This window comes from Equus quagga, chromosome 1, assembly GCF_021613505.1.
Source record: "Equus quagga isolate Etosha38 chromosome 1, UCLA_HA_Equagga_1.0, whole genome shotgun sequence".
Lineage (NCBI taxonomy): Eukaryota > Metazoa > Chordata > Mammalia > Perissodactyla > Equidae > Equus > Equus quagga.
Window position 1 is genome coordinate 408,342 of NC_060267.1, and position 71,521 is coordinate 479,862.

General features: G+C 47.4%; 1 protein-coding gene across 1 annotated transcript; it reads left to right on the forward strand.

Moving 5' to 3' along the window:
- The first annotated feature begins 29,798 nt into the window (after nucleotides 1-29,798).
- TSPAN8 (tetraspanin 8) lies at nucleotides 29,799-59,082 on the forward strand. Its single transcript, XM_046681947.1, has 8 exons — nucleotides 29,799-30,215; nucleotides 41,133-41,195; nucleotides 45,356-45,493; nucleotides 46,891-46,965; nucleotides 47,048-47,155; nucleotides 50,927-51,061; nucleotides 54,338-54,421; nucleotides 58,795-59,082. Exons 1-8 carry the CDS (start codon nucleotides 30,156-30,158, stop codon nucleotides 58,846-58,848), a joined length of 717 nt encoding a protein of 238 aa, XP_046537903.1. The 5' UTR covers nucleotides 29,799-30,155; the 3' UTR covers nucleotides 58,849-59,082.
- Nucleotides 59,083-71,521: the final 12,439 nt, after the last annotated feature.

The following is a 71,521-nucleotide window of genomic DNA, read 5'->3' on the forward strand; positions in this document are numbered from 1 at the left end:
GAACCATTCATTCCTCGTCATCCACTTATCTGCAGGGTGTCCCGCCAGGTCCTGAGTAACAAAGAAGGACCACGGGACCTCCTGGGGGGGATTGTGAGCAGACACACCCACACCCTCACACACACGCACATGCATGCACAGACACACACACACGGGCAACTTTAGCTTGTCGCGTTAATGGACCGAGAATAAACTGTCTTCTTGATCTTCTTTTCTGATGTAACTTAATTTGTGGTATGTTTTTCCTGATTGCACTGGCATCACGAGGCGAAGAATCTGGCTGTAGACGTGATGGCACGTCCACAGACACGTGGCACGCTGCTATCCATCAGCTTTCCTTTACGTATGGCTCCTTCTTCCCCAAGCGTGTGTTTAATGGATCTGCAGGATGTAGATATGAGGACAAGATGTTTGTGCCTCGTGTTTGTAAAGATGCCCCAGACTGTGAGCTCTTCCAGCTCGGGGACTGTATTTTATTTCAGGTGAGGACCCTGCATCTGAGTGCCTGGATGTGAGTCCCAACTCTGTCGCCATCAGCTCCACGACCTGGGACAAAGGATGTGACCCCTCTGTTCCTCTGATTACTGATTTGCACAGTGGGGCTGACAACATATCTCCTGGGTTTTAATTTTATTTTTGAACAGTTTTATTGAAATACAACTCATACCACAAAGTTCATCCATGTAAGTGCACACTTTAGTACATCCTAGGGAGTTTACAGATGTTTGTGACCATCCTCACAATCTGGCTTTAGAACATCTTTTTTCACTCCAAAAAGAGACACGAGCCCGTCTGTAATCACTCCCCATTCCACCTCATGGTTTTTATCGGAATTGAATGAATTAACATGTGACACACACTCAGACTCTTGTCTGGCACCTAGTAAGTGTTTACTATTATTATCGTTGATGTTATTATCAACATCATGACTATTATCTTGGTTCCCTCAGTCGATACTGTGACCACTACTTAGTAGGTCCTTGTTGAATAAACGAAACAATGAAAGAGGATGAAGGAAGCCACTATTGGTTCATCATTCTGAGTGATGGTGAGATACATGCCCTACATCCTACGTCACACGTCCCGCAGACGTGAGCCTGGGCGCAGTGGGTCTGTGTTGGAGCACAATGCTTTAGTCAAGAAAGAGACTTTGAAATGCGCTCTTACTGCAATGACATGACCAAAGAAAATTAGTCCCGAGTCCTGAATGCTGACAAGTAGGCTTGTGACCTAGGGGAAGTCTCACCGTAGTTATTGGTAAATGAAATTGGATTTGCTAAGTAATTTCTAAATTTACTACTCTTTCTAGTGTCCTATGCTGTTGCCCACCAATGAATGTCATGAGAATTTTTATGTGTCATTTATATATTGTATCCTAGACACAGAACCATATGACACTCGTTTTATGATCTTATTTATCCCAGTTTCCAGAGCGTCCTGTGTTCCCAAGGAGAACAGCAGGTGGGTGCTCCCCACCCCTGCACCCTCCACCAGCTCCCTCTGCCTGTAGGGTAAGGCTCAAGCTCTTGGCAGAGCATCCAGGGCTCCCGTGGGTCTCTTTCTGCCTGTGGAGTATCCATGCTCAGTCGTCCTCGGAGCCCCAGAGTTGATGCCAGTTTGGGGAGATCTCAAAGCCTGCAGGTTGTAGACTGTTCTTCAAGGAGCTCTCACTCCACTGGCCGAGTTGGGCCAGTTCTCTCCTGGAAATTCTCAAGTTTGAGTAAAGAGAAGGGAGGATTGAAAACAGTTGGAGGGGTCGGCCCTGTGGCCAAGCAGTTAAGTTCGTGCACTCCCCTTCGGTGGTCTGGGGTTCACTGGTTTGGATCCTGGGTGTGGACCCACACACCGCTCATCAAGCCATGCTGAGGCGGCGTCCCACATGGAGGAACTGGAAAGACTCACGACTAGGATATACAACTATGTGCTGGGGCTTTGGAGAGACAAAAAAAAGAGGAAGAGTTTTCCTCACCAAAAAAAAAAAAAAAGTTGTCTTAAGGAAAAACCCAAAATAGTTGGAGATGACTTGTCCCGGGCACCTGCCGTGGACCCTGCTGCTGACGCGTGTGGCAGACCCAGGTGCTGGAAGAAGGTGGTCCCTCCGCTCCTATTACCTGGGTGCCTTCAGCTGATTCTCCCCTGATTCTCTCAAGCCGTGCTGTTCGGTGTTTTCTTTGCTTCTGTAAGTTCTCAATGTCCTTGCAACAAAGTGTCTTCTCCTTTTCCCTGTTCCCTTCCGCTCAAGTCAGTAGAAATTTCTTCTTCTGACTGCAGCCAAACACGACTGATCTGACCCGAGTCTGGGTCTCCAGATGCTGCCTTCCCACGTGGGTTCCTGTGAGGGGACGGGCTTCCTCACGGCCACCAGGCAGAAAGGTCGCTCTTGTCTGCCTGACGAGTTCCCGGCTGTCCGTGCTTGGCTCCGGCAGTGGCCTCTTTCTGCGCAGCTACAGGCCTGCCCCTCCCTGGCCTGTCGCATCCCGTGTGCACCCAGCAATATCAGGAGCCGACTTTTATTACGTGTCCAAAGCTGTTCTGAGAGTTTTCAACACAATTCGATCCTTCCTGTTGCCCGACAAAGGTGGGTACAGGCGTCACCATTTCATTTTACGGATGATGAGAGGGGCAGAGAGGTTAGGGAACGCGCTAGAGCCCAGCCAGGACCTTGACCCGGCCCGTCAGACCTGAGCCACTGTGTGGGACGGCCTCTCGCAGATGCCTCCCAGCCCTTTTAGACGACGCGCTCACGTGCTCGGTTCCCTCTCTACCCTGAAGATCTGTTGAGGGCGAGGGTTTTTCTTGGTTCAGCTTTGCTATTCCAGGTCCCAGCGTGTGCCTGGCGCACGAGAAGACTCAGTAAATGAGAGAACAAACCAGTGAACAAATTGCCCCTTGGCATCTGAACTTACTTATTTTTTGCAGGCAGGTATTTTATCTCCTCATTCTAAGATCAGATTGAGAAAAATGTTTCGGAAAGTAGAAGGTATCTTACAAATAGTGTGTTCCTCGTTCAATAGGGTGGCTCCGGGCCCCTCACCCCGCCGTCCTAAACAGCTGATACTGAAGTGGCGCATCCCACGGTCCGTGGCCTCGTGGAGTCGAGGAAACACGAGGATCATCTTGTTTACCACCGACGCCAAACCATGGGACGGGCTCCTTTTTGGTGTCTTGCTTTCTGAAGCATTGTCCCTGTCTGCTCGACTCGCTCCCACTGAATTGGGTTGTTCTTCGTTTCGGTGGGTTCAGGAGTTTGCCCCAAAAAGCAGGGCTGTGGCCGTGGACGGGTAATTGTTTATGGGTAATTAACGTGGCCCTGGAAAGGCTACGCAGGTTTGGCCGTCAGGGAAAATCCGTTTGGAAGCAGCGATAAGCTGGGGCAGAGCCCTGGTGTTGGCTGTAGGGCCTCAAGCTCATACAAGGGCAGTGCTCTGACCACCGCCCCACCCCACTCAGGTGTGATCACAAAACTGGACCCTATCTACACCAGACACAGAAATCAACTCAAAGTGGATTGAAAACTTGAATGCAAGACCTGAAATCACAAACCTCCTAGGAGAAGACACAGGCAGTGAGCTCCCTGACATTGGCCTTGGTGATGATTTTTCAGATCTGACACCAAAAGCAACAAAAGCAAAAATAAGCTAAAACTATTTTTTTATTTTATTAAAAATAAAAAATTAAATAAAAATTAAATATAAAATATAATAAAAATTAAAATTAAAAATAAAATAAAACTAAAACATCAAACTAAAAAGCTTCTGCACAACAAAGGAAATCATCAACAAAATGAAAAGGCAACCTACTGAATGGGAGAAAAATCACAGAAACCATATATCCGATAAGGGGTTAATATCCAAAATAAACAAGGAACTCATACAATTCAATAGAAGAAAAGCCAAATAATTCATTTTAAAAAATGGGCAGAGGATCTGAATAGACATTTTTCCAGAGAAGACATACAGATGGCCAACAGGCACATGAAAAGATGCTCAACGTCACTAATCGTCAGGAAAATGCAAGTCAAAACCACAGTGAGATACCACCTCACACCTGTCAGGATGTCTATTTTCAAAAAGACAAGAGATAACAAGTGTTGCGAGGATGTGGAGAAAAGGGAACCCTGGTGCACTGCCGGTGGGCATGTACGTTGGTGCAGCCACTGTGGAGGTTCCTTAAAAAATTAAAAGTAGAACCACCATATGATCTAGAAATTCTACTTCTGGGCATTTATCCAAAAATTTCCAAAGGAAATGAAATCATTATCTGAGGAGACATCTGTGCGGCCATGTTACTAGTGGCGTCATTGACAACAGCCAAGATATGGAAATAATCTAAGTGTCCATCAACGGATGAATGGATAAAAAAGTGTGATATATACACAATATATAGAAATAAATAAATATATAATGAAATATTATTCAGCCTTAAAAAGGAAGGAAATCCTGTCATATGTGACGACATGGATGACCCTGGAGGGCATTAAGCTAAGTGAGATAAGCCAGACAGAGAAAGACAAATGCCGTATCTGTGGAATCTAAAAAAAAAGTCAAACTCATAGACACAGAGCAGAGAAGTGGTTGCCGGGGCTGGGTGTTGGGGGCGGGGGAGGACAGAGAGAGGCTGGGAAAAGAGTACAGACTCTCAGCTGGCGGGTGCCTAAGTTCTGAGGATCTGACGCCCAGCAGGGTGACTACCGTTGGTAACGCTGTATCACAAACTGAACTTTGCTAAGAGAGTAGAACTCAGATGTTATCACCTAGGCTCCAAACAAAAGGTAAATCTGTGGGGTGATGGGTGTGTTGACAGCTGGATGGGGGACCCCTTCAAGATGTGCAGGTACCTCAAACCGTCAGGTCTCCCACTGCGAACGCCGCGTGATTCTGCCTGTCAGGTGCACTCATTTAAGCTGGGGAGGCGCCTTCACGTCCTCCTCCGTGGGTGGTCTGTCCCTCCCTCCATCACGCCCACCTGACCGCATGTGAGCTGCTTCTGCAGAACACGCTCGGGAGGCCAGTCACTGCTCTCCCTGCCAGCCCGCGGTCAGGAGAACGGGTGACGGTGATGTTCTTCACCGCCTGCCCTCCCTCTCGACCACGGCCGCATCAGGGCGACGACGGCCGCATCAGGGCGACCACGGCAGACGGCAGGTCTTGTTGCTGAAACGTCTCTGGGATTCGCTCCGATGTTTTCTGTCCAGAGAAATAGCCCCTGAACTGCCGACCTTGCTTGTTGCCCCTGCTGCCCTCCAGTCCTCTCTACCAGCTCTGACTACTTACTGTAGTAAAGCCAGTCCAAGAGCTCACTCACCTGCTGAAACGCCGGACGGCCTCCACTACTTTCCACGTGGAGTCTCTTGCACGTAGTGGGTCGCACAGCCCGGTTTCTGTTGGGACTTTAAGGGAGATTCTATTCCCTATTTTTCCAGTGTTAGGATGTTGTGGATGTTAAGTTACCCTAGCAATTGAATGCAATCTTTTAAAGGAGAGATGATAACTAAAAGGCAGCCTTTTTTTTGAAACATGTTCTTTAAAATGCATTCTGAGACCATAGTAGCCAGCATGCGGTCAGTAAATTTCCAGAACTGAATTCTTCCAGGTCAGCTGGAGGCCTCTTAATTGTCACGCACAAATGCTTAATCAGAGACCTCCAGGGATGACATTTTTTTGCTCATAAAGTTTGAGTGTTCTTTGCAGGAAAGAAAATGAAGCAACACTTCCCCATGCTGTGGAAAACATGTAACTGGTTTGCCTCAGTTGTATAAATGTGAGAGTAGGAATCATTTTCCTGATGGGAGGATGCAACCAGCTCTTCTATATTTTGACCTGTTTAACCCAAAATTCAGGGAGGCTATCTTGGGCCGGGGGAGGAGGTGTTGGGTGGGTCCTGGAGGCTGTGGGGTGGAGGAAGGACCCGTGCTCTGGGCCGCGGCCCTGCAGGTCCCTAGAGAGCACGGCTTGTGCCCGGGAGAGCTGGGCCCTCTGCTGCCGCTGCCAGCACAGAGCCGAGGAGCCTGGGTCCTTCCTCAGGGGAGCCTCCGAGGGTGGCCCTGCAGCCCCAGAGCCCCATGTCCAAGAGGGCTCTGTGATGGGGGAGCAGTAGCCCTCCTGACCCCACGGCATTTGTTTTCACATTTCACTCTTTATTTCTCATCTCTGCAAAAAGATGTTTTAAGCCGTAAGCACTGATTTGAGTCAAACATGCGATAAATCCCCTCAGCTCCACCTCTCCGCATCCTGAACCAAGGACCCAAGTGGCGGCTTCTCGAAACTTAGCCTGTGGCTGTTAGCATCAGTGGCGTTCATACTCCCGCACTGTGCCTGTCATGCTAAGCTGGGTTTGGGTTTTGAGAACTACTCAGTTTCTTCTTGGCCCACAGCTCCCTTGGCCTTAAGGACAAGTCACGTCCTTCACAGGAGGCGCACTAATGTGCAGGGACTCCTTCAGTGACCGCATCTCGGAGGACACAGTGGGGATGGTGCAGCCTCCACTCAGAGTCCAGGGTCGGAGGGAGGGCTCCTGCAGAACCAACCAAAGGAACAAACCTGTAGTGGGACCGTAACTAAGAAAGTGTCCCGATGGACTGGATTGTTTCTCTCTCCCCTCAGATTTTAGGAGAGAGAGGCAAGTGGCTGCAGCATAACTTTACAACAGAGATTTATCTAAATTTTTGAAAGTAAGCAGATGACTTTGAAGGTATAATTTGTATGCATCTTCCCTCACCTGGAAGGAGGCCACAAAGACAGCAGTTCCTGGCCCATTTCGGTGCTCAGTGCTGATTTCTTCTGCGAACAAGTCTGGTTGACTCGCCTCTGCGGGTGAAGCCGGCACCCGAGGGTTCCTGCAGGCATTAGACAACCTGCTGTTTCCTGTGTAACTTGAGGGGAGCCTCAGGGGTCCTGGGGATTTGTGAGCCTGCTTTGTGGAAGAAAGAGGATGCCTTGGGGAGGTTGCAATCACCAGGTGGCAGGACCCCAGCAGCCGTTGACGCCCAGAAGTCAGACTGCCCAGGGGCTCATCAGAGCGACCCCTCTGTTTCCCGCAGCTCCTCCTGCCAAGCCCCTTAGCTCCATAAGGCCCCTGCTTTCTGTTCTTGGGAAGAAGGATTTGAGCGAACCCAGGCTGCCGCCTGCTCGTTTTGGCCAATTCGAATAGATCTTTCCCCACCTCCAGGCTCCGATGTCTCAGGGTTCGGCCTCCTCCGCCCCGGGTGCACGAATGTGAGATTCAGAGGTTTGGCACCAAGGTCATGGTCTCAGCTTCGCTGTTCCTTCCACATGGACTTGTCACTAACGTCCAGAATGTTTGTGTTGATCCTGATGCGAATGCTTACAGACTCACGTGGATTATCACATAGATTCACGTAAGCCATATATACATAACGTGATGTATGTATATATACACATGTGTGCGCACACATCCGCACGGTCGCCCGAATAGCCTGAGGATCAGGTATTAACTCTTACTGTAATTTTAACGACGAGGGACTGAGGCATAGAAAGGGTTAAAAAAACTTGCAGGGTCACATAGCTGGTAGAGTCATTGCTGGACCCTCAATTAGCAAGAACCCCCACATCTGTTCCTGAGGCTGCTTGCTGGATGCCGGACAGAACCCTCCTCTCTCATGGACTGGGGAAGGGCGTGGTTGTGCGGCCTCAGTTTACCAGAAAGCCCATGACCGGGAGCTTGGATCTGGCCTCGCAGGGACAGGCGTGACCTGGTCTCTTATGGGGATGGACGTTGACTGGAAGTCTGCTCTGTGCCAGACGCCGTCCTGAGCCCTCCACGGCTGGCCCGTCCCGGAATGCTCACGAAGGCCCTGGGCGAGCAGGCTGCCCACGTCGTGCCCGGGAGGATGGGGAGGCTGGGAGCGGAGGCCACCTGCCCGAGTCACCGCTGTGGGAAGGCTGAGCCGGACTCAGTCCCGGGCCCGTCGACTGTCAGCTTCTTTCGGCCCTGGTGTCACCCCTCTTTCGGGGCTTTTCTGGTCCATCTGTCTTCCCAGGACTGTTAGGGGCAATGTGGTCACTGACGTGTATTTTAATGAGCGAATGTTCCACAGAGAATTTCTTGAGCTTTGTTCTTACCCCAAAATATCAGTGAAGGAAATGGCAGGAATTCTCACCAAACTTAAACTGAGATCGTTCCTCACCTGCGTTTTTCTCGCGCGTGGTTTGTTGACTGTTACAACGTGATGTTAGTGTAAACTGCGGGTGACAATGAGGGACAAACACAGCGAAGTGCGTGCCGCGCAGTCAGCTCTGTCGTCAGGCTGCAGGCTGCATTTCGGGTTATTGTGAAGGAGAATGGACGCTTCTGAAATCTCAGTTAACTTCGGCTCCCGTCCAGAGTCCAGTTGACCTTTTAGCTTAACGTCCGTTATTATCACAGAGGAAGAACCCTCGGTCCCATCGCTGTGTTTGGAAGCGAAGCACTTGATGGAGCAGGAGCGGGCGGAGGCCGTGACAGCGGCAGGGAGCCCTCAGCCTGGACTGTGGAGCTGGCAGAGTTCGGGTGCCTCCTTCCTTCTCCTCCTCGCTGCCTGTCACCCCTCGTCCGGACCTACCGCTGCTGTCTGCTCCAGGCCCTGACTGAACAGCCTGGTCACCACGAGCACTGGCGACTTGCTGAGTTACGTCTTTGAGAATATTCGCAGTTTCCAAAGGAGGTCAGAGGGAAGGCTGAGTGTGTGCAGACGGAGATCGGGGTCTGAGAGCAGGTGACAGTGGGTGGATCAGGCAGCTCCGGACGGTGGGGAGGCTGCGCTTTGCGTGCGGGCCTTAGCGTGTGCTGCCTTTGCTGGGTCTGGGCTCCCGCCTTCATCTTGCCTCTCGTCTCATCTGACTCTGTGCCAACGGCAGGATGAGTGCCGGCCCTCAGCTTGGGGCGTGTCTGCCCACTGCCCGTCTTTCTCTCTGTGCCACGTGGTCTCTTTTCTCTCCGTGTGCCCTCTTGTGCTCTGTCCCTGATCCAATATGACCTCAACAGACATCTCAACAGAGCCCAGATGAAAAACCTCCATAATTTCCTAACATTCTTCGAGGAATCGACAAACTCAGGCCCTTGGTCCAAATTCCGTCCAAAGCCTGCTTTTGCACACCCAAGAGCTAAGAATGGTTTTCGAATTTTTAAATAGTTGGAAAAAAGCCAAAAGAAGAATACTATTTTGTGAAATGAGAAAATTATGTGAAATTCAAATGTCAGCAACCACGGATAAGTTTCCACTGGAACACGGCCGTGCTCGCTCATTTTCGTATCGTCCCTGATCGTCCCTGGCTGCTTCTGCACAGTGATGGCAGAGTTGAGCAGCTTCGACAAAGGCCGGCGAAGCCTATGGAATCATTCTCGGGCCCTTTACAGGAAAAGTCTGTTGAGTCTGGATCTGGTCTCTCATCCTCATCCACGAGGCAAGCGGTCTGGACACCCTGGGAAGCTCCCCGCCTCCGTGCCTGTTGACGCTGGACAGCCGGCTCACCCGTGCCTGCGCTCTGAGCTGTCCAGGGGGGCTGGTGACGGCTGTGTGTCGCTGGGGCCCTGCATGGGAATAATGAGATGGAAATAGGAGGAGACATCACTGCAAGTTAACATTGTTAGCTCTATAATATAATTTTTCTGCCCTGAATACATTTCAGTAACTGAGTTTAAAAACCATTATGGGTACGGAACAAAGCAAGACAAACAACCGTTGTTCCTTTCCATTTGGAAAATGTGAACAAATGAAGGCCCAGAGAAACTAAATAAGCTTCGCGACCTCGCAGCTACTGATGGAAACGCACGTCCCGAGACCTCATTGCAGGATGATGCTGCTGCTCGTCAGGGAAGCTGCACGCGGACGACGCTGTGAGCACTACCCTCGCAGACGTCAGACTGGGCCTCTTCCTTCTACTCATTTCCCCGGAAAAGCCAGGTCAGGGCATCTAGCTGACTGAATCAGGCCTGGTCTACCCGCCCTCCTCATTAGCAGGTGGGGACACTGGTAGGGTCTTGCTGGAAGTTTCCCCAGTCCTTCACCAGAGAGGATGGGACGCTATTGGTGCTGAGGGCATCTGTGGGCTCTGGACTCTCCTCCCACTGTGGATCAGAGATGCAAATACTGATGTTTTATATAGATTCTTCCAGGGACAAGACCCCCTTACAACACAGGATGTGCTGAGTGGTGACCCTGTGATCCCGGGCGTGTGCATGCGCTGCTGCCAGCGCTTTGCAGTGTGAGCTGAAGTTAGGGGCTTTGACACAGGTTTTTGCGCTGCTAGGTTTTTGTAACTGTAATCACACCTCCTGGAGGTGGTGAGTTTCTACTCTTCTGAATACGTGGCCCCAACAAAGAGGCACGTGTTTGCAAAGTTGCATCCTGGGCAACTCCAAAGGAACATACCGCTTCAGAGAACAGTGCAAAGCTTACGACCTGAGCTAGTCTGTCTTTCTATACGGAAACCCACAGAAAGAAGAGGATCAGATGTGAGAAATTAGAATTAAAGAATTAGCGCTATGCATCCAAAATGTGTGTAAATGCAGCGTCAGCATTTCCTTTAATTGATTTCCAGGATTCTGGACTTCTCTCTTCTGCCGTCTCTGCCCACCCGGTCGTTGCACCCCGTCTCCTGCTGCGAGTCGCTGCCACTGCCCAGGCTCTTCTCCTGAGAGCCAGTCCTTGGGGGACAGCCTTCTGGATGTTTCTACCTCAACTTCAATGCACCCATAACTGAGCTCGTCTCTCCTCCAAGTCTGTTTCTTCTTACTTTTTTTCTGCTTCAATGAATGATATCAAATCTCCCCAGTAACTTAAAATAGAAACTTTGTTATAAGTCACCTGAGGGTCATTGGTCTCTAACAGCCCTACATCTGAGTTCTGTCAACTCAACGTCCTTCACCTTGTGGTGTGTATGTGTGTGTGTGCATGAATCAAATACAATTTTCAACACATGTTCATTTCATATCTGTGTGAGCATCATGACTTTATCTTTTAAAAAAATCCTTTAACTGTGCCCAAAACTTGTCTAATGATGATTTTGGACATTTTGAAATATTTTATGTGATGGTCTGAGTAAGACACTCTAGAGATGAAACCGTGCCTCCTATGGGACGTCAGATCATCTTTCAAGATTAATAAAACACATCAGTGCTTCGGGGCCAAGCTCAAAACCTTTTGTCTAATGGGAGGCCTGACTTCGGGATCTCTGCTAAAACGTGCACAGCTCTTCCAACAGCTCATCTCCTCCCATGAGGCAGAGAACAAAGACAATTTTTATGTATGTAGAGAATCATGTGGGGCCCTTATGGGGCTGTGGCATGTGGAATCAGAGATGTGAGAATGGCCTCGGGGATATTGGAAGGAAGACTTGGCAGAGTGATAAAGGAAGGAACACTATATCTTGAACGCCCTTTCAGTCTTTATCAGACTATAGCTACTGCGAAGGTCATTTAACCATGAAGGAATCCACCTTGACTGGATCCACTGACTTCAGGAAAGTGACAAAATATAAATTAGGAAAAGCTACTAAAGGAAAGCAGGCCAGTAGGACTGGCCGTACAGAAAACTCTAATCTGGACTCAGCGACGACGCGGAGTCTGAGTCTGAGTTCGGGTGTGCCTCATTCATGGCAAGTGTTGTCAAGAAAGACTAGTTTATGGGGTCAGGTGTCACCGAGTGAGACCTTAACTTGTGTTGCTTTCATGAGAAGATCCAAGTCATTTGCAATCAGCACATTAATTGTAGGCAAATGTATGTGGTTAAAGCCACTTGGAAACAACAGGGTTCCTTAATTAAATTAAACTTCTGCCTCCTTACTTTTTGATTACTTTGCTCATTGGCCTCACAGAACAAATGTAAAATCCCTAATTATCAGCATATGAACTAGTGAGGCTTTGTCATAATACACAAATCCAGATGAAGAACAATTCAAGGGAAGAAGAGGGAAAGGATGCTGAATTTCTCATGAGATTTTCTCTATGTTTTGTAAAATTTTCTGTTTCCCTCTTGTTTACAGATGTCACTACCGATGCTTATTGTTTGAGTGACTATTAGGATGTATTGCTAGTGACGGTAGGTTTTTATAGGCTGGCTACCACGTGTATAAGGTCAACAGCTACAGCAATAACAAGGATGATCGGTTGCTGAGCTTACAAGGGCCAGTCTGTGCCAAGCACTCGCTGTGTGAACTCCGAGCACGTCCACTTGTGAAAGAAGGAGGAGACCTTTCCTCTCACCGACAGTTATTTCCCCCTGAATCTTTCTACGGCTGGTTCCTTATTTCTCGAATCAACTGCAACATTACCTCTGAAGACGCTCTGACCATCGTGGTGTCCTCGATGTCTTGTCCATTTCCTCGTGGCCTCACCCTGGTTGAGAGCGCACGTCGTGGCAGATGCTGATTTCTTGGTGTGTTTGCTCTGCGTCCACGCCCTGTAGGATCGCCGGCTCCTCCAGGGCTGTGACTGTTCTCTCTGTTGGCTGTCACATTCCCAGCAGCTGGCACTTTACAGACACTTAAAAATGTTTGTTGAGTAGACAAAGAAACAAAGTTCCCTGAGCTGGTGAGAAGCAGATTCTTACTTTCAACCTCAGGACTCTGTGAATAGAAGCCCCTCTTTGCTGTGAGCGTGTGGCTTGTGCTGCTTCTCTCCAGATGGCTCATCATCTCCCTTTTGTGCCCCTTTCCTTCACAGCCTCTCTGATGGGGCCTTCTTGTCTGCCTTGAAAACTCAGCTGCCATGTGTTACTGTTTCAGAAGAAAAGTCATGAACCTCTCATTCTTGAAGACACTGCGTGATTCTGATGTCAGCAGACGCTGTGTTTCACCTGCTGTCTGTCAGCTTACTGGGGACCTGCTCCTCCTGGGAGCTGCGCTGTGCAAGGGACTGCGCGATGGGAATGCTGACGGGAAACCACTCCAAGGATGCCAAGCAGCTATGGGAAATGGGAGACGGATTTTAGTTAAGAGAGAAAAGGGATAAGAAGAGAGATGTAGACAACTCAGAAGGCAGTTTTTGGTTGTGCTTTGTTGCTTTCACATTAGGTTAAAATATTACAGCAGGTTTGATAAAAGGAAGCACTGAGTTTTGTGCCAAAACAAGCAGAAATTTGGTGACAATGAGAAAGTTGCTGGATCGGGGAACAGTTGTTTCATTGGTAAAAGATGATTGTTTTTCAAAATCCTACCCTCTTCTCTCTCTAGAAATTCCTTAGGAAAAAAGAAAAATCACAACATTTATTAATTCTTTTATTCACTCAATATTTGCTAATACAGTGCACGGTATGAGAGACAAAGTTGAAGAAATACAGACCCTGGTCGCTTGCGTGCTAGTAGAGAGAAAATATAAGTCGATAACTGATTCTAATAGGGAATGCCTAAATTGAGTTATGGGGGAAAAGTGCTATAAGAGATGAAAAGAAGTAAGAGATCTATTTAATAAGCGTCTCATGTGAGAGGTATCGTTTGAGTTAAGAGTTGGACAGATCTGATGGTGTCAGTGAAGTTGTTGATAAGGGGAGAGTATTTGGGACACAGAAAATGGAAGGAAAAAAGGATAGAGGTGGTAAAAACAAGATAAAGGCAAAAAAGTCCATATTGTTTGGCATGGACGGTAGACATCGAGAAATCTTAAGAATTAAGATTAGAAGGAGCGATTGGGATACTGGTGTTGAAGGGCCTTGAATGCTATGCTAAGGAATTTATATTTGTTTAGGAAGTAGAGGACAACTAAGGGTATTTTTGTTAAACACAAGGAGCTCCTTAAATTGAATGCTTATTCTGACCGTCCACAATGAACTGGAGGGGTGAAAGATTATGCTGGGGGAAATTCTCCATGGGTCTCTCACCGTTCTGCATATCTTTTCAGCAAAGATAGTGAGAGCTTTTGTTTCAGATATCTTTGCAAGAATATCTTTGAAAAATAGAGACCATGTCTCCCTTGTGACAGAGAGAAGATTTTAAAGGGATCCCATATCAACAACTGCACTGACTTCACTCCTCTAAGAGCTTGGCGTTCCCTAAACTCTGAGTCCCTCAGAGCAGGACAAGCTCACCGTGCGCTCAGCATCCTCCTGGCTGCAGGCATCCCTCCCATGGTCTTGGGGACAAAAAGAAGTGATAGAAGCATGAAGCTCACAGAGCTTGCTGAGCCGTGAGTATAGAGACACTCATCTCTGACTCAGGAGTCTCATGTCTTCTGACAGCAACCATGAAGCCGTGGCAGGCAACGTGTTGGTTTGGAAGTGGGTAACATCTCAGAGCCTTCACAGTGTGTGACAGACTGAAACTTTGAAGTCCCAGGAGACAGTTCATATAGGAATTGAATGATGCACAATGAGGTATTGGCTGTGGACATGAGGCTAGAATTTTCCACAGATAGAATTAACAAAAGGTGCTGTAAACGGGGAAAAGAATTAGCCAAGAATGTTGGTTTTTGAACCTTAGTTTTCAGTGAGATGATGGTGGTCTCATTAAAAACAAATGGGATTAAGAGAGTGAAAAGACGAGCCACAGAGTGGGAGGAAATATTTGTAAAACACGTATCTGATGAAAGACTGTCTCCAAAAACTCGCAATAAGAAAACGAACAACCCAATTGAAAAAACGGGCAAAAGATCTGAAAAAGGCCTCATGAAGGAAAATATACAGATGGCACATAAGCATATGAAAAAGATTCGAATCATATGTCGTTAGGGAATTGTACATTAAGGCGACAATGAGATACTGATACACACCTGTTGGAATGGCCAAAACCCAGAGCCGACAGCACCTCACGCTGGCAAGGCTGTGGAGCAGCGGGAGCCGTCGCTCGTTTCTGGCGGGTGTAAGGTGGTGCAGCCACGTTGGAAGACGCTTTGGCAGTTTCTTACAACACAAAACTTATTTACACCATGTGATTCAGCAATCATGCTCCTTGGAATTTTCCTAAATGAGTCGAAAACTTGTCCATACAAAAACTTGTACGTGAATGTTTATAGCAGCTTTATTCATTTTGCCAAAATTTGGAAGCAATCAAGATGGCCTCGTAGATGAATGGATAAACAAACTGTGGTATATCCAGACTGTGGAATATTTCTCAGTGTTGAAAAGAAATAAATTATTGAGCCATGAGAAGACATGGAGGAAACTAAGTGTGTATTACCAAGTGAAGGAAGCCAACCTGAGGAGAGAACTCTGAACTGTTTTTACTGCCAGCACTTCTGACACCAAGTGTTGGGGTTTTTCCCCAACACCAGCCAATTCTCCAGCTTTCCAGACATCAACTGCGTGTCCTACAATTCTGTTCAGTTCTGACACTCACTACTCGGAGTCAGCACAGACCCCACAGGTGAAGGACTCAGTCCCACAAGACTGCCCCCTGCCCCCACTTCAAACTCCAGTCACAAGTCCCAGGCTGTCGCAGGTACTTCTGACAGACGGGCTATAAATTCAGGGGTTCCCACTCTCCTGTCTCTGGTTTGATAACTTGCTAGAGTGACTCACAGAACTCAGGAAAGAGCTTTACTTACAATTACTGGTTTACTATAAGGCTACAGCTCAGGAACAGCCACATGGAAGAGACGCCGAGAAGCTGCATGGAGGGGAAGGTGGGAGGAGGGGAAGGTGGGAGGAGGGGAAGGCGTGAGGGGTGCTGTTCCACGTCCCTTCCAGGCCTGCCACCCTTCCCGCACCTCGGTGTGGTCACCAACTCAGAAGCTCTCTGAACAGCACCATGTAGGGGTTTTTCTGGAGGTTTCGTTACGTGGGCAGGATGGATTAAATCATCACCCATTGATGATTAACTCACCTCCAGCCTCTCTTCCCTCCTGGTAGTTTAGGACAGGGCTGAAATTTGCAATCCTGCCTTGGTCTCTCTAACAACCAGCCAGCATCCTGAAGCTATTTTGGGGCTCCCAGCCACCAGCCATCTCATTAACACACAAAAGACACTATTATCCTCCGGAGATCCTAAGGGTCCTAGGAGCTGTCTGCCAGGAACAGGGGACAAAGGCCAAATTTGTATTTCTCATTATGCCACAGGCATACACTGTATGATTCCAGATCTATGGCATTCTGAAAAAAAGACAAACTATGGAGACAATAGAAGGATCAGTGGCTGCCAGGAGCTGGGGAAGGGAGAGGGAGAGAGCGATGCGTCAGCAGGGCACAGGAGGTTTTAGGGCAATGAAACTATTCTGCGACAGTGTGGTGGTGGGTACTTCTCAATATTCACTTGTCAATACCCGCAGAACGTACAACACGGAGTGAACCCTACTGTGAGTTATGGACTCCAGTAATTAATAATGGATTAACGTTAGCACAGCAATTGGAACAAACATGTCATGCTAAAGCAAGATGCTGCTAACGGGCGAACAGAGGTGGGGGCAGGGAGGGAGTTCGCGGGAACTCTGTACTCCGCTCAGTTTTTCTGTAAACTTACAACTGTTCTAAAAGTGAAGTCTATTAGTCAAGAAAGTAATACGTAGTAGAGGTAGGAGATGATGGCTGTCTGGAGGAGCAATCAGTTTAATCTGACAGTCTTGAGTTTGAGGTCCTCAGGTACACAGAGACACCAGAATGGTACAAAAGGAATTAAACAGTCGAAGGGAAAAGTGACTCACGTAGGAAGGACAGCACGACGCTGGTGAAACAACAACTCGATTGAGAACAGCACTTTGCCCCGGTGGTGGGAAGGGAGGGGACACCCGCTCTCAGCTGCTGCTTGTACGAGCATCCTCCAGGAACCAGCCTCCTGCGTTTGCCGTCTTCATTAGCTTCCAGTTTCGGCAGAACCCACTTTCTTTTTTTTCCTCCTGGAGAATCATCTAACATGTACCAAACTGGTCCTTATACTCTGACAAAAAATTAAAAATGAAGGTTTGGAGCTAAGCCCCCCTGTCCTAGATGGGGCTCCTGGAACAGCGTTCTCTTATACTAACCTGCCTGCTCGAATCATATCCTGAGACAGTTACGCTCATTTTCCCTGTCCTGAAAACTTGGCTGCGTGTGGGGCTGGGCGCCTGAGCAGGGCCTCCCCTTTATATCTCTGGGCTCCGTCTCCCACAGCCAGCACAGAGCTCAGAGCTCGCTGGTTCCCCTCTGAAGTGACCGACAGCAGATACAACACCATCCCCATCCTGTCTGCTGAGACTGGTGAGCTGTCTGTCTAAGATTCTTTCTGGAACATGCGTGATATTGCTATTAAAGTTCTCACCGTAGGTTTCCTTAATTTCCCATCCAGTACTTTTAATATTGCTTGGGTTAATTAGTTCAGTTGATATGTAATCTTTCTCATTAATATCTGTTGTGTAAGGTAACAATTCCTAATTACTCAAGTGTTTGAGTGAGATTTACCTAGGAGCCTGTAGGAAGTTATCCAAAAAACCCTACACTTTTATTTTCTGTCTTATTATTACAATTTATTAAGCTGTGATCTGCATTTATGGTTTCCTACAGGCCTTCATAGAATCATAATTCTATATGATACGACATCATAATCTTAATTGTACACGGGGTAAGAAACCTTCCCGTTTAATTTATATGGGAGGATGTTTTCACATCCCTCTGAAATTCCTGGTGGACAGTGAGCTTGGGTGGTTCCATACATATTATAGAATTTTTTTTTCCTATTTCTGTAAAAAACGTCTTTGAAGATTTTATAGAGGTTGCATTGAATCTGTAGATCACTTGAGGGGTATTGATCTCTTAACAAGATTATGTCTTCCAATCCACAAGCGTTGATGTCTTTCCATTTTGTGTCTGTTTAAATTCCTTCCTCACGGTTTTCTCAGTGTACAGATCTGTCACCTCTTTGTTCAGTTTATTCCCAAGTATTTTATTCTCTTTGGTGCTATCGTAAATGGGATTGTTTTCCTAATTTCTTTTTCAGATAGTTTATTGTCAGTGCGTAGAAATGCGACTGATTTTTGTATGTTGATTTTGTATCCTGCAGCTTTCTTGCATCTGTGTGTTAGTCCTAACAGGTCTTTTTTGGGAGTCTGTGGGGTTTTCTACATATAAGGTCACGTTGTTTGCAAATAGGGATAATGTGACTTCTTTTCAAATTTGGTTGACTTTTATTTCTTTTTCTTGCCTAATTTCTCTGGCTAGAATTTCCGGTACTACGTTAAACAGAGGTGGGGAGAGTGGGCACCTTGCCTTCCTCCTGGTATCACAGCAGAAGCTCTCAGATTTTCACCTCTGAGTATAATGTCAGCAAGGGGCTTTTCTTAGATGGCCTTTATTTCATTGAGGTATTTTTCTTCTATTCCTAATTTTTGAGAGTTTTTATCATGAAAGCATGTTGAATTTTGTCAAATGCCTTTTCTGGATCGATTTGAATGATCACATATTTTTATCCTTCATTCTGTTAACATGGTATTTCACATTTATTGATTTGTATATGTTGAACAATCTTTGCATCCCAGGGAGAAATCCCACTTGGTTTTGGTGTATGACACTTTTAACGTGCTGTTTGATTCAGTTTGCTAGTATTTTTTTTGAGGAAGATTAGACCTGAGCTAACATCTGCCAATCCTCCTCATTTTTTGCTGAGGAAGACTGGCCCTATGCTAACATCCGTGCCCATCTTCCTCTACTTTATATGTGGGATTCTGCCACAGCATGGCTTGATGAGTGGTGTGTAGGTCCACACCCAGGATCCAAACCTGCAAACCCCTGCCGCTGAAGCAGAGTGTGTGAACTTAGACACTACACCCTGGGCCAGCCCCTCAGTTTGCTAGTATTTTGTTGAGGATTTTTGCATCTTTATTCATTGGGCATATTGGCTTGTAGTTTTCTTTTCTTGTGGTGTCTTTGTCTAGCTTTGGCGTCAGGGTAATGCTGGCCTAATAAAATGAATTTGAAAGGATTCTCTATCTTCAATTTTTTTGGAAGAGCTTGAGAAAGACTGGCATTAATTCCTCTTTAAATATTTGGTAGAATTCACCAGTGAAGCCATCTGGTCCTGGGCTTTTCTGTGTTGGGGTGGTTTTTGGTTACTGGTTTAATCTCCATTCAAGTTATAGGAGGGGACGGTGTGCAGAGGAGAAGGTGTGCAGAGTCCTCTGTTTCCTCATCGATCTCCTCTCTGGACGTCCTGTCGTATTGAAAGTGGGGTATTTAAGTCCTACTATAATTGTCTTGCTGCCTCTCTCTCCCTTCAGTTCTGTCAATGTTGCTTTATACGTTTAGGTGCTGTAATGTTGGGCGCATGTATGTTTGTAATTGTTACGTCTTCTTGGTGCATTGATCCTTTTATCATTGTGTAATGTTCTTCTTTGTCTCTTGTGACAGTTTTTGACTTAAAGTCTATTTTGCCTGATTAAGTGTAGCCACTCCTGCTCTCTTTTGGTTTCCATGCATTAAATATCTTTGTCCATACCTTTACCTTCAGCCTATGTGTGTCCTTAAATCTAAAGTGAGTTGCTTGCAGGCAGCATTTGGTTGAGTCATTTTTTATCCCTTCAGCTGCCTATGTCTTTTGATTGGGGAATTTAACCCGTTTACACTTAAAGCAATTATTGACAGGGAAAGACTTACTATCACCATTTTGTTCATTGTTTTCTGTTTGTCTTGTAGTTCTTTTGTCTCTTTTCCTCTCTTGCTATCTGCCTTTGTGCTTTGTTGATTTTTAGTGTTGATATGCTTTGACTCCTTTCTGTTTTTATTTTGTGTAAGTTCTATAGGTATTTTTTTTGTGGTTACCTTGGAGCTTATATAAGATATCTTATTGTTGTAACAGTCTCATTTAAGTTAACAATTTAAGTTCAATTGCATATAAAAACTCTACGCTTCAACTTCTCCCCTCCTTTCACATTTTATGTTACTGTTGTCACAATTTACAAATGTTCACATTGTGTATCTTTAAACTTGTTTTTAGTTACACACTTTTTTTTTAAAGATTGGCACCTGAGCTAACAACTGTTGCCAATTTTCATTTTTTTCTGCTTTTTCGCCTCAAATCCCCCGAGTACATAGTTGTGTATTTTAGTTGTAGGTCCTTCTAGTGGTGGCATGTGGTGCTGCCTCAGCATGGCCTGACCAGCAGTGCCATGTCCACACCCAGGATCCAAACCAGCGAAACCCTGGGCCACCGAAGCAGAGTGTGCGAACTCAACCGCTCGGCCACGGGGCCAGCCTCTCTTCTTTTTTTTTTTTTTCAGTTACACATATTTTTAATGCTTTCATCTTTTGCTTTTTATATTTAACTTTAAAGTAAACCCACCACCATTACAGTAATAGAGTATTCTGTATCATCTATGTATTTGCCTTTACCAGTGAAGTTTGTACATTCTTATGCCAGCATGTTACTGCTTAGTGGCCTTTTGCTTCGAGCTGAACTCCCTTCTGCATTTCTTGTGAGGCAGGCCTAGTGGTTGTGAACTCCCTCAGCTTTGTTTTCTGGGAAGTCTTTATCTCTCCTTCATTTTTAAAGAACAGTTTTGCCAGATACAGGCTTCTTGGTTGGCAGTTTTTTTCTTTCAGCACTTTGAATTTATCATCCCGCTCCCCTCTGGCCTGCAGAGTGTCTGCTGATAATCTCATGAGAATCGTAACCAATTGCTTTTCTCTTGTGGCTTTTGAAATTCTCCCTTTGTCTTTGACTTTCGAGAGTTTGGTTATAACGTGTCCCATTGTGACTTTTTGGGTCCATCTTGTTTAGTGACTTTGGGGCTTCTTGGATCTGGATGTCCATTTCCTTTTTCAGATCTGGGAAGTTTTCAGCTGTTATTTCTTTGAATAAGCTTTCCAGCCCTTCTCTCTCTCTTTTCTTCTTCTTAGACTTCCATAATGCATATGGCGGCCCATAATTCCCTTATGCTTTCTTCATTTTTACATTCTTTTTTCTTTTTCTCCTCTGACTGAGTTATTTCCAGTGACTTGTCTTCGAGTTTGCTGATCTTTTCTTCTGCTTGATCTAACCTGCTGTTGAACGCCCCTGGTAAGTTTTTCAGTTCTGTTATTGCATTCTTTAGTTCTCTAATTTCTGTTTGGTATCTTTTTCATATTTTCTGTCTCAATGAAACTTCTCACTTTGTTCATGCATTGTTCTCTTGACCTCAGTCAGCATCTCTGTGAAGGTCATTTTGGATTTTCTGTGAGGTAAATCATATAACTCTTCTTCATTAGGGTTTGTTTCTGGAGATTTATCTTGTTCCTTTGTTTGGAACATCTTTGCCTGATTCTTCATTTTCCTTGACTTTCTGTGTTAGTGTCTGTGCGTTAGACAAAGCAGGGGCCTCTCATGGTCTTCACAGACTGACCTCGTATGGGAGATTATTTGCACCAATCAGCCTGGAAAGGGATTCTTGGGGCCTCTATCAACTTGTTCCTTCTCCAGGGAGAAGCAGGCAGCAATAGATTTGGTCAGCTCACCCTGTGGTGAGCCAGGAGAGTGAGCTAGGGCATCCACAGACCCAAGTTGCCATCTCCTTTCTCACTCAAGCTGCTAGACTGTGGTTGGAGGACCTGTCTGAGCTCCAGGACTGGCGAGGCAGAGGTTGGTCCTCTGGGAGGCCCGTCAGGAAAGCTGGAGCACTGGATGGGCAAGCCGACCCCTTCCATTCCCTGGGAGAAGCTGGGAGCCAGGAGGGCTCTTTCTGACCATGTGGCACTGCACCAGGGGAAGGGACGCCGGGAGGACGGTGTCCTGAATCTCTTCACTGACTTATAAATACAGAATAAATCTGTTTTGTGGTCGCCTAGCATTCAAGAGCCTTGCACTTAGTTTCTAGACTTCTCTTAAAGTAAATTTGTTGCTTGATTGGTGTGTTTGCGGGCAGAAAGATGGTCCATGATCTCCTACTCCAACATTTTGCTGATGTCACGTTCTGACGTACTCGGGGTTAGGGCTTCAACATGTGAACTTGAGGCTGCACAATTCAGTGCATACGCCTGCCTACACTTCCAATAACACTTACATATACTCCATTCTCTTCTCCTTGGCTTACAACTCTCTACAGATCTGACCTGAAGAGCATCCTCTGATCTCGTCTGAGGCCATGATCCCCACAGCTCTTCGTGCTGCATACACACCAGCATTTCTTCTCCAGTGTGATGTTTGTCTCACCTTAGGGCCTTTGTACCATCTGCTAGCTCTGTCTGGAATTCTCTTACTCTACATCTTAGTATGGCTTGTGCCTTCTTATCATGCAGGACTCATCTATTTATTTATTTATTACAGTGTATTAATTTTTAATAATAATAATGGATACCAATTGAGAGCTTACTTTGCATGAGGCAATATGCTAACACTTACATGCTCTATTTGGTAGAAACAGCGTGCATAGTGGTTGAAGATACATGGTTTGGAGCTAGACTTCCTGGGTTCACATCCCAGCTGTATCACACTACGAGACCCTGGAAAAGTTGGTTAACTTTTCTGTGCCTCAATATTTTCCCCCCACAGAGACCATTTATTTTTATTCCAAACCATCTCAAACCTGCAGAAAAGTTGTAAGAATGCATGAAGATTGCCCATGCATTCTGCCCTGAGCCTCCATCTGTGTCCATCACCATGGCAGCGACGTCTTCCTGCAGTGAAGGGTCTGATCCAGGGTCGTGGATTTCACCAGGGTGCCATGTGTTTCTCCAGCCTCTTTGAATACGAAATAACTCCTCAGCCTTTCCTTAACTTTCAGGATCTTAAACTTTTGAATGATTTGGGCCAGTTCTTTTTAGCACACCCTCAATTTGGGCTTCTTGGGCATTCCTCATGATTTGACCCATACAGGACTCAGTTTAGACGTCACCTCCTTAGGGGTCCCCCTAATGTGAAATGGTTTCACGCAGTTACTTTTTAGTAAAGGATCCTGTCACTTTTCTCCTCTTGGAATTTTCTTGCAAATTTAGTTGTGTATTTGTTTGTTTGCTGTCTCAAGTTGATGGAATATAAGGTCCTTAAGAGCAGTGTGGCCTTTATTTTTCTTTTGCAGTGAGGTACCCCAGCACGTACAGTGATGGTAACCTGCCCATCGCTGTGCTGGGCAGCAGGAATCCATGGTGAGCACAAGCTGATGCTCTTTGTTATTATTAAAAAGTGAATTAGATAATGTACTCAGGTAACTTGCTTTTAGTCATTTGTTCAATAAATATTTATTGAGCACCTTCTATATCCTGAGGCCTGGTGATGTGGCTCACAACACAGAAAATGCTCCTGATTTCCTGAAGTTTACATTCCAGAAACGAAGCAGAAATAGACAAATAAATAAGTCCATAATACAATGAAGGGAGAGGATGAGCCGTCCAGCTCTGCAGATGAAGAGGACTCCAGAGGGAGGCGAGGAGAGGGAAGGCCCTGAGCTGGGAACACACTCAGCAAGTCCAGGGATCAGCAGGGAGTCCGTGTGGCTGGAGCCGTGACAGGGAGAGTGGGTGACAGGAAGTCAGTGGGCAGACAAGGGCCCAGCTGGTGTGGCTTTGAGCCTCATTGTGATTGTGACGGGAACCCATTAGAGGGTTCGCAGTCCGGGAGTGATGTAATCTTTTACTGCACAAAGAGTTGCTTATGAACGATTCTTCTCAGAAAGCTCCACAGGGGATCGGTTGAGAAGCAGTGATTCTCAAGAATCTTGAAATTTCTGGCTGACGCTTCTTACCCGTCAGGCCCCGTGCTGGTAGCTAGAAGTCCTGGAACGTGTTCCCAGATGTGCACATTTCTTCCTGAGGGGCCTTGGCGCGGCCGATGTTTCTGGCTCAACGACACCTCTTCACTCTCCCGTATTCAAGAGGAGAGAGAGCAGAGCACTTAGGGGAATTCTCTGGCTCTCTGAAGTCTCGAGTTAGGAACACAGTATAAATAAATTAGTGTGCAGAATGAGTTTGAGTCCATTCCACAACTGAAAAATCAGTAAGTCCTCCTTTGGAATATTTTCTGAAGGTTTAATGATTAGTGTAGGCAAAATCAGAGGCCAGCATGACTCTGTGAAAAGCATACCATCCCACGACTTTGTTTTACCCGTAGGCGCCTGAGTGACCCCATGAGCAACATTTAGAATGTTTCCAACTTCCTCACACGGTTGACCTATGGATGAAGCATTCAGCCAGCCTGTTAATAAGTAGAGAATTACTGGGAAGGTCAGGGAAGGACGCTTAATGCCTGAGAATAAACGAAGAAAGAAACCAGAAGAGAATTCTGGGAGAGATGGGGTATTCCATGCCCCAGGTCTGGAAAGATTGTGTTTGGATTTCATATTCTTAAAGACGTGTACTTTCATTTGATATGGGCTGAAATTAGGGTGACCCATTCACATGAGATGAGAGGGAGGAAAATGCAGCCAGGCCCTCTTGTTTTGGGAATGGCAGTTTCCACGTTAGGCCACACATTTCCTGGGATATCTCAGTGCCTTTTGTGCTCACATTCAGACAGAATCAGCTCTTCTAAGTGCTCAAGGAAAATCTAAATAGGACTGTCTGTGGTTTTAAAAGATTCAAACCAGGGTCTGAGTTCTTCTCTGCCTGAGTTTATTTGGGGTACGTTTAGTTGCTTCTTATAAAGGTGCGAAATGGAAGTTTGGGTGACTTTCTGTCATTTTACTTTCCCGGGGAACCAGAATAGCCATTCGATACGTTCCCACTGCACCAGGTTGAGCAAACTCTGCTGACTCAGAGCTGGCCCCTGTGGGGTCCCGCTCAGCATCGTGAGTAAGGTGTCTGCTGATTTCTGACCGCTTACGGGTAAGCCTGTGCTGAGTTCAGTGTACCCCTCTGTTGGCCCCTTCTGTCTGAGGGGCCGGAGTCTGATGCGAGGCTGAGCGTCCCCACCCTGTTCTCTCTCCTTCCTCTGTCGGTGGCCCCCACTCACTCCCCTGCCTCTTATCACTGTTACCTCAGAAGCTAATCGTGCTGTCAGCTAATGTGTGTGTTGGGAGCTGACCAAACAAGGGACCCATTCAGAGAGAGCTCACGGAAAGGCAGGCTGGCATTTAAACTTGAAAAGCAAACAACCAGGCAAATATTTGGCACAAAAATGGAGTATCCAGTGGTCTTGGGCGGGCGGCTACAACGGTCTGTTCTGTGGGCTTCATCTCCAGCTGGGCATTGTAGTCCGTGTATGGACGCACAGCCTGACAGGGAGAGAAGAAAATAGGACTGACTTCTGAGAAATCAACCAGTAACATCCGTAGGAATGGACCAATCGTGTTGAAGTGAGGGATTTCAGCAACATCTAAAATGCAGTGTGATCTTGGTAGCAGGACTGAATCGTCATTGCAGCCTAGTGAGCGGACACTCAGTCAGTTATCACGCTCCTGGTCTGGCACAGGCTATCACAGGGGTGTGGACGGCGAGGAGACGAGGAGGCCACCTGGAGGAGAAGGGCGCTCGGGCTGTGTCACAGCCACATTCCAGGGCGGACGCTATCCCCCCTGAGTGTTGCTTCCAGGGCTTGGCTGTTGGATCCCCAGGGCGGTTCTAGGCTTCTCGGTCCATCAGATCCTGGCAGTGCATCCACTTACTGAGTTCACCCCAAGCAAGCACCTGTGTGCTCCAGCCTCTGTGCTGCTTTCCTAGACGGAGGGGGCTTTCTGATCGGCCACCGTCTGATGTCACATGGCTTGATGGGTGCCTTTCTCATGAGAAACTAAGACCTTGACGTCCTGGCTCCTGTGAGATCCTCCCAGGTGAGCCCGTCCTAAGACGCAGGTCACTTCAGGACGGGGGGCAAAGCTGAGATTCAGGGGTGGTCAAGCTGCTGACCTGACCTGGACCCCCAAGCAGCTGGCCCCTCCCTCGGCCGCTGCGATGGCTGTGAGGACAGGAGGAGGGTAGTGAGGCCTGATGGCATCAAGGGCGTCTCTAACCACCCCGCCCAGAAACCACATCATCAGTCACTGCACGGTTTGCCTCAGTCCTTACTTATAAACACCTAACAGTGGATTTTAGCGATCTAAGTCCATTTTCTTATGCACATTTTCATATTTTTCCTTATGTGACCTACGTGGTTAGTAACTTTATGTCCAGGCACAAATCACGAATATTTTAGAATAAACGTGTCTATAGAAGAGGAAGAAGATTGGATGTCCGTTGTCCATGAACACATTGCTACTTCACAGTGACAATTCCAAGCCACACCTTGTTTTCACCCTGGAATTAATACAAGTAGATACTGTTGTTTCAAAATGTCCTGCAAAGGAAGGAGGGGGTCATTCTGACACCAGATTCCCCCCATCCCGGAGGGAGTGGGTGAAAGGTGTCAATGCACCAGGCCCACGAGCGCTCAGGGTCGGAAGCACAGAGCCTCATGTACGATGGAAGAGCAGGGACCCCGCACTCGGGATCTGGGACTGGACGAGGGGACGAGCCGAGGCTCTGCACCTGCACGAGGGTCACAAGACTCGAGGGCAAGCAGCCCCAATTTTCCAAAAGTGAGAAAAAAGGTCTTTGCAAAACGAGAAATGCTACAGAGCGCCAGGCCTTCCTGTTCACTGCTGGTTCAGAGTGTGTGAACCCACGACCTCATGCACTTACATGCCAAAGTGCAGTCGTTGGAAGAGAAGCTGCTGCATCACTTTTCTTGCTTCGGCCGCCAGCCTTTGAGATTCGCGATGCAGTGAAAGGACCACATGGCGTGGAGGACAGTGATGACAGGAGGACACACAGAGAAAAGAGAGTATAATCTTTTCTTTGAAACACACAGTTTGGTTTTCCAGTTCCTACTCCACTGACAAATATATTGGGTGATTAGATTTGAGGACAAAAGCACAAAGAGGAAGTCATCTTCGTTTCTAGAACGTAAGCTCAGAAGATCAGGATCGGTCTCTGCGGTGTTCACTGCTGCATCCCGGGGCTCGGGGCGTGGCGGGTGTTCAACAATATTCGTGGAATGAACAGCTAATAGCAAGCTGTCTGATACGCTAATCCATTTTCTAATAATAATAAAGAGCATCTCTGTGTTCACATTGCAGCGAGAAGATGACTTCCTCTTTATATCTTTGTTTCCAAAACCTTTGTGTCTGTTGTATAAAGTCCCTCATGAAGGCAGGGATGGTTATCTGGTTTGTAAAGTGCTGAATCTCCAGCACCTAGTGTGGTGCCTAGAATACAGGAGGCATTGCACACGTTTGTTGAATGAATTATTATTATTTTTTTTAAAGATTTTATTATTTCCTTTTTCTCCCCAAAGCCCCCCGGTACATAGTTGTATATTCTTCGTTGTGGGTTCTTCTAGTTGTGGTATGTGGGACGCTGCCTCAGCGTGGTCTGATGAGCAGTGCCATGTCCGCGCCCAGGATTCGAACCAACGAAACACTGGGCCGCCTGCAGCGGAGCGCGCGAACTTAACCACTCGGCCACGGGGCCAGCCCCTGTTGAATGAATTATTGAGTGTATCTTGCAGAGGGAAACATGATGTTGGATGAAAATGTGAACCTCTAATCTAGGCCTGCTCCTTGGTGCCATCCCACATGGAGCTGGATTTGCTTGCTGGCCTGGAGAACCCTGTATTTTGCAGGGTGTCTGCTGGTTCCGCTCGTGTGCCTTCCTCTGCTCTGGGTACAGGGATCTGTCTGCCCCACCTGGGCCCCTGCACTGTGTCCAAGCCTGGCCTGGCCGCCTGCTGCGGCGTTCTCACGACTGGTCAGGCCGGAGCTGGAGCCCACTTGGCCAGCACGTGCCGTGGGCGAGTACCTCACACAGTGGTGGCATTAGGGGAACTCTGAGATTCCTGAGATTTCTCCTCGCTCTTCCCCTCGGGTGTCACATCGTGAGCCCCTCAGTGCCTCTCCCCCGGCCCGTCTGCACTGGTCTGAGATTCATCCTGACCCTCCCAGCCCTCCTCTGTCCCACGTCTCTTCCACGACAGTTTCTCAGGGTCTAAGGGGTGACTGACTCATCTCGGGACCACAGCACAGAACTCGAGAGAGAACACTGAGCTGGTCGCAAGGAGACCTCATTTCTGGAGAGAGCTCTGCCTCCAGTCGGCTCTGTGAGCTCGGGCCCCTCGGTCCGCCCGGGCTTCACTTTCTCGGGTGTGAAATGTGAGGTTTTGTCTAGGTCAGTGTTTGTCTAAGAGCTGTAACACTGATCCAAGGACACGTCCTTCAAAAGTATCTTCTGGGGTCACGTTCATTTGGGGATTGTTGTGCATTTTGTCACCTTCTTGAATATTAGCAAGTTAAAGGTTCTGACAAGTCCTGAAATAAAGGAATGATTTCTCTTTACCTGATATTTACTTTTTTGGGGAGGGTAGCATGCTGGGGTTTCCTAACTCCATGAGGGAGTCCCTGGTTGAACCTTCTGAGGTCTCAGCTGCAAGTGCACATCCATTATCTCCACTGCCAGCTGCTGTGGGTGTAGACATAAGTGGGTCAGGATCTTGTCCTTTTAGGCATAAAAAATCAAATAGGGCAGAGACAAACACCAGTGAGCAGAGAATGACAACTGGAGACTAAGGTTTGCTCCAATTACAGTGGGCTGAGGACTGAGGAACCCAAGGTCTGCCCGGCATGGGCCCATTGGCCGAGCACAGAGGGGCGTTGGCAGTAACTCACCAGGTGGAGGAGCTTGGAAGGGATAGTCCCGGCAGGGGGAACAGAGGGCACAGAGGCCCAGAATCCCAAGGTGAGCTCTAGGCCTGCAAACTGATTCTGTGGTTACAGAGCCTGGGAGTAGGGAGAGCCGAGGGAGAAAGCTCTGGAAGATGAGTAACAGCCTGCTCGCCACGCGTGTGAAGTGCCGTTCTGAGGAGTCTGAGATGTACCCTGTAGGTGACAGGAAACCACCCTTAGATTGGGTTTTAATCAGGGGGATTACATGACCAATAAGTATTTTACAAAGAGAATCATGGAACAAAGAGAACATTCTGGAATGTTAAGGTAGAAAGAAGGAGGAAGAGAGGGCAGAAAACAAATTACGACTCTGCTGAAATGTTCATATGAGGGGATGAAATGCTGAACAATGGCAGAGCCAGGGCCACGATGGAGGGGAGGCAGAGGCCCACGGACCGGGAGGCGGCTAGATGGGAGGCTAGATGGGAGGCAGGAAAGACAGCGACGCAGCTGGGCAGGTGCTGGGACCACCCGGCAATGGGGGCGGGAATTCAGAGCAGGGGACGGCTCTGCACAGATTTTGAACTGGACTGAGGTCAAAGAGCTCCCTTTCATGGGCAGGAAGTAGAGAGCAGCGTGCCCCCAGTTGCTGTCATGGAGTAGCCTCTCCTCCCTGACCCGACAGGGCTTGCCTTCACCCGGGACGACCGCCTTCTGTTAGCGCCAGAAGCAGGCTGTGCCATCTACGGCCACTGAGCTAGGACCACTGCTCATTGTGAACTTTTTGTCTGAGAGGATGGGCATCCAGAAACCGAGCTGGAGGAGAGGAGCTGCTGATGGACATAAGTCATCAGAGAAGCGAAGGGAAGGGCGGGGTCCGCCTGGGAAAGAGCCGAGCAGCTGAAACGGCCGCCCTGCAACATGAACGCAGCAGGGGCAGGCAGGGGGTGACTCCGGAGAATTTTTTTCCTTTTGCATTGGAAAGAAATAAAGATAAAACCTGAATGGTCTTATGATGGGCAGGGTGGCCTCTCCCTCCGCACTTCCCCCAACTTCCCTGCATTTCGGGCAGCTCCGTGGAGCTGTTTGGAAATAAATGTAGACGCTGTGGGAGGCAGGTGCGTGTAATGTTTGTTCCTCCTGCTCTGGGGTTGAGGGTGGAAGGTTGCTGTGTCTGAGCCTTCAGACTTCCTGATTTCTAAATGCGTTTTATTATTGCATCTAGAAGAAATTTTCCATTCTTGAGGAAATGCAATGCAAACATGAGTTGGAGACACGATGTCCATTTATCTCAGAGCAAAACAACCCTGTTTCCCGTTGTGGAAACGGAGGGCAGGGAAGGCGGGCTGTGGTTTCTGAAATCAGCAGCCTCCTATCTCTGTGCCATTCTCTGCCAGGGCCAGCGCCACCCCTTAACTTGATATCTGTTTACTTTAGAGGAGGTAGTTTTGAGAAACGTCATAAATATCCTGGCCGGGTGCCCCAGGAGCCATGACAAGCAGAACACGCCTGCCCAGAGATAGCCGTTGTGATATTTGAATGTGCAGGTTAATTTTTTATCTACTTTAGTAACCGGATTGTTTTACTCGTCTGTTTCTTTGCTTTCTTTTCCGCTCTGAAGCTGCAGGCACAGAAATCTCTGCAGACAAATTACTCCGTAGCACATTGCCGGACAGGCCTGTGCAGCTAAATTCACAGCATCTGGAGCCTGACCCACTTCCGACATGGCAGGTGTGAGTGGCTGCATAAAATATTCTATGTTTATCTTCAACTTCTTGTTCTGGGTAAGTGTTTTTCTTTTAACTATCAATTTTATGCAAGAAAGGGGATCTTGACATAAATACCATAAATGAGAACAGACTCCGCACCGGAGAAACGGCAGAAGGAGGAAAACGTAGTTCCCATTTACTAGTTTGGGTTTGTTTGTTCTTTCTTTGGTTATTTCAGTAATTGAAAATGAGCCAATGACTCAAAAAAGTGCCCTTCAGGATCTGTGAGGATAAACATTTCATAAATGTTTCAATATTGTTGCAGAACAATCACAGAGGAAAACGCACCCCTTAATTAAAGGACAGTTATTGTTGGTTGTGTATCAGGCAGGCCTCCCTACTTCCAGTCCCTGTGGGGAAAATGCCGTCTGAGCCCCTCGGAGCCCAGCCCTGACTCCTAGTTACATCTGGGTTGAAACAGGTGAACGGTGCACGGTGGGCGTCAGACAATGGACAGGAGAATGGGATCATTTTTAGAGGCAAAGAGGAAACAGTGGGTAGTAAAAAACTTGAGAGGGAAGCAATAAAATTATTTAATCATGAAAAGACTAAACTAAACCACTAAATTGTATCAGGAATTTACAGTAGCATTTTAATGTGTCATCACCCACCTTTTCATCAACAGGATTTGTGTTTTAGCAAGTTCTTATGTTTCTCTTGAAAGTCTGTTGACATAAGACATAGCAAATAAATTAAGTAGCATCTAATGTTGGAAAATGAAGAAATAAGACATGGAAAGGCAGCAAGGTGAAGGCAGGCTGGGACGCTGGGACATTGGCATCATCATTTAGTGTGCATGGTGCAATTAAAGGCTGTTCAGAGTAAAACAGAAGAGATAGCTCAAAGTGCTTAAATGAAAGAAACATTTCGTATTCTGATTTTAAAACGGCTTGTCCAGCATAAGCAGCAGAGAGCTCTGTTCTGTTTTTCACCTGTTTACCTTTAGTGAACAGGCAGCTGGGGTCTATATGTTGGTAAGTTTCTGTGCTGTTAAAACAATGATGCACCTGATTAAACGTAACTTATTGCCTAGAGTGACTTTCCATTCGATGTCAGAGCCCTAATGAGCACAGATGAGATCTTGGTGACGTAAATAAGTGAGTGAGCATATAAATAAATTAAATTAAATAATGACATTTTCTTCTTTGTACTTCCTCTTTTCCCTAGAAAAATGGGCTGCTTTTGCAAATATTAAATGAAACTCATGAATATATGCCAGTTTTTTAAAGGTAGTCCTGATAAATTTCTTCCTTTGAAATATTTAAAACTGGTTAACCCTTGAGAGTAGAATATAAACAAAGAAATACTTGTGTACTGTGCATGGTTTTGTCTTTAGGTTTTTACTCTGGAGAGCCTCAAAAATTGACAAAAGAGGACAGGGGGTCACCCCACGCCCCAGCCCCAATGGCCATGAACCATCCCTGTTCATACTCTCACCCACTGTCCCCACCCCATATTATTTTGAAGCAAATCCCAGACATATCAGTCATCTGTAAAAATTTTAGTACATATCTCTAAAAGACAAATAATTCTTTAAAAACTGTAACCACAATGTCATTATCTACACTAAAAACTTGGTAAGAACTTCTTAATTCATTATCAAATGTCCATCCAAGGTTCAGATTTCCAACTGCCTCGTAGGAGTTCCTGTTTGAATCAGAATCCAAGGGAGGGTCACGCCTTGTGGCTGGTGATCGGTCTGTAAGTCAATTTTCACCCTTGGGTTCTCCCTCCATCTTTGTCTCGTTTTCCCCTTGAAATTTCATGTTCTGGTGTGTATGTTGTCTCCTGACATCCCCATGATCTGGATTTTGCTATTTGCATACCCATGGGGCCTTCCAACAAGTCCCCATCCTCTGTCTGATGTCTAACTTAGTAGCTGCATCTGGAAGCTTGCTATTTTGGGGCATACAACTACATTGTGAAAGATATTGTGTCTTTCATCAGGAGGCAGGTGGTGTCTGACCATGTCACTTTTTATGGTGTTAGTAGCCACTGATGCTCAGGAACCTAATCCACTAGTTTATTAAGAGTTTCAAATTGGTGATATCCTATTTCTATCATTTTTTTTCATTTATTGGCTGGAATACTTTCAATAAGGAGAAATTTCTCCTTTACTGATTGGTTAGCAGTGGTCTACCGTTTTTATTTAAAAAGGCAGCATAAATGCTTCTACTCTTTACTTAGCAGATTTCAGAATGATGAGTTAATTTTCTGGTCCTGTACAATGGTGGTAAGCAGGTATTTCTTTAAGTGCCTTTATAAAGTGATAGACTTAAGGGCCATCACAGGTCTCGTCCTCACTGACGTGCACTGTATTCTGTCTTTGGCCAGCCAGAGCATCTTCAGGTTGGCTCCTGAGCTTTTGGACATGATCCTAGTGACTTTGGTGACTTCTTCACTATTTGGTATGACAAGATGTTCCAGGCTCACTTCCTCATTTCTTGCCGCAGACCCAGAATCAGCCATTTCTCCAAGAAGCCCTGACACCTGTTTTTAAAAAACTACAACCATTGTCTTTTTGTGATACAGAATATATAGGGTCCATTTAAACAAACCAGAATATGAATATGCTGACAAACTCATGGCTTCTATTTTAACAAGATGTCCCAAACTGGTAGCAATCCTCAAATCATGGAACAGTTTGGAAAATATGTCTCTGTTGTTAAAAACAGCACACGAAGTGCTGGTGGCTGCTGTGGGTGCATCAGAGGTCAGAGTCTCATTAAATAGCTAATAAGGAATTTGGAATAGGTCTGAATTTTAAACCAAAATGACAAAGACAGTCTAAGAGAGGGTATGTTACAGGCGCAGGATTATGTATTTAAAATCAGCTCGAGGTGAGTTGTATCGAAGGGCACCACGCCACACCCGGGCGTCGCCACTGCTGTCCTGGGAGCTCTGATTACTTTATGGTTCCCATTATCTCTGTTTTTTGAGAATGAAGGCAAAGTCTTTCTGATGCTGTAGACTTCAGGTCTGTATTTCTAACTTCCCGGGGTAAAGGCCTTGTTCCTCCATCAGCCTCTCGGGGGTACCTGCATTCTCTCCATGAGGCATCTTGAAATGGAGTCCCTGAGGGACGGTTACATTTGTAAAGACTAGGGATAAATTCTCAGCCAACAGGTGACAGACACATTTCCATGAAAATCTAAACAGCAGGAGGAGTCTCTGAGGTGAGGGGACGGTTCCCATTTCTTCTTTCCCCTCCACCCCCAACCCAGAGTTCTCAGAATTTTACTATCAGTCATAGGAAATTAGCGATTTGTCACATTCCTAATGTTTACCTAAGCGAAATTTTAACGGTTCCACTGATGTGGTTTTCTTGTAGATATCTGTGGCCTCATGTTTTCAAATGCATTCTTTCTGGTGTAACTTGCAAAACTAAGCCTTTGCAAAGCAGGGCCAGATGCTGAAATATGTCTAAGACGTGCAAGCGCATGGTCATTGAGCTAAACATACCAGCTCCTTTTGTGAGAGAACTTGAGATATGCCGCATAAATGTCCACCGATTTCCACTCGTTAGAATTAGTGATTGAAGAAAACCTGTGGAAGTGAAAGTCATTCCTGACCACTCAGGCTAGAGGTGGAGTGACCGAGAGGGCCCGCAGGTAACAGGCGAATTGCAGCCCGAACCTGTTTCTCTCAGTCTCGTGTCGGAACAGACGAGCCGCCCGGTTCTCTCATGCTCCTCCTGGACAGCTCAGACTTGGGAGCAGTGTAGACACTCGGGGTGTCTCAGGGTCCGGGAGCGTGGACGCTTGGTCTGTGGATGCAGTGGAACTGCTGCCAGAGGGAGAGAGCTATGCAAAGCCCAGCTCTCAGGAAGAGCAGAGGGAGGAACACCCCCAGGTCCCAAAGGGTGGGGGTGAGAAGGAGCCAAGTGCATGAGCAGCTGACGGAAGCGACGCACGATGTCGTCTGAAGAGAACAGGAGGCCAGAGCTCGGGGTGTCAGGGGCCCGCGCCCGTGTTCAGCATTGTGTTCTCCGCGGCGCCTGGGCCTCTGTTGGCTGTGCTGAGAGCGGAGGCAGAGCAGACAGAGCTAGAGATAGGGGCACATTGAAAAATAGGGCACAACTCTGTTTCATTCTGTCAGCTGATGAACCCCAAGACAAACCCTCAGAAATGGCTGCAATGTGTGAACTTTGTCAATACAGTGGTTGCCTGCCGCTCTGCTCTCAGCGTGGAACTGTGATGACGAGACGCTCCAGAGCCCCGTGGGGGAGCCCTCAGGCTGAGCCTCGGCTCCTTCGTTGCCAGTGTGTGATCTTGGGGAAATCAGTTAACCTCTCTGTACTTTAGTGTCCCTCAGGATAGTGGTAGTGTCTGCCTCATAGGTTTGTTGTGAAGATTAAATGTTAATACATATAAAGAAATCAGAATAATGCTGAATAAATGTTTAACTGGTATTTTAGTCAACACTGGATAGGCATTTTTATGAGACAAAGACATGAAACTGCTCTGCATGGTGCTGACCACACCCCCGTGTTAGATTGTGGAACAGAGGAGGAAGGAAGACAGACAGAATTACGATGAGGCAGAACTTCTTCTATGATGAGTCAGGAGAATGAAAAGAAAATGGATTGAGATTCAGATCCCGAATCCACCTGTATTGCTCTGTGGCCTAGAACCTGTTCCTTGACTTCTCTGTGCCCCAGTGTCTGCATTTGTTAGATGAGGACGATACTTCAGCTGGAAGGATGAATCATGAAGATTAACTGGGGTGCTTTGTGAAAGTCTGTAATGAGGACCGACACACAGTAATAATTCAGCTAATGCTATTTTCCCCAGTTCCAACCAGCATGTTGCTCTTTAATTTAAGAGCATTGGAAGCTGGTGTGATAGCATTAGGGATTTTTTAACACCACTCTGATCTTCCTCTGGCCTCTTGGGGTTATAGGGGTGTTTCCACCCTGAGCCTGGCCTCCACTTTGGGCATATGGGACCCCAAACTTCCCTGCCCAGAGGGCCCCAGCCTGCTCCCAGAGCTGCACAGGCCCTTGTCCGGGTGTGGTCCAGGGGTGCTGTGCGCCGGCAATGGCAGCAGCTTGTGAACAGAGCTGGCTTGCGGTCGAAGGCTGCCCGGTCGTTCCTGGTAGATCCCCCGGGGCTCCAGACAGAGCCGGGAGGCAGGGCTGGGGTGGGGCCGCCCCCCTGGTCGCAGACCCCAAGGAGTCTGAGAATCTAAATAGAACCGTGTCTTCTGGGGCGTTAAGCTGGCACGTTTGTGAAGGCAGGAGGACAGGACACGTTTGTGTGTGTTATTGCCCTGACTTACAGCCTCTCACACGGAGACCCGTGGTCCGTGACGTTACTTGCATTGTTGCTCCAGGTCCTGCCAGGGTGGGGACAGGTCTGCGGGCATCACCTATACAGCAGTTGTAGCTTTGAAAAAGTGATAAAAATCTTCCTGAATCTGGGTCATTTTGTAATTTAGAAACGTCAGGACGCCAGTCAAATGCTGACCTCTCCCCTTCTTCACACATTTTGAAGTTGTGTGGATTTCAGTGATTTTACACTTTCGTGCAGGAAAGACGGCTTGAAGCGCGTTTCCTCAGGCCCTATTCGTGACAGGAAGAAACGGGGTTGAGTTTTCCCCTAAGTGGAGAGCCGTTTAAGGTCAGCTTTGCAGCCGTGCTCCTGGGTGATGGTTCCTTAATGGTTTAGAAGACGCACAAGAATGCAACCCCGGAGACTCGCTGTGTGCTTGGCACTCACTGAGACAACCAACGTCACTTGTTTGGGGCTGAAGATAGAAAAACCCAGACCGCAGGGCCTGCTGAGAGCTGTGTGTTGATTGACCCCACTGGTCGGAGCATCAGAAGACCAGACGTTGCATGAGGAGCAGGACCAGCCGGTCAGAGCCACGCTCAGCCAGGCGCGTGGAGAGCGCACAGTGACCCCCTCAACAGGAGATGGAGACGTGCCATCCCTGCCTCGTTAGGGAAGGAGGCAGGCACCCATCCTGCACCCAGTGAATAAAGATCAGATTGGGGCTCTTCTTGTTCAAGGACAAATGAGGGAAAATCTAACAGAAGCCTAATAAACACGCTGTGGAGCGCATGCGGGAGAAGGTCGCCTGCAGCCCCAGAGGACAGCACATCCCTGACACACGCGGCAGCATCCTGAAGGGGGTCAGGCAGGCGGCACCAACGCACGGCCAGGAAACAGCCCCACGGAGCCGCCACTGGGGCCACGGAGAAGAAGTGAACTGGAGACCACGGGATGAGATGGAAAGGGGATGGGTAAACTGAGGAAGCGCTTCAAGTTCCCTGGAAGCACGACAGAATTAAAATCACTCCAGAGATCACGCTAAATGCAGATGGTCACACAGAAGCCCAGGGTGAGACGCGTTCTCAGAGGAAAATCAGAGACGAGGATGTGAAAGAGGACGATGGATACGCAAACAGAGGCCGGAAATCCCAAACCAGCAACAACTGCACAGCCCGCGTGATCTTACCGAGATGCAGTTAACCGAGACTTTCAAATAACTGTTTAATAACAGAAGAAACGTGGAAATTAACAGCAACAGCAGGTCTTTCCTAAGATGCCCGGGCTCCCGGGATCCGTGACTCCTGTCGTCATGGCCTCTCGTGTTCTGGGGTTATTGTAAGAACAAATCCTGTTGTTTTCCAAGTTGTCCGTTCGGATATTTTCTTATTCTTTCACAACCTCTCAGGAACAGCACAGGACGGGTTCCCTGAAGCTTGTGTAAAAAGTGTCCGTTTTGGACCAATCACGGCACAGCTCACTCCTCCATTTTCAACACTCTTCAAACACACTTTGCCCGGTACCAAATCAGGAGATGGTGTTGAGATGGAGGGAGCAGGGTGCCGGGGGACATGGCATCAGAGAGGCGGACGGACCGGCTGGGTCCGCACCCTCAACCTCATCCCATTTCCTTCCTGGCAGCTTATGGTTTTCAGCTCCTGCCCTGTCTTAGCTCAGGCAGCCATGACAAAATACCATGGACGGACTGGGATAAACAACAGAAATTGACTTTCTCACAGTTCTGGAGGCTGGAAGGCTGAGGTCAAGGTGCCAGGGGGTCTGGTTTCTGGCGAGAGCCCCCTTCCTGGCTTGCAGACGGCCGCCTTCTCGCTGAGTCCTCATAAGGCCTCTCCTCGTGTGTGTGTGGTGGAGAGCGACATCTCTCTTCCTCTTCTTGCAAGGCCCCCAATCCTATTGGATTAGGACCCCACCCTTATGGCCTCATTCACCCTTAATTACCTCCCCAAAGCCCTGTCCCTAAATACAGTCACATTGGAACTTAGGGTTTCAACAAACAAGTTTGGGGGAGACAATTCCGTCCACGGCATGCTCGTAAGCACACAGCCCAGTCACCTAACTTCTCAGAACCCGGCTCAGACCACCTGCATCCCAATTCCGTGAGAAGAAAGGTGTGCCCTGAGAGCCGAGTGACAGGTACAATGACTTCCTTCAAGGAGAAACCAGAAGATGGCTTGAGGCCCCTGGGGTCAGCTGCCAGTGGACGAGGGTCCCGCACAGAAGCTGCTTCCTTGATCAGTGGGAGGTGGACAGAGTCAGACCCTTCCTTCTTGATTTATGCTCCCACTTACGTAACACACTGTGATAAGACTCGGGACAAACCCTAAGGCCAAACTGGGCGAAGAGCTGGAGCACCGTGATGACGGCTGATACAGTGACAACGCAGGAGAACAGGTCAGCACGGGCCCGACCGCTCCTGGTAGAAAATCAAGTTACTGTTAAAGTCACTCAACATGTTTATGAATAATTTCATGTTATTAAGACTGTGATTTTATATGTGGATTTCTTCAACAAAATGAGAATGATATATTTTAAACATTTGTTTCTTTTAGTTTTTAAAATAAAGTTTGAAGAAAAGACAGAGATAGGGATGGAAATGTCGTTTGGCCAACTTCTAAATCCCTAAGAAAGTTTGCCTAACTGTGAAGATTGAAGCTGGGCAAAATATTCTCACCTCCTGAAATAACTGGAAACTCTTTCTTTCTGTCTTTCTTTTCTAAAGACAATTGTTTTTAGAGCAGTTTCAGGCTCAGAGCAAAATGGGGGGAAGGTACAGAGATTGCCCGTATATCCTCTGCCCCCACGCGCACAGCCTCCCCCACAATCAACACCCCCCAGGTGGGACATTTGTTATAGCTGCTGCGTCTACCCCGAACATCAGTGTCACCGAAGTCCACAGTTTACATCAGGGTTCGCTCTCAGTGGGGAACCTTCTGTGGGTTTGGACAAACGTATAATGGCACTGACATGTATCCGTCATTATGATATTATGCAGAGTATTTTCACTGCCCTGAAAACACTGTGCTCCACTCGTTCATCCTCCCCCGCCCCAGAAACCCCTGATCCGTTTACTGTCTCCGTAGTTCTGTCTGTTCCACAATGCCGCACAGTTGGAATCCACAGTATGGAGCCTTCACAGACTGGCTCCTTTCACTGAGTCACGTGCATTTAGGGTTCATCCTTGTCTCTTCATGGCTTGATAGCTCATTTCTTTTTAACACTGAATAATATTCCAATGTCTGGATGGACCACAGACTGTCTGCTCACCTGCTGAAGGACGTCCTGGTTGCTCCAGCTCTGTGAATCATGGATAAGCTGCTATAAACATCATGTGAGGTTTTTCTGTGGGTGTGTTTTCAGCTCCTTTGGATTGTACGTTAAGAGGATGCTTAGTTCTGTAAGAAACCACCAAACTGTCTTCCAAGGTGGCTGCACCACTTTGCATCCCCGCCAGCAGTGAGTGAGAGTTCCTATTGCTCCCCATCCTCGCCAGCACTTGGTGGTGTCAGTGTTCCAGGTTTCGGACATTCTCATCAGGGTGTAATGGTATCTTGTTGTTGTCTTGATGCTTTTTTTTTTTTTTTTTTTGGTGAAGAAGATTTGCCCTGAGCTAACGTCTGCTGCCAGTCTTCCTCTTTTTGCTCGAGGAAGATTGTCGCTGACCTAATATCTGTGCCAGTCTTCCTCTATTTTATATGTGGGATGCCACCTCAGCAGGGCTTGATGAGTGGTGCTAGGTCCACACCCAGGATCCGAACCCGCAAACTCCAGGCTGCCAAAGTGGAATGTGCAAACTTAACCACTGTGCCACGAGGCCGGCCCCTGATGCTCCTTCTTTTAAGTGTTAATGTTACAGATAATTTTCAGAGGCTGAGAAGACTAAAGTCATCATTTGAGGCACAAATATGGGTGATTTTGTAAGATTTCTGAATGATTTGATGTCCAAATACATTGAAAAGTGAACTAAGAAGTCACACAGAAACAAACAAAAAGTGAAGGGTTTAAAAAATATCCCACTCAGTCTCCAAGGGTCATGCAGGTTTCTCCCTGATAGCTTCCTAAGATGTGTGGTTGTTATAATAGCTGTTCAGATAATTATTATTTCCAGTTAAAGCAAAAGGCCAGAGTGATTATTAAGAGAATTAGTGTAAATCTACTTGTTAAAGGAGAAGAAAAAGAGAAAGAAAATATCAGGGAACAAATGAAATAAACACAAAATCCAGCTGCCATAAAATTATTGAAAATCCCAGATGGTCTCATTAGCATTTGACACACATTCTTACAGACTCATTTATTGATGAGGAACCATAAAAAGGAGCATTTATCTCCCTCTGCAAACGAGATCAGGATTCAGCAGAAGGAGGGGAAGACGTAAGGAGGGTGTCCAGGCTTCGAGCTGTGCTTTCGATGGTCTTCCTTCTGCATGTGCACACCCGAGAGACCATCAAACTGCAGGTGCCGGCGACTCGTCGTCCGGTCCCAGTGAAGCACACAGCGGGCAGGACGGGCTGGGGGCGCTGGGTTCTCACCACTCGGGGTCGTCTCTCAGGGGTCTAGTCTCGTCTGCAAAGGCGGGTTGGCACCAGACAACTCTGGGATCTTTGCGGGAGCACAGATTCCCCGGTGGTTCCAGGGCTCCCTGCTCTCTGTCAAAGCCCTTGGCTCCGTGTCCACAGCAGCTCACGAGAAGCCATTAAAAGTGAAACTGCTGTTTGGGGATCCCGGGCGCAGGGCCCAGCCCCGCCTGAGACTGTCACGCGCCAGGGCCCTGGTTTGGAGGACTCCGCTTTGCTCTGTCAGAGCGCCAAGGGCCGGAATGGTCTGGAAAGTCCTCCAGGGCCTGCTGTGTTTGGTATGTGACCAAGCTTGTTCTCAACGTCTCCACCTAATAATAGAGCTTTGATTTTTCTTTTGAGGCCACAACATATAAATCTTAAACAAAAAAAACCCAAACCCGAAAGACAGGGGTTTTCCTTACACGAAAGTAAAATGTGTTTCCCATTTTATGTGTTGGCTTTGGTCCAAATTAAATAATCTGGTAAACTCATTAAAGAATTTAAGACCCGAAGTCCTCCTCCTCATTGCTCCTGCTTTCTGGGCAAGCTTCACTGCCGAACAGAGCTTATTTTTGAAAGAGTTTGTTTGGGAACAGAAAGTGTTGCAAACCCTCGTTGCTCATCTGCAGACTTTGTCAGATGCTCTTCTGCTCCTCGTCTGTCCCAACCTCCTCCTCCTTGGATCTTGAAGGAATCTTTGGTGATCAGTCAGTTATTCCCTTCCTTTTTGGTCTAAGCCAGCTTCTCAGAGACCAACCTGGGGCATAGTGAGGATATTTTGTCTGTAGACTGTCGTCACTGTCTTTCGTAGGTTACAATCTAGCAAACGCGGAGTTAGGGTTGAAACATGGAAAAGCATCCTTCCTCCCCAGGGGAGACGACCTCCCTCCGGGACCTGTGAGTGGACTGTAGATGGGAAATCAATTATCCAATGATGGTGGAACATTTTGGCAATTATCTGCACGTGGATGTGCCTCATTTAATGCATATGATGATAAACCTTGTAACCAGCGGGTTAGGGAGGTGTGGAATGAGAGCTGCAGTTTATCTTCCTGGGAGGCTAACATTTTTGTTTTTTCCTGCAGCTGTGTGGTATCTTGATCCTGGCAGTAGCAATCTGGATACGAGTCAGCAAAGATGGTCAAGAGGTAAATAAGTAAATACAAGTTTCTCTGCTTCCAGAGCAGTTTATTTCTCTCATAGTGATGACAGTAATAGTAATAAATATTTTTATAGCATTTTCTTTAACTGCCTCATGTAATCATTTGTGCCAACATGTGATTTTATAATTTAATTCAATTTGATTCATCGAAATCACTCATGATAGGCCTGGCACTGTGCCAGGCATGGAAGGATCCTTCTGAAGAATGGAGGGGGTGTTATTCCCCAAACAGGAGATGCAATGGAAGTGGAGGGGGAACCGACCAATGGCAACCAGCCTCCTCCTGCGTTCCTTGTGTGAGACCAGCCCGACGTGTAGCTGGACGACAGAGCCCGCCCTCCACCCCACCAAGAACAACTTGTGTGTGGACAATAGTCCGGCTGATTGGGGTGGGGCGGGGCGGGGGGTGGTCCAGAAGGAAGGAAGGTGAGAAGTTCTCTTGAAGACAAAGAATCCGAGTCTGTGTTGTAAAGGCAACAAAGTCCGAAGGTGGTGGATTCCCTGCGGCCCCCGGCATTGACGGCGGCCCCTTGTGACGGCAGACGGCTGCTCACCCGACTGCAGCTCAGCAGTTGGCTGGGGATGTCCAGCTTCCTGCTGTCAAGAAAAGACCCAGTCCCCACCACCCGCCCTTCCATGCCCCGTGCAGAGCTCTTACCAGGGTTTCCACGGGTCTGGAGGAAGGTTAGTTCACGCAGTTTATTCCAGCTCCAGCCTTTGGATTCCTCATTTGCTGTTTCTGTCCCACACCGCAGTGTCACCGACGTAGGCGTGCAGATGTGGGAAGAAAGGGTGAGGCTGGGGGGCCGTTTCATTGGCTTTCCCACCCCATCTCCTGCCTCCATGGCTTCCATCTGCTTCCTCCTTCTTCTCAGGAATCTCTCTCCCCAGTTCTTCTTCTTGCTTTCTCCTCTGTTGTCTGGGCTCTCTTCACTATTCAGGGTCACATTTTCTACTAGAGCCATTTCAAGGTCTTTGCCCAAATAAACTTTCCCTCTCCAAGAGGATTTTGATTCCTATTTGATAATTATTAAGGTACATTAAGCCAGCAATTAAGGTAACGCATTTTCTATAAAAACTTATTATACCACAATGTGGCTAAATGCCTTTGGAGACAGCCTAGTTAAAGGAAAGAGTAAGAAAGAGTAAGAGCAAATGAACTCTCTTCTGAGTCCTTCCGTAACTGGGTAGCTTTCTGTTTCTCTCTCTCTCTTCCTTCCTTCCTCCCTTCCTTCCTCCTCTTTCTCTCTCTCTCGTTCTTTTAAAGTTTGATCTCAACTGTCAGGGCACCCAGGGGTGGCAGAGGCAGGGTGCTGTTCTGGGGGCTGGGCCTCACCAGGTGGGGATTGGGGGCAGGTGTGGTACCGGCTGATAACACCCTTTCCATTGGACGTTGTTTCCTGGTGGAGGCTGATAAATGTGACTGGGGCTCCCTGGTGGCCGTGGGCTCTGGGTTTGAGCTGAGAAGGGTCTTCGAAGATGAGCAGAGTCTCTGTTGTCCGGAGACTGACATCTGATGTTGGGAATGAAAATCAAGCACTGAGATTCGCAGCCACGTGCTTAGAGGATGTCCTGGCCCTTCTAAGGTGTGTGCAGCCTGTGTTTTGCTTCATTCTCTCCTTTCTGATTGATATGGGAACATTACCCTTCCCCACAGTGCTCCTGTAAACAACTTTGGTGTTTAGTCTGTTAAGAAACTACACACATTGAATGGATTAAAGGAGAAGGGCTGTCTTGCGAGTCTGTCACTCCACATCTGGGCGGAGGATGCACTAACAGGGCTGGGCAGCATCACTGGTTACTCTGTCGGCCTCTAACCCTGGACAAAAGGCAGCTCTGCCAGGATGACAGTAACTGGTCTGATGTATGTGAAACTGGCCTGGTTTATGCTTATCCGAAGTCAGTGACAAAGGATCAGAGAGCTGGATTTTTCTGGTGGAAAACAGGCAGCAGCTTTAGGAGCGGCAGCAGGAGCACAAACACAGGGAAGAAGGCTGCCGGGATGCTCTGTGCACATCGTCGGCCTCTCTGTGCTGTGTCTCCGAGGGACGCTTTCTCCCTCACGATAAACTCAGCACGGAGGCCAAGCACGTCGTCCTGTCCCAGGAGACCCCTCACGGTCCACAGGGGACCTGAGCCTCTGCTCCCAGGCTCAGCACAGGATTTCTCCGTGTGCCAAGACGGACACAGACACCAAGCGTCCGAGACTGCTTGGAGCACGCTGCCACCCCTCTCCGGGAGCGAACGCCGGGCTCAGATTTCCTCTCCTTCCCTGGGTGACAACAGCCCCTGCGTGGGCTGTAGCGAGACAGGGACCCCCGGGCACCTGGCACACTGCCTTCCGCCAGTTGCGGTGGGTCTGTGCCCACATCAGTCTCAGAGGTGCTTCGTCACTTGCTGAACGAGGGCCGGCCACACCAGCCCGGCCTCACGCGCAGACGCTTGACCTGCTCTGTCTGCATCTGGGCTTGTGACTAGAGTCCTGACACCTCAGCCAGCGAGGCCGCCTTCCCGGACGCCTGAGGGGTCTGTCTGCACCGCCACAACGTGCCGGGGAAGCGGATGTGTGGGTCAAGCCAGTTTCCTGATGCTGCTTTTTCATCGTGATCTGTTTTGACCCAGATGCCACGCCTGTTTATTAACAAAACTGACTCCTCAGCTCTGATCTTGACAGACAACAAAAAGCTGAAAAACAAACAAAAATCTCGAGGACGTAACCGAGCTCTCTAAATATGCAAATTGAAACATTCTCTGTAAGCGTGGACTCTCAGAGACAAAGGAGGCTTTGGTGGCTGACCCAGTTCCCTTTATGAACGGGACGCGGCCCAGCCGGCTTAGCTGACTGGCCAGGGCTGGAAACTTGCTGTGTCTAAGGACGCTACTTGAATACAGATCTTTGTTTTAATGCCTTTACAACGTTAGCACATTCTTTCCTACTGATTGTCCCCTGAAGGTTTCCTCTAGGTTATGAGCTGATTTTAAGTCTCTGAAAACGTAAAGATCACGCGTAGTAGTGTTTATTTCCCGTCAAGGAGCTGACTTACATGCTGTGCAGCAGGTTCCAGGAGGCGGGGTCTCTGAGCCAGTCTGGGAACTGGTGGTCCTCCTGGGGAGAGCCCCCAGACAGAGGCCACAGGGGAGGATGGGCTCCTGCCAGCCCTCATGTCTGCATACCCGGTTCCACTTTCCGGTTGTGATTTACTCCTGGACGCCTCTGAGGACGAGTGGTCGCCTGGGGCTGGGTGTTCTGACGAAGACGAGAATGTGTGGGGGGAAGAATGTGGGTAGCCCACCCATCACAGGGCCCTGGGGTCTTCCCCCAACATCCATTACTTCACAGTCAGGCAAAGTAAAGAGTTTCTGGAAAACCCTGTGGACTATTCCTTCCGGAAACAAGGAGAGAGAATTGATTCGGAATATCAGGAACTAGACTTATTTTCTTAGTTTAAATTTTTTTGTTTGTTTTGGCAGACGCACAGACCTGTGTAATCACTATTACAGTCAACACACAAAGCGTTTTTATTAACCCATAAAACTGCCTCGTTTTCCGTTGAGATCGAGCCCTTCTTTCCTTCCTCCACTGCTCAGCGTCTGCAATGATTCCTGCTGCGATGGCTTAGATTTGCTTGTTCTCGAGCGTCGTAGAAATGGAGTCATAGAGCCATCATCTTTTAAATACGGCTTGTTTGGCTGGACATGGTGTTTTTGAGATTCATTCATATTGTTGGGTCTACCATTAGTTTGAGGAACTTGGCTTTATAATTTAAATAATTAAATTGCCACAAAAAACACATACTTTACAATGCCACTCTTAGGTAAAAAACACAAAATATGCAAACTTTCATGGGTGAAAGTACCTGTCCTTCTACGCTTTTTAAATAATTGGTGTTTTAAAAGCCTATTGCGTTTCTTCCCTCCAACATCCAAATTGTCAGCTTAGGAAGATCAGACGCTGGCCGCATCCTCAGACAAGCGATGCCTCAGTGGAACAGGAGCTCCTCAAGGGCGGGGCTCTGCTTGCTCCGGTCACGGAGCTTCTCCAGGTCCGGGAGCAGGGCCCGGGCAGAGCGGGACCCGCCGGGCATTTGTGGAGTGGCAAACCCCGGGAAAGGCGTGTGCTGTCACTAATTGCTCTTTCATTTCCAGGTCCTCACCTCTGGGGACTCTGACGCTAACCCCTACGTGGCTGTGAACATCTTGATTGCGGTGGGCGCCGTCATCATGGTTCTGGGCTTCCTGGGCTGCTGTGGCGCCATGAAGGAGAGCCGCTGCATGCTCCTCCTGGTGAGCTCTCCAGACAAACCCCCGCGCCCGCCCGCAGGGTCCTGGGGGTCACCTCCCGCCCCGTCCTCTGTCTACGGGGCTCACCCAGGCTGGTGGGGCTCGACTCAGACTTCTGTCCAGACGGTTTGATGGTGGAAGGTAATGTGTTTAGTTAGATTAGAGGACACCCTGAGAGAAGACAAAGTTTAGTCATTCATTCATTCATTCACTCATTCGCTCTTTCCGAATACCTGCTCTGCGCCCGATGTTGTGCTAATGACACATAGGCATTAACACACTTAGAACCAGGAGGGAAGACAGACAAGGAAACAGTCAGCTACGGCCGGACGGCCCGAGAAGAGAGAGGAGGGCACTTTCAAGCCAGAAGCAGCAGTGAATACGGTGTTGCTCTGGGTGAGGCTGTGACGAGCTTCCTGCAGGACAAGGCTGGCGTGTCCAGGGAACTCGAGGCCTTGGGTGTGGCTAGAGGGTGGCAGGGGCCGCCTTCCGGAAATGACGTGAGATGGATTGGAGTGTGGACTGCAGTCAAATCCTGCTCCAGGCTAAGGAAACTGTAAGGGACCAAGACAATCGGATCTGTCACTTAGGAAGCTCCATGGAGGGCGGATCGGGTCCGGACAACCCACAGACACTCACTTTTAACATATATATTAGAAAATAACAGTGGATATAGAAAAATATTAGAAAAATCCTCAAGTATTTATTAGCTATAAAGCAGACATAAGGATTTGTCAGAGTTCGTCTAAGCTCGTTTCTCTGATGAACTCAGTGGTGTCAGTCCCCGGGAAGCTATTTCTAACTGTCCCTTTATGACAGGGAGGTGGAGATGGTCTTAACGGGACTGTAATAGCATCTCTGGTGGCTGCTTCTTGAGTGACAAGGCCTCTTCTGCAACTTGGGGAATTTAATTACTTGAGGAGCTTGTGTTAAAAAAAACTAATTTGTGGGCCATATTCTCCAAACTTAGATTCAGCGGATCTGAGGCAGGTTTCAGGAATCCACATTGATAAGACCCCAGGTGATTCTAGAACGTTGTTTTGAAGTCGGTTCTGTTGCTGTTTTGATGTTTGATGAAGAAAGAGAAGGAGAAAGATAATATTCAAGAAATGTTATCTAAGTGTTCAAACTTCCCTCCATTCAGCATCACACCAATGCCCACAGTCCCATCAATAAATCCTCGTTTTAATCACTTTCCTTCATCAGTCTTTGCAGCAAATATTTCTTAGTAGTGATGCCCCAAAATTTGCTTCTTGAGGCAAAGGGTGGGATAAATGAAGAGTGTGGTTCACAGCCCAGCTGTGACTGGGTCCCCACTGCCGAGAGATGCTTCTGCCCGAATGTCCCTGGACGTTGCTGATCACACAGGAATGTAAAACAGACGCCCCTTCTCCTCTCAGTTCTTCATAGGCCTGCTTCTGATCCTGCTTCTCCAGGTGGCAGCCGGCATCCTGGGGGCCGCTTTCAAGTCTCAGGTGTGTACACACATGACATTTGACAACTTTGGAAATGCTACCTTCTGGCATGAAGAATTTCACAATACTTTTCAATTTCCAGACTCAGCGCATTCTGAATGAGACCCTCTATGATAACGTGAAGCTTCTGAGCACAGCAGATGAAAGTGGGAAATCCTTCCAGGAAGCTCTGAGTGAATTTCAGGAAGAGGTAATTAGAACTGTGGTCATTTGGGGAGTTGGACATAGCGCTTCTGTGTTGACTTAATTTTTAACAGGTGTATTCTTTAAAGGTTGAAAGATGTGTCCATTTCGCAGATTTTGACTGATTATTCCGTCACCATGCAATAAGAAAAATCCAAGAATATTTCTAATTCTTTTCCAGCTTATTTCAAAGTTCTGAAGCAGTTTAGAATGACAGAGATTAAGAAAATATGTTTATGACAGATTAAGCTTGACTGGGCCAAGTCAATAATTGCTTTACTATTTGCCGTTTCGAAGGAGGGTGTGTTTGAGGAGTCTCTGTTTCTCTCTCTGGCTGCGTGCCTGCCCCCCTCTTGTGAAATAATTAGAGCTGACAGGCCTGCCACTCACCACGCGCCAGGCTTTACGCTCAGAGTTCACCAAATTCTCGCCACAACTCTGCGAGATGGTAATGCAGCTCATCTCATTGTCCCTATTTGACAGATGAAATTAGGGCTTAGAGAAGTTGGACAGCCAACAAGTGACGGGGTTGGAATCTGAACCCAGATCTGTCTGACTAGTTAATTCTTTCTAATCAGTACTCTCGCTCCTCCCTTATTTATTTATTCATTTGTTTATTTTGGCTGCTTCGCTCTCTTTTGGGTAAAGTAAAACCTTGGGAGGCACTGGAGGTGTACCCTGTCTGGCTCCTGCCCCGTCTCTGAGCCCTGCTGAAGACTGCTCCCCAAGGAGCATGCCGGGCAGGCCAGGGGCCCTTAGCAAGTCTGCCTTCCTGTCTCTGCACCATCCCCGCCCTTGCAGTGTACTTACTACTTGTCTCTCTCTCTCCAAATACATCACATTCTTTGAAGCTTGCCTCAGATATTACTCACTGTGAAACTCCTCCCCACCACACCTTCTCAGCTCGGAATTCCCATCACAGTGACTGTATGGAGAGTTCATTCCACATGTGTCATAGAAATTCCCAGAATCCTAGAGGAGAGCTGGGTTTCACGACGTTTAACCAGACTTCTCGTTGATTGAAGTATTTTACCTTCATGTGCATCCACCCTCTGAAGAGCTGAAAGTTTACCAATCTTTGCCCACCCCATCCCATTTATACCCAAGTCTGATGATCAGTGTGTTCTTTCCTAGTTTGAAACAAAATCTGCCTCCCAAGAATGCGCATCATTTAGTCCTACTTCTTCTTTCTGGAGTTTCCGAGGAAAAAGAAAATCTACTGATGCTTCTGCACATTCCAACTTTTTCTTTGAAAATGGCTACCATGTGACTGATAAAAGCTTTGTTTTTCAAGTGGAAGCATCCTTGGTTTCTTGAGCTATTGATCAGACGACATTTTTACCAGAGCGTTCCCCAGTTCCCATTTGGATAGACTCCAGCTTGTAACATTTCTGCTTAAAGTGTCGTTTCCGAGAGCAGAAGCCCAGTACATCAGTCCCCGTGTTACTGCCCGGGTTGTGCTGCCCCAGCCCCCCGACAGCAGCAGCCTCTGACCCTCCCTCCACAGTCATTCCCCCCTCTAGAGCCCAGATTAACCCAGGTTTAACGCAGGAGGAATTTACACAGCTCAGTTCCTCCGCTGGGGGACTGAGCATCCTTGGTCCTCCCCACCAGGGACCAAGCACACGACAGGTGACCACTGGGTCTCTGGCCTGGGTCCTGAGTCACACTTGCTGCGTGTTGTCCCTGTTTCCCAGGTCTCGATGCCGACCACAGGGTCTACATGTTCTGTGGTCGTAGCACAAGTCCTAATTCCTTCCGTTTTCACACACAAATCCTGTGTCTGAAGCTCTCTGTGTTCCTAGGACTATAGGCCTTTTTTATGGTCAGTTCTGAGTCGTTTCTTTTCTTATCCACCAGGGCTTTGTTTTTTTAGTCATGCGTCTTTGGAGAAAGACTCCTACCTCGGACCCTGGCTGGGTGACCGGGGGCCCACCCCACACGGACAGAGCTTGTAGATACTACGTGGCTTTCTCTCAGAGTGTGCCCCTCTGGAATTCGCGGGGTGACTATTTGTCCAGAGGTCACTGCTCTGAGCCTTGTTCATCTGCTGATATAACACTTTCAGCAGTCCTGACCAGCCTCCTCCCCAGCTGCTCCCACTTCTCACCTGGTGACAGGTATCAGGCCACGTTTAGCCCCTTTGCCTCCCACTCCATCTCTGTAAAGATGTCTGTGCTTCCCGAAGGAACCCCAAGCTATATTGCACTCCAGTGTGGACTGATCTGTGCGTGCATAGAGTGGGACTTATGTTCTTTCTGGTCTGGAGTGTCTGCATCAATACTATTCAAGATTATTTAATCAGAAAGAGAGAGCAATTAGTCATGCTTACCGTGGAAAGGAAAGTAGTTGTTTCAAGATTTCCCTCTTTGCTAATATTGATTGACCTTGGGACCAGCGGAAACTTCCAGCTGTTTGTCCTATGAATGTCTAGTGAGTCATATGTTTGTGCAATTAAGTCTCCCAGCCAAAGTGCAAGACTTTATGTCCACCTCAGTTGAACTCGTTGGTTTGAGTCCATGTGTGAACTGTCTCTGGAAGTCGATTCTGTTCTCCAGTATATCGGTCACCACTCCCACCTCCATAGCAACTGCAGAGCTGATGAGAGTTTCACATCTTTATCTAAATCATCGATGACCACGTTCACGTGAGAGCACAATGGGAACGAGAACTGCCACAAAACAAAAGCAACAACGTAACAGCTGACTTGTAGTGAGCGCTTTCTGCAAGCCAGGTGCCGGGTGAGCACCGCATAGCTTCACATGGGTTTTCTCATTTTTATCTTTACAGCAAATCTACGAGTTAGAGCCTATCATTAGCAACTACTATTATCTGTGTCTTACAGATGAAGAAACGGTGGCACAGAGAGGTTTCGGTGATGTGGGTAACACGGTCACCCAGCCAGTATGGGGAGGTCCTTTTGCTGTCCTGGCATGCGAATGCATCTGAGGCTGGAAAACCACCCCGTCTTGGTTCTATTCTCATCAGCAATTTTTTTCCTACCCTTCTGCATGACGAGTTTTCTCCCTAATGGAGAAAATAGGACATGATGAGGCATAACTGCTTCTCTCTTTCGTCTAATAATATTACGTGCCATCTACCCTGAGTCGCTGGTCTTAACACTTCCTTGTTTTTCTTCCCCAAACATGACCACAAGTTCCTGTAGTGTTTCCCCATGTTTCTGTTTATTCTGGCCCCTTCCTGACGTTATTCAAGAGTTTCATCCTCATTTGCACCCCTTCCCCCATTTTGCGGCCGTCCAGGTAAAAGTCAATCTCACGGGGGCCCACTAAGCATCTTCTTTGCCCCTGAGATGCCTCGAACCCTCTTCTCTGTCTCTTCCAAAAGTCATCAAAGATCATGAGATGGAATTTTCATTTTTTAAGCCTCTCATCTCTTTTGAGCAAAAGTTCTTCGAAGAGACCATGACTCTGTGTCATGAACTCTTTGGAAGCTTCTTTCCCAGGATCTAGGATACTTAGATTGGATTCTGCCCTCTCTTTTGTCATTAAAAACTGGCAGGTAAGTTTTTTATCTTCTCGCCAAGTTCCTCACACTTTTGCATCTGCAACCCTATTTTCCTTCATCAATATTAAGAACAAAATGGACGATTCCTTCATTTTTGCTTCTACCTTCAGAGAGGTGGGTGAAAAGATTTACACGATATTTTAGTATAAAAACTTCTTAATAGTGGTTTCAGAAGAATATGAGTGAATGTGTTGACAATGTTTTTATCTTCTTTAGTGATACCTTTTCATATCTACTTTTCATCAAACAGTTTAAATGCTGTGGATTGGTCAATGGCGCTGCTGACTGGGGAAGTAATTTTCAACAACATTACAAGTCCTGTGAATGTACAGACACATCAGGTTCATCTTGTACAACTTATGATAATAAAAGCGTTTACAAACAGGTGAGAACTAAGTCAAATTTGCCACAGTAAGTAGTTCTGTTAACTTTTCACACTGAAAGTCTCTACAAAAAATTAGATTGCAGCACTTCCAACGGGAATCATGACATAAAGTCCCAGGAATTTCCGAAATAAAAAAGAAATCTTTATTTAAAGATAAAAGCAGATATAGAAAAAGGAAGCATTTCATTTCTTCTGTGAGTCTCGCATCATTTAAACTCAATGGTAACAGATCAAAGAAACATTCCACCTCAGGGGGAGCAAAGGACAAACTAGCAGATGAAAGCTTATTTTGGCCTCTCTCTGGTGACTTTAGTCATTATTATCTTCTATTTTTCCTATTGTAACTTAAGTTCTAGAAATCTATATTTTCACAGCAAAGTTTTCTTTTTTTGTGAGAAGTCCCCTTTTTTCAGGTAACTGTATGGGTGGGAGGAAAGTACTTGGCCTGGGGGTTTGGGCTCTGGATGTTATGTGTACCTACCAATCTACCAAATTATCGCTGCGGTTGAGACGGCGCGAACCCAGACGTTTAAAGTCAGGTAGAAGAGCTGGGTTTATCTTGTACGTGCTGGAGATGCCATACTTATGTCACTTGTGGAGGTCGTAGTCGTATTTCTTATTATTGTTAATTCATCAAATATGGACTGACCGCCTCCCACACACCAGGCCTACTGCAGCCACTGGCAGTCCATTTCTGGACGGCGCGACGCCTGCATGCACGGGGCTGAAGTGTAAACAGGAAGGAGAGAAAGATAATCAGGCAACTTTGGTCCAATGAAGCCTGGGTGTTTCTTGGAAAGGGGGCACAAGGAGGTAGGGGACCATCTAACGCAGTGTCCCGGCTTCGAGGTATGGCTTCCTGGAGGACCTGACAGCTGGTCCTCAGCACAGGGCTCCACACATTTGCTCCTTCTGCCGGAAGGAGTGTTTACCAAACTGACACTGATCTCCATGTCCCGTTACTTGCTGTGGTAGGGGAGGAAGACATCTCCTCTACCCACTCTGGGTCCTTCTGGCTGGAGAAGGAATTAAATTCCCATGAGAGAGAACAACAGGAGAAAATTAAACAAAGCTTTATAACATGTATACATGGGAGAGGCTCAGGCAACCTGGGCAACTCGCCAAAATGGCTGAAGCCCCCACCTTAAATACCCTCTTCAGCTGCAAAGGAGGCTGTTGGGGTGGGGGAGTCAGTTACAGGAGGTTACCAGACAAGTACAGTAAACGAGAGTCAGGTTATTATGCAGATTTAGGTCCTTGCCTTCCGCACTGATGAGAATTTCTGGAGATAAGGTCATCCCCCTTCTTCCTGGTGCAGAGAGGGAGACACCTTTACAGATGGAGATTTCCTTTACAATGTAAATGTCACTTAACAAAGGGTAAGTACATATTACTGTTCAGAGTTTCTCTCATGTCTGCAGTTTTTAAAAGTAACCAGCCAAAAATAATCCTCATGCCAAAGAGATGTATCTTGGGGCGGCCAATTCCAGTCCCCCACACCGTTATCCTTCAGGGCCAGCTGTGTGTCAGACAGACCCTGGCTGGAATCATTCAAGCTTCTGGACCTCGAGGAGATTACAGTCTCCTTGGGAGAGAGCTCCACAAAGGCTGCTAGGATTCGGTAAACTAATTTCTGTAATTCCTGAAGGCTGTTCTCACTCTTGCTTTGGTTACTAATGGCGGCTGAGGTTAATCACGTATCAGGAAACAGGAGGGGTCTCGGGATCCTCTCTCCTGCTGACTGTCATGTCCTTTACCAGAATCCTATCGAGACTGAGTCCTGAGGGTGTTGCTGTTACTGGCATTTAAAGTAACTCAACGGGGAAGTTTTCTCCCGACTGAGCTATCGCGTGTTTTCACTGTCAAAATAACATCTCTAAAAAGTCTTATTCTCACCTTTCATATTCCTCCCTGCTCCCCTCCTGCCCACCTAACTTTAGACACAGTCTCTACAAGGAAGAGGGGAAATGATATGGGGCAAATGAAGGTGGTTTCCACTCAGGAGGAGGAGGAGACTGGTGAATTCAACTGCAGATTGCTGCCTCCTGTGAAAGATTCAACTTAAAGAGGTTTTCCTCAGGATAGATTTTGAAAAGCCCCAGCATTATCCTAAAAAATAAGAGAAATTCCCTCTAAATTCACACACAGATCAGCTGAAGATAGGCTGATAGAGACACCAGTATCGCAAAAGGAAGGTTATAAATTCATAAAATACTTCCATTTGCCCTGTGTCATTTGCAAGAAGTCTGGAAAAATTAAAAATCAGGAATGGCCATAATTTACATTCCTTTCCCCCCCCCCCCCTTTTGCCAAGATAACCTGGTTATCTGGAGGGGACGGGGCCAGAAAACTTCTCAAATATACTGACTGTGACTGAGTACACGCGAGCATTAATCTCACGCTTCACCCGATTGACGTAATTTCCTGGAACGTCCACCCCGTGGGATCAGATGAGAGTGGAGAGACTCGGTGCTCAGGAGTGAGGGGGAGAAAGCTGTCGCTCTCAGCCTTGGGGAGAACTCGTATTTTATGGAACAAAACAGCAATATTTAGTTGACCCTTTGTGCATGTAAGACTCTCATAAGAATGATCTATTTTCTGGCAATATAGACTATACCACTATTACACTGTGAAATATTTTTCCATTTTTGAATTATTCAAATAATTGACAATTGTTAGAGTTTTTAAGTCTGGTCTGAAAAGTTTGAAGCTTGGAATTGCATGCTGGTTTGGATAAATTTCAAAAACTGTGTCAGAGAGGAAGCTTTCTAAGTTCTCTGTAAAGTACGGGCATAATCGTGGACATAATGTGTTTTTCTTTTTAAGGTAAAAATAACCCTGATAAATATTATTAAGGGATTTTAGAAAAACCTTGTTTTAAAAATGAAAACTTGCAATACAATTAGCTGGAGACCCAGCCAGGGAACTCTCTGCTGCAGATTATAGACGTAAATAACACACAGTCAGGGTGCTAACTGAAATGAACAACCACAAGTCAGGATAAAATTCTTATTTATAGCTAAAGATCCCTACATTCAGCAATCAGGTAGCTGAAGCAAAATTTTGCTCCTCAAATGCTTTCTAATATATAAACAAACTGCAACAATTACAACTTTTTTGGGGGAGGAGCATGCAGTGGTGGGAATAACCGAATTCCTTTTTGCTGAGCGTGTTCCTAGGGAGCAATGTACAAAGTCAACCCAATGGAAAAAAATTCATTAGAATAAGGTAAAAACTTGATTAAGGATAACTTTTTATGTTTTGTTCTCTTAACAGCCATGCATTTCTTTGATAAAAGACTTAGTTGCAAAACATATTCTCGTGGTTATTGGAATAGCGTTTGGACTGGCAGTTATTGAGGTACAGTACTAATAACTTGCATTATTGACTCTTCATTCGTTTCCTTGTTGGTTCATTAATTCTTCTAGCAAATATTTATGGTGAGCCAAATAAAAGCTGAGTGCTTCAGGAAAGCACCAGGGACCCAGGACCCCCATATCTGCTCTCAACACCCCAGCCTGCACCCAGCACCCCCATATCTGCACCCAGAAACCCCTATTCGCCTGAGTCTGGGGAGGGGGTTACAGTTGTATGAACTGAGCAGGGCTGAGGCTGTTACTTCTGAACGATCTCTCTACTGGGAAACAAAAATGGAATTAATTTCCACACAGTTCTTAGTCCCAGATAGCCTTTCCCACTGAAAACCAGCGTGAGAGGTAAAGTTTCCTGATTTGGAAGAAATAGCACCAAACAAGCCTGGACACAACCTTCACCCTTTTATCTCCCTTTCCGATTTTGAAACAGAAAATAAAATCCGCATGCAGGAGTATGGGAGCTGTCTTCCCGCTATTCCATTCTAGAGAAATCCAGCAGGTTCCAGGAACGAGGGAGAGTTGACTGATTCCTTGCTGTCAGGATACGGACTCGCTTGGAGAAGATTTTAGGGAAGCTCAAGGCTTATGAGTTTATGCTCATCAATTTGATTACTGATGTTGAAAAACAATCCTGTATGGAGTTTTATATGTTGGCATGAATTTTTTTAGGAACCTGAAGGATATTTTTTACGTGGCCTAAAATTCTTTGCCAAAAAGATAAAATAAGAGTCTTCAGACAAGCATTTTTGGAATGGTCCCAGATCTTGGTTAATTTAGAGAGCAAGTGAGTCAAATTCACTCAGATCCCATTTCGGGGGGTTGGCGAGGATCCCCCACGTGTGAGGCGTCTCTGGTCAGCGCCTCCGAGGGCTGGCTGGTCAGCTCCACGTTCGCGCCTCGCTCCCTGGCATTCTGGTGCTGCCCCTCCTGCGAGTGCCACACTGCGGCCAGAGAGGAATCTTCGCCGGCCCTGAGCACTTTAGTGTTCTCAGCCGTCATCTGGGTTCCTGGTGCAATTTCGCAGCAACCATTAGAGGGAGGGTGGGGACAGCCAGCAGCAAGCGGGCTGCTGAGTGTCGGTTCCTTGTAGCCCAAATGAATAGTCTAAAGATGCAGCGTCCTCTGACACGTGGCTGTTTATGACCAGAGCCCAGGAGTGCTGCGCAGTTCATCCGAATCTCTCGATTCTGCCTTTGGGAAATGTCCTTCGTTTCTCTGCTCTGTATTCTGGGTTCACGCTAATTTAGAAATACAAACTAGTGGCTGTAGAGGTGAGAGAGGAATCCCACACGTCCACTCAGATGTTTATAAACATAAACTCACACACACACACACAAACACACACGTATGTTGGCAGAGTAGCCTTTAGACGAATGATTGAAAAGCAGGCTTCAAATGAGGAGATCGATGTAAGTGTCAAATTCCACATTAGACTCAAACCCACACAGCTGACTGTGACCACCCACAACTCACAGATGCTTCTAAGAAGCTTCTCAAAAGCAAAGCCAGAGAAAACAAGGATGGAATCCCCTGGGAAGATTGGGGTCTCCTCTGTCAGAGCCAAAGGCGTTGCCAAGCATCCAAGTATGTGTAATGGAAAATGAGATTTCAAGAGGAATAGCATTGCAGCATTTTATGAAATTGGTGTGGGGGCCGGCCCTGTGGTGGAGCAGTTAAGTTCGTGCGCTCCACTTCTGAGGCCTGGGATTGGCGGGTTCAGATGCCAGGTGCGGACATGGCACTGCTTGTCAAGCCATGCTGTGGTAGGCATCCCACATAAAATAGAGGAAGATGGGGGCACGGATGTTAGCTCAGGGCCAGTCTTCCTCAGCAGAAAGAGGAGGATTGGCAGCAGTTAGCTCAGGGCTAATCTTCCTCAAATAAAAAAGAAAGAAAGAAATTGGTATGCTCCATGTGTTTGTTACATATTTAGATATTTTATTGGTCGTTCTAAAGATGTGTATAGGGAAATACCTTAATAAAAAGCTTCTGTTGATTAATTTATAGGAATGTAATTTATATGATAATATCATAAAATATAACTGTTTTTTGAGTTACGTTGGTTAAATTAAGAGCGATTTCTAGACTGTGGGTAGATATGATATAGTTGGTTCAAAGAACTATTTGAAACTTTTTTTTCACTTCCTCAGTCTAAAACCTGCCCTCCCTCTAGGATTTGAAGGGAAAAGCATCCTTTGGTGTTCCTCTCTTTTTATTCAAAACGGAGCTTAGAAAGCTGTCTCCTGGTAGCCAGTCTATGAAATGTATCCAGTAGACGCAGGCATGAGTGCAGCCGCCTAACACACAGGCAGCAACCCGCTCCGCTTACCAAGTTCAGATTCAAGAAGACACGAAGGTGCCTGGAGAGAAAACCCCTGCAGTAAATATTTTCAGGAAGGAAACAGAGCAAATAGCTCCCTGCGGAAAATACATTCAAACTATCTCCATAGAAAAACACCAAATGAAAAACCCACGCTCCGACACGTGGCCTCTGGCGGTGGTGCATCTGAGCGAGGCCCCGACGGGCCCAGGGTTGTTTTCCAGGCTCTGCTAAGACCACGTCCTGTGGGATTCTCCTCTGACGGGATGCTGGGAATCTATGTAGAATGCTTTATTTTTCTAAGAAAATTTTATCTAGAGACATCGGAATTCTCATTATTCTGAGTTAATTATCTAGACTATCATCTTTCTCCTTATTTGATTACAGCAAATTACAAGCACAAAAAAATGACCAGCACTTTCTCTCCTCACTTTAATTAAGAAAAAAAGCCCTTGACACTGGCAGTCATCACTTTGTAGGACAAAACTCATCCCGATGGGAGGTCCCGGAATAGAGCAGATAAAAGAGAAAGGTGATCATTTTACTTCTTTTTCTTTTTTGAGGAAGATTAGTCCTGAGCTAACATCTGCCAATCCTCCACTTTTTTCTGAGGAAGACTGGCCCTGAGCTAACATCCGTGCCCATCTTGCTGTACTTTATATGTGGCACGCCTACCACAGCATGGCTTGCCAAGCGTTGCCATGTCCGCACCAGGGATCCAAAGCAGCGAACCCCAGGCCGCCAAAGCGGAACGTGCACGCTTAACTGCTGCGCCACTGGGCTGGCCCCAAAACTTTACATTTTTCAGGCTGCCTCAGATTGTGGGAGCTCATGCACATGACTCAGTAAGTTTATCCTGAGTTTTGGCATCGCTATGTGGTGAATCTCTTTGAATTATTTGCTATTTTTATGAACAATGATAAAATTTCTTTTCAGAGGCAGAGAAAGGCAAGAAAGTGGGACATTAGCTGTCTGGCCTGCTGACAGGCGGGGGAGTCTGTTTCAAGGGGGCCGTGGAAGAGGGTAGTTGCCTGGTCCCAGTACTTTGCCCATTTTCTTGATTCTTTCTTGGTACTTGTCGCCCAGACTTAAGGCAAAAAGACAATTTCAGTCCTGACTTTTAGAAGATTCTGAATGAAATTACTACTTTTGCAGAGAATTGGCATCGACTTTTTTTTAAGAAGGAAGAAATACAGGGCAGTAGTTCTCGCCTGAAAAGCATTTCCGGGAAAGAATGAGCAGGCAGGACTCAGTGTGGGAGGGGCCATTGCGACGATGACTCGGGTACATGGCCCCTCATTCTCCTGTCCCCTCACGGGGGCCTGGGCAGCAAACTTTCCCCCTGACTCACACACAGCCCTTCTGTCATTTCCACATCAAGACCACAGCATGCGGAGCATGACTGCAGAGCCAACTGGGGCAAGTTTTGGGGTCCCTCATTCTTGGGAGAGGCACTTAATGAGATGGAAATTATGCCCCAGAGTTTCAGCTGTGATTTTTCATTTCAAAGGAAATTCCTGCATTCAGCTATTCCCCATAGATTTCGAAGCTTTGAAAAAAAATTTACTTTTCTTCATTTCTGTTGGCAATGCCTAAAAATATGGCAAGAGAAATTCTGGATTCCTTGACTTTTATGCAGATGATCTAAACCAGATGGTGGCAACCCTTTTATGGAACCGACAGGTACATTCAGCCCCCAGAGGTCTGGGCCCCCCAGAGCCACAGGGCTGCACGCCCCAGGAGGGATGGCTCGAAGGGCAGGGTCCTCTGGTGGCAGCCGTACCACGCGCGGTCCGGTAGGCAGGGTTAGACGTGGATTGGCAGCTGAAAACCCTCATTAAAACAGAAAGTACTCACAGAGCTTTTTCAGTGCTCTTTGTCCCGTTGGAGTCTCATTTCCCAGGAAGAGAGATGATTTAGAAAAATAGGATCAGAGCTCTCAGAGTCTTTTCATCACATAGAATGTTCTTTCTATCTATTTATCATGTCCCAGCGTTTCCCCTTAAATTCCACACTAATCCTGTGATTTTATTTTCCAGATACTTGGTCTGGTATTTTCCATGGTCTTGTACTGCCAGATCGGGAACAAGTGAACCCAGGGATGTGTCAAGCTCCCATCAGTCAAACTGCTTTAAAGTCTTGCTTTGGCTTTGTGACTAAATATCTGAGAGCTGTATATGTCAGGAGCAGCTGTCCTATTAAAACGCCTCATTTCGCTGGACCACAGATATCTTCCAGACATAGTGAACAGATTTAAGATTCGAGTGACACAAGGAAAATGACACGAATGTGCATTTTTACTCAAAATAAAACTAACATTGTTTACATCGGTGCTTTTTCATGTCTGATCATTGCGTTCAGGTGTTGGTGTGCTCGAAACGTCCGTCTGGAGCCGCCCAGTGGGGTGACCTCATCCCCAGGTGACAGGGCCGTGCTTTGTCGGGCATGAATCTGAGCTTTCGGGAGCAGCGCTGTCTGTTGTGTGGTGTATCAGCCATCACTGCTGAGAGCGGATTAAATCTCAAGTTGAAAGGTTCAGAGTGGCCCAGATAAAAGAGCCACCATCTCCTGTATGTCTGTACCAGAATCTTCTCATGGTCTCTCCTTTCTGTCTCTGCTGTGGGCACGAGAAAATCTGGGTGCTGTCTTTCCAGCCACTGAGGCTCTGGTACCCCTCTGGATCTTCCTCTGGGACATAATGTAACTGCTTTTGTCTTTCTAGGTCTTACAGACATTTTTACATTTTACTTGCTACTGAGGTACAATTACACACAATAAAGTGAACAAATCTTGAGTGTACGCCTGTGTGAGTGCCATGCAGATGGAGACATGGAATGTTTCCAGCGCACGAGAACGCCCTGCGTGCCACCTCCCAGCGCGTGCAGAGCCGCAGCAACTTGCCAGGGCGGGCCGCACACATGTGCATCTCATCCCGGCTAACTGCGCTCAGTGACGTCACGTTGTGGCTTGAAATCCACGTTGGTGGGAGTATTCACACCACAGACAGTGGCAAACGCTATAAATCAGGGGGTTTTGCTTCTTTGAGAGTTGGTTGTTAAACATTTACCAGTACACCACTGCCCTTCTCAGCAAAGACCTCCCCAGAGGTAGCCGCTCTTCTGACTTCTATGACCATAGATTCGTTTGGCCTGTTCTGGAACTTTCCATAAAGGGAACAGTAAGTAAGCTGTGGCTTGTTTTGCTCAACATTCTGTTTGGGAGATGCATCTGCATTGTTGCAATGTAGCTCATTCCCGTCGCGCGTGAGATCCGCTGTCCGTGAATACACAGCACGGAGCGCGTGTCCACCCTCCTGTTGGTGGGCTCGGGCTGTGCCTCCAGTTTGGCGCGAGTTTGAACAAAGCTGCTGGAAACGCCCTCTGACGTCTTTTGGCTCCTGCAGGTTCTCGTTTCTGGGTGGACAGGGAGGGGTGCGTTGCTTTGTAGACAACATTTAGATCTAATAGATTCTGTCAAGTAATTTTCTGAAGTGGTTGTACTGGTCCACACTCCTTCTAGAGAGTAGGGTATACTCAGCCTCTGAGGAGGAGGATAAGGAAGGCAAGCAGTTATCACCCGGTGTATCAGTGGGGGCAAGGAGCGGGAACACGGGGGCCCTGGGCTAGTTGGGCACCCCCATTCTAGCTCCTCTGTTAATGATAAACACGCCTATCTTTCTCCTAGGAGCTCTACCAGAAACTGTGCTTTCTTATTTCGTTTCTTCTCACCATGTCCTTATGGGGTAGACAATATGGACAGACACTATGGGCAGACGATTTTCCCCCAGGCCCTGGTCACGGGTCCTGCTGTGTTTGGCTTTCCTGTGGGATGTCTATTACTAAGCCTGCCCTATTTTATCATAATTGCCTGTTCATATACTGGGACTCCTCGAAGACATCGATTGTGTCTTGTCTTCACGGTCCAGTACCTGCCACAGGGCTTGGAGGATATTGGGCACTCAGTAAACTGTAGCTAAGAACTACACTTAGATTTACTGAGAACTTCCTGTACACCACAAATATTGTGAGCACTTTTCATAGAGCTGCTCACTTAACCCAGAACCACCCTCCAGGCTGGTACCATAATTAGACCCACTTTGCTGTCGAGGAAACTGGGACTCAGTGATGTAGCTACTTTCTCAGCCTGCACAGCCTGTTAGAGGAGGGGCTGTGACTCAGCCTCGTGGACCCGACGCCTGTGCTCCTTATGCTGTGTCATCACCCTGCCTGACGCTGTTGTTGGGAGAAATAGACAAGGAAATGAATGTGGAAGCGCTTTTTCATAGTGTCAGGCACATAGCAGGGTATTTGGTGGTAAAATCAATGATATAGAGACCGCGTCTGTCGGGCAGGCAGCAAAACGCAACTCTCTGGCTGTTTCAAACAACAGGAAGATAACTCAGGGCACAGCTGTCTCAGTTGGCTCAGCTGCCACAACAAAACGCCACAGGCTGGTCGGCCTCAGCAACAGAGGTCTCTTTCCTCACCGTCTGGAAGCTGCTAGGGCAAGACCAGGGTGCCGGCAGGTGGGTTCCCGCTGAGGGCTCTCCTTCTGGCCTGGGTGGGCGCCGTCCCACCATGTCCTCTCATGGCAGAGAGGGAGCTCTTTGCTGCCTCCTCCTGTAACGATGTTGATCCTATCAGATCAGGGCTCCACCCTCGTGACCTCGTTTAATCCTAATTACGTCCTTACTGCAAACACAGCCACACTGAGAGTCAGGGCCCAAACAGAGGTATCTGGGGGGACACAGTTCAGCCCCTGGCAGCTGTTTACACGGGTGATGGAGGAAGTGAGAAGCCAAATGGGATGGCAAGCTAACCCAGAGCTTAGCAACAGTAGGAAGGTGCTGCCACCCTTAGGACTAGGGCACAGAGGGAGCATTTCCAGAGCCCAGGATCCAGGCCACCTCGAGGGAGATGCGGCCGTGGCTGGACCACTGTCAGGCAGGACTGGGAGCCATGGGTGACGCGGCAGCTGTCAGAGCAGAGAAGGGCAGTGCCCCTGCTTCTCCCTCCCACCCCTCCGACCCTTGGCTGAACTCGCCTGGAAGCCAGAAAACAGGGGAGCCTGGGAAATGCAGTTTCCTCAGAAGAAAAGCAAAGCAGGACCAGGCTGCGCAGCGGGAGGCCATCACAGCCCAGGGGAGCGGGGAGCCGGGCTGCAGGCGCTGACAGCCGTGGCAGCGCAACCGAGATTAACGCCTTAGTGCCTTAGTGAGGAATCCTACAAAGTTGCCGGGTTCTTTCTCTTTTCGCTAAAACTCATAGCATTTTACGGATAGAGAGGACTTCTTGTTCTTGTTCTTAACTGAACAATCTCTCAGTTGTTGCCCCTCAGGGACGTTTGGCAACGTTTCGAGACATTTTGGGTTGTCAGGACTCGGGGAGAAGAGGGTGTTACCACATCTGGAGGGCGAGGCCAGGGACGCTGCTAAATGCTTCATGGTTTCATGATGCACACGAACAGGCCCCAGAACAAAGACCATCCCGCCAAACGCCCACACACGTGGCGCTGCGTTTGAGAGACCCTGCTCTGGGGACTCCGGTCTGACCACACAGATGCTCATTACCGAGGAAGCCAGAGGAGGCCAGGGTCGTTGGGGCCGGCCCTGAGGGCTGGTGGGCTTCACAACCTCTGCCAGTCACTTAACTTGACTTTCCTCAACTGCAAATGAGAAATTTTATCTGGAAGAAGATGTGGATTGCTCACGACGGTTCGGTGGGGTTTCAATTGTGGTCTTTGGTACTGAAGGTGATTATGAGGAAAGCTTCCACGCTGCGGGGTGTTAAAATCAGACCTAAGAATCAGCCCACACTTCACATTCCTGCCTACAGCAGACCACGATTTTCAAAGACATTAACTTACTGGAGAATCATGGCGAGAGCAGCTAAAGGGACTCTCACCAAACTGATACTTCAGTGTAGATGGAAGTGTTTTTTCCAATTGAGAGAAATGTAGGGCTCATCATCATTATGTGTAAGGCTGTACAACTGCACTAATTTAGATGTCAGAAATTTATATTAACTCTTGCCTAATGCATCTCAAACCCGCCTGCTTCTCCGCTTCCCTGTTGCTGCCGTCCTCGCGGATTGCTCGCCGTTCCTCTTGAGTAGAAGCAGTTAATGGTCCACTCAGCATCCTTTCTTTCTTGTCTGCCTCATGGAGAGATCGCTGATTTTGTTGGAGTACAACGAGCCCAACTGAAATATTTTATTTCCCACCTGCTCCAGTGACATTGCTCTCTAACACGCCAGCCGACACACAAACGAAGAACACACCTAATTAGTGTTTCTTGTTCTCCCCAGCAGGTTGATCCCATTTTTAATTGATCTCGCAATAACATAGAGCATCTTTCAAGCAACTGAATTTAACCTCACTTGGCATTAAAGTAGAGTGTTATCATATGTGATGACAGAGACACCGCTGCCTGTGATCTGAACTGGCCAAGGGTCACACAGTTTGAACCATGCACGGCGTGGCTTCTCCTGGACCCAGCCTGGGAAGGAGGCCGGGCGTTTGCTCAGCCCCAGACAAACACAGAGAGCCTGCTGGCGCCGCGGAGCCTTGTCCACACGGCCTCAAGGTCTGTTTCTGGACTCCTTGTTTTGTTCCGTCCTTGGACCAATGCTGTACTGTTGGACTTTATGAGGTTTGCTATAAAATAGGAGAAACTCCCTCTCCTTGCTGCTCTTCTTAAGTGCTGGGTATTCTTTGTCCTGCGTTTCTGCAGGAATTTTGGAATCACCTTGCCGATTTCCGCACGCACACAACATACACGCACACTCCTACTAGAATTTTTATTGAAATCACTTGGAATCTATAGCTGACTTTGGGGAAAATTAACATCTTTACAATAGGGAATCTTTCTATCCATGATATAGTTATCCACTTATTTAGATTCTCCTTAGTTTCTCTTAACAATGTTTTAGAAATTTTCTGTCAGAAGTCTTTCAATTATTCAAATTAATAAGTAAGTTTAGCAAAGTTGCTGGATTCAAGGTCAACACACACAATTGTAATCCTATATACCAACTACAAACAAGTACAAATTGGAATTTTTTTTAAAGATATCATTTACCGAATCATCATGAAATGTCAAATATCTAGCAATAAATCTAATGAATAATTGCAAGACTCCTAACAGAAAATTCATAAAATATTAAGAGAAATTAATGCATATAGAAATATAATATTTGTGTGTTGATCTTGAATCCAGGAACCTTGCTGAACTTACTAATTAATTTTAATAATTTATCTGTAGATTATCTTGCATAAGGATTTTCTATGTATACCACTGTGTCATTGGCTAATAATACAGCCTTATTTCTTCCTTTCCAATACTTTCACATTTTTATTCCTTTGTCTCGCGTTAACTGAGATGTGCAGGGCAATGTTGAACAGCAGTGGTGTTTTCCGTGGGCACGCAATGTAGATACACAGTCACGCGTCGCACGGTGACATCTGAGTCAACGATGGAACACTATACTATGGTGACCCCATGAGATTAGGACCATAGAGCCTGGGTGCGTAGGAGGCTGTCCCATCTAGGTTTGCGCAGGTGACTTGTGATGTTCGCACAATGAAATCGCCTAACGACATCTTTCTCAGAACATATCCCCGTCGTCAAGTGATGTGTGACTGTAGAGGATCTTTTACAAATTATAGAATTAGGACATATTTCTGCTAGCTCCATTAGTAACCAAAATTATTTTAAAATTTGGCATAGGACTAGGGAAGTATGTAAAGAAAAAGCCATTTTAGGTAACATTCTTGATTAGATAGTTCCCAAGTCTGGAAGAACACAGAGGTTTGGAGAAAGGGCTGGGATGGAGTGAAACAGGATTGAACAGCACTGGGGCTGGCAGTGCAGTGGAGACGGGCCCGCGCCCCAGACGTCTGTCTACCCGAGGACCTCGCAATGGGCATTGGACTGAAGGAAGCAGATGCTCAAACACATTTGTCTTATGTTAGCAACATGCACACTTCTCAGCAGGCGAACATTCAGCCGCTTGGAGAGCAGTCTGAGAGGAAGGTGACCTTTGCAGTGAAAACATCGGGGTTTGGATCCAGCTCCACTGCTGTGTAACCACAGGCAAGTGCCTCAGTCCTTCCGAAGCTGAGCTCCTCACCTGCAAATTGAGGGGAATGATTCCTACTTACTTATCAGGATCGTTATGAAGGAAAATGAGAAAATGTATGCATGTTGTGGGTTATATAAAAAACGGACAATAAATGTCAGTTTTCTGTCTCTTTTTGATTTGAATTCTTTATCGTTGTATAATATTTATACATTATAATTATTTTATATTAATTTATATTATTTGCTATAATATTTTCATTTTGTATAATTGTAAAATTTATGTATATTTTATTTTTATAATTACATAATTTACATAATTATATTATTTACTATAATAGAATTATTTATATTATTTATCATCAGCTGTATAAAATTTTTGACGTATTAAGCTACATTCTTACACCTTGGTCCTTCTCTTTGCAGCCACCCCTAAGTTTCCACCCGCTTCGAGCAGACAGTAGGGACGCTGGAGGGAGAAGCAGAAATAACCCGTGGCCTGCCGCTCTTGCGTTGGGAAGCTTGCAGTTTTAAGGCGATGTCTTAAGCTGACGGGTTCTGCCCTGTATTCGCCTTTAGATGTGTTTTGTTTTGCTTCACAGTGTTTAAAATGTTTTAAGTAATTCTAGCACTTAAAAATTGAGATACTGAACGTAAAACTCTGGAAGACCTGGTGCCTCAGGGTCTGCTGGCTGAACTCCACAGGCCGGCCCCACGCGAGCTCGGCCCGTCTGGCAAAGCCCTGCGGGCTGCTCCGTCCGCGTGAGTGACCTGTGCAGCTTCTGGGGGCATCAGGGTTTGAGAGGCCTACCCGGGGACATGTGCTGAATCGAGGGTACAGGCGACTGTTTGAGAGAAGCGAGGGGCAGAGACGGGGCATTGCTGGCCCCTCGCCGGTTTAGATCAGATTCTCCTGGACCCAGACTGTGGGCCGGAGAGGATGAGGGGAGAGAAAGGAGAGCATGCGTGTGTGTGAACTTGAGCAAGACGTCCTGGCTCAGCGCCCGGGAGGGCGGGGGGCAGCAAGGGCGGTGGGCCTGTGTAGAGCCGGCACGGGGGTTTCCAACACCCTCCTCCCCATGCAGGCACTGGAGAACAGAGAGAGTCTTGTCCTCCGCCTGGAGTGTGGCTTTGTCCCGACATGGCCGTGGGACCCAACGAGGCCTTTCTCACGGTGCTCTCTCTATGCCAGCGTGGGGCCTGATGAACAGGAAGCAGCTCGGCCCCTCCAACCACACCCCCCCCACCCCCCACCCCCGATATCCTGGCACTGAAGTTTCCAGAAACCTGCTCAGACTAAGTTTCTGCCTCGGTACCCAATATTACACCTCCCCCTCCCCAGAGGCACTGAAATAGTCGCGTTCCTTTCTGTTTCTGTGAACTGAGAGTCCCGGCTTCTGCTCTTTCCTGACCCCTTGCCTCTCTGTCACCACAGCTGTCTTGAAACCCTGTCCTGGAGCTCCCGCACTCCCGCTGCCTCCCGTTTCTCCCCCTCCTCTTCCACCTGCCTTCAGCCCTGCTCCTTCCAGCCAGCCGTCCGCGCTTGCTGCGCGCGCTGCCCTTTCAGTGGCTGTTCCATGCTCCGTTACTGATGCTCATTCCTCAGGACTCCCTTGGGTTCCTTAGGCATCTAGTCTTAGTCTTCTTTCCATTCTGCTTCCTCTTCTCTGTTGATCCTATTTCCAAGCCCCCAGCAAACTCTCAGACCTTCAAGTCCACAGTCGTGGTCAGGACTGCTCTCCTGAGCCCCTGAGCTGAATGTCACCTGCTAAACAGAGACGGCTTAGAGACGTCTGCTTCTCCCCCCACCTTATTTATTTTCATTATCGTCATTAACAAATACTTAGCATCCAAGAAGACATTTCTGGGTCATCAACATCTCCTCGCTATCTGCGACATCTGATCGTCACTCCTCTTTGTGGACCCTTCTGCTGTGTCTTCTCTCTTACGCTTTCTGTGCACCCCCATCTTTGTGTGCACCCCCATCTTTGAGCATACCCCCTTTGCGTGCACCCCATGCTGTGTGCACCCCCATCTTTGCGTGCACCCCATCTTTCATGCAGCCCCATCTTTACATGCACTCCCATCTTTGTGTGCACCCCATCTTTGTGTGCACCCCATCTTTGCATGCACTCCCATCTTTGTGTGCATCCCTCCCCCTTTGCGTGCACCCCCACCTTTGAGTGCACCCCATCTTTGTGTGCACCCCATCTTTGCATGTATCCCCCTCTTTGCATGCACCCCCACCTTTGGTGCACCCCCATTGATGGTAACTATCATACTGTATTTCAAGGCTTTGTTTCCAAGTCTGCCTCTTTCATCTGATTGGGAACAATCTGAGGCAAGGAATGAGTCTTTTTTTTGCTTTATGCTCTACCCACACATAGCGTGGTACCTGACAGATGCTTGCCAACCAACGTTTATGGACTGAAAGAACAGGAAGTAGTACTTACATCTGAAGATGCTAACATCACCACATCCACAAATGAAAGTTGACAAGTCCTATGACTTAAGACCAGTTAACTTCACTCCAGGGACCTGGAGGGTGGAAGAGGCTGTCCTGTCCCGTGAGAGGCGTTCGTTCACTCACCACAACGGGCGGTGGTGAAGAGCCACAGAATCCAGAATCCAATTTGTCTGCATTCAAATCACGACTTCACCACCTAGTAACTAAGTGACCTTGGATGTGTTACTTACTTTCTCTGAACCTCATCCAAAAACCAAGGATAAAAAGAAGTCTCTCCAGGGCTGTTGTGAGATTAAATGAGACAGAGCATGCAAGATATTTGGAACCTAAGTACTCAGTGTGTTAGTCGCCATAATACCATCATTCTTATAAGAATAAGCAGGCAGCATCAGTATTTAAAAGTTCACTTATCAAGCGTTGCTTTTGATCACGAGGCTTCTTTACATTTGCAGAGAGTTTAGGGCCTTCAAGGACTTCATCTTCAAAGGTCTGAATTTTTGAAATGGATTTTGACGCCAGCTGCTCCACAGAATGATGAATCTCCTGCTCTGAATCTCTTTCCAAGGCTGCCGTCCAGCGATCATGTTAAGCACTGGAACCAAAAAGACGGGGCAGGGATAATGGGCCAGGAGCTGAGCCACATGGGAAACACAGAGTAAACCAAAGGGGTTTATTCCGGGAATCGCCGTGACATTACAGAGCTCACATCAAGCCGAGTGGAGAGACAGCTCCATCAGCTTTGCCAAGGCAACACCCAATAAGTCAAGTCTACTTAACAGAATCTGAGCCCCCGTTGTCGCAAAGCCAAGAGCAACAAGTAACCAAGAGGAACAGGACATTGCACCTGGCTCCAGACATCTCCAAGAGTAATTTGTGACACTATTTCAAATGATTCCAGGAGAACATGTTGTTCTCTGAAGAAAGGGTGATTTTGGAAAACAGGTTAGGGTTCGTGGCAAAATATGAGATGAAAATGGTCAGGAATGTTATAAACAAGCAAGAAATCATTAGTAAGTTCGTAACTGGAAGTCATAATAACTGGCAATTGGACTTCTTTTTTTTTAATAGCCAAAAAAAGAGCTTAATACAGAGACAGGCGAGTCACACAAAGCAAGCCCAGTGAGTGCTCAGAAATGAAATGAGAATCACGTGTGTGACGGGCATCAGGATGTGGTGAGTTCTTGTGGGACCAGGAAAAGCAGTCTCTAGGGTCTGGGAGCTGGAACTGTGGGTTGTAAGTCAGACTGTGAGCCTGGCTCGGTGTGAAGCTGGCTAACCCCCAGTACCTTTTTTATCCTCATTAATTATCCCTCAGTGTTTTAAAATTCCCAACTTTGGAAAGCACTTTCCAAAGATCTAAAAATCCTTGCATAGAAAGAACAAGTTTCTGGTGGAAGAACCAACTTTCCTGGGAAGCATCCAGCCACAAAAAATCTAAAAATATCTTGGAAAGAGCATATATTTGAGAAATATAAAGCAGGACTTCTATTTTCCCCATTCCCCAGATTACTTTCACATGTAATTATCCTCTATCTTTATGGTGAAATGGTAGTAATGTGTGTCCTGGATAATGAACTGAGAAACTTGTACTTTTTAAGAAATTTGTTTTTAATATTTTTAGTTTTCCTGTAAAGATTGGCAGCTGAGCTAACATCTGTTGCCAATCTTCTCTTTTCTTTCTTCTTCTTCTCCCCAAAACCCCCGGTACATAGTTGTATATTTTTAGTTGTGGGTCCCTCTGACTGTGCCATGTGGGACGCCACCTCAGCATGGCCTTGATGAGTGGTGCCATGTCCGCACCCAGCATCCCAACCAGCGAAACCCTGGGCCACCGAAGCCGAGCTCGTGAACTCAACCACTCGGCCAAGTGGCCGGCCCTGAAACTTGTACTTTTCAGTGAAAGGAAGGAAAAAGAAAGGAACAGTGTTGGGATTGTAAGACCCTAAGTCTCCAAAGGAAAAGGGCTGTTCCAGTAAGACTTTCTGAGGCTGCTGGATTCAACTGCCATGTTGGATTCCCTGTCGTTGTCCAAAAAAAGTTGGTAAAATAATTAAAATTCCTTATGTGACTTATACAATCATCCCGGGGGGATGAAGGCCATCGTGTGGGAGAGGAAACTGTTGCAGGCACAGACGTTTATTTAGTCGAGGCCAGCTGTCTGTCAGGCTCGGGACCAGGCACTTCACAGGCTTTATCCCAAGTCAGCGTCTCCATACCGAGGCCTGGGTCCCAAGCCCAGAGATTCTGAATTAACTGGTGATTATAACGTGCAGCTGAAGCTGAGGACCGCGCCCTCAGAGACGTCGGGGAGGACCAGATCCTGCCCCCAGTGCCCTTTGCTCCCGCGGTCGAACCCCGGGCGTTTCCTCAGGCGTGTTCCCAGACGGCAGGGCTCGCCACCCTGAAGCACACATGTCCTTCAATGTCCCCCTTCGAGGCTGCGTACAGACCTCCTGGATCAAGGTTGGGCCTGCCGGGGCTCCCTCCGGAACAGCCTCTCCGGACACGCGCGAATCTTCCGAGCCCTCGTCTCCTGATGGGGCGCAGCAGGCTCGCCCCAAAAGCCGCAACGCGCGGCTGTGCCTTCCGTGGTCTGATGCGGAGCGAGCATCCTCTCTGTAGACACGTGCCCGCGGAGCAGTGGCAGCAGCCTGGACGGTCCGGCGGCAGGCACCTCCCGGGGGTTATGGCGGTGCCCACTGCCCCGCCCGGCCCCAGGTCCCATCCCCAACGGCCAGGCATCGCGGTGAGGCCGCCACGCGCACAGCCCGGCTCCAGGAGCCCCCCTGCCTGTGGACAAAACGCCACAGGAAGGGTGTCTGCCAGGCTCAGGCTGCCCCGGGGACGCGACGGTCACACTCGGTGAACACCCCCTGCCAGGCTGAGACCGGGATGCGAACCGCCCGGGCTGTCCTCACCCACAAGTCCCCGTCCGCGTCCGCGAGTCCCAGGCCCGTGAGAGCCTCTTGGCGTGTTGCCTTGGTCCACAAATTCCGCTCCCCATTTTGCTCTCAGCGTTCAAAGCGCAGACGCCGGATGCTGGGTTTGAGATGACTCCCCGAACTGCAAGAGCCGCCGTGGAGCGAACAGCCCAGGGGCTCGCCCGCTTCCGGGGAGGAGGGGTTCGCCGAGCGGTCCCCTTCTTCACCCCAATGTGTGTCAGATGGATGCCCCACTCTCCCTGGGGAGGAGGGCGTGGGCCGGGGTGGTGTAGGGCGGGACCGAAAGGGTTAAACTAGCAGAGCTCCCTGAGTATGGGGGAAAATCAGGCCTGGGAGGGAGAACTTCTCCTAACACGCGTCGTTTGAAATAATATTTTAAAATGGTATTGTTTTAACTTCTACCTGAGGTATGGTAAATATTCAGAAAAAGGCCTACAGGTGTGAGGTTTTTAAAATGTGTGTTTGCTGCTACTTCCTCCAAAAGTACAGCCCAATTCTGCTCCCCTTGCATGTGGGCCCGACTTCCTGACCCATTTCTGACACGGGGGACGTGTTGGGAGCCGCAGAGTGACTGCTGAAGCTGGGTCTCCAAGAGCGCTGCGGCTTCCTCCTGGCCCTGCCGCCACTTGCCTGGAGGAAGCCGGACGCCCAGCTGTGAGGACACTCATGCGGCCATGGAGGGATCCGCGCAGTGAGCACTGAGGCCTCCTGCCAGCAGCCTGCCAGCCAGTCGTCCTGGAAGCAGACCCTCCAGCCCCAGCCGAGCCTTCACAGCCAATCGTACCAGCACCATTTAATAATTAAACCATTCTTTCCCACTGGTTTCTAGTCCTACCTCTGTCACATGGCAAGCTCCTATATTTAAATAAACATATAGATATGTTCCTAAACTTTGTTTTCCATTTATTTGATTTTCTTATCTATCCTGTTAGAGTATAATTCTGATTTAATTTCTATATGTTTGCAATTATAAGAACGGTAAAATGTGAATCCTTCCTTTTAAAATTCTTTCATTGAAATTTTTTGTCTATTTTTGCATTTTAATTCTTCTGTATAATTTGTAGGATGAACTTGACAATTATACTAAAAGAAAACTGTTGGGATTTTGGTCTTGCATTTAACTAATAGATGATTTTGGAAAGACTTGCCATCTTTATGAAATTAAATCTTCCCATCTCTCTCTTTATTAATCTATTTTATGACTTTCAGTAAAATTCACCAACAAGACATAATGATTCAAAATGTGTTCACACCTAAATAACAGTGAAAAACACAGCAGA

Bases quoted from the DNA above. Each gene is read 5' to 3' on its own strand.
- TSPAN8 (XM_046681947.1), top strand. From the start codon at position 30,156: ATGGCAGGTGTGAGTGGCTGCATAAAATATTCTATGTTTATCTTCAAC. The intron at 30,216-41,132 runs GTAAGTGTTTTT...TTTTTCCTGCAG, and splicing joins TCTTCAACTTCTTGTTCTGG to CTGTGTGGTATCTTGATCCT. The intron at 46,966-47,047 runs GTGTGTACACAC...TTCAATTTCCAG, and splicing joins GGGCCGCTTTCAAGTCTCAG to ACTCAGCGCATTCTGAATGA.